General features: G+C 40.8%; 1 protein-coding gene across 1 annotated transcript in view; it reads right to left on the minus strand.

Annotated features, from left to right (window-relative positions):
* Positions 1 to 71,078: 71,078 nt before the first annotated feature.
* DYNLT4 (dynein light chain Tctex-type 4) overlaps positions 71,079 to 72,089 on the minus strand; it is a 160,900-nt gene continuing 159,889 nt past the window's right edge. Inside the window, exon 2 of the mRNA XM_044085759.1 lies at positions 71,079 to 72,078. Coding sequence (XP_043941694.1) covers positions 71,358 to 72,065 — 708 coding nt within the window. The 5' untranslated portion in view covers positions 72,066 to 72,078 and the 3' untranslated portion in view covers positions 71,079 to 71,357. The remainder of the gene's footprint in view (positions 72,079 to 72,089) is intronic.

Raw genomic sequence — 72,089 nt, forward strand, 5'->3', positions numbered from 1 at the left:
AAATTTAAAATGATACGCATCCTCAGTATAATTTTTTTCTAAAAACTAACTAACATGTTAATAATTAAAATAAAATAAATTTGAACCCATTAGTTCAATACCATAATTATAGAATCATTTTTAAGAAATGTGGTAAAACTGTTACACACTTTCAGATTTTTTGTGTAGTACCGATCTTACACTAATGCAGTCATTAAGACCTGGTAGAGAGTTGGATTTCAATCTAAGCTGCCACAACAGTTCCCTATATAATCGAGCATTTTTTCTATCCCCCCCTCCCCTCAAAAAATGTTTTTTAACTAAATCAATTATACCAAATTTAAATCCTACAAATGAGGAACATAGTAAACTGTGCTTTACAGAGCATTAGTTGCCTTGTGGGTCCTAATGTCATATAAATGTTCATAAATGTGATCGTTAAATGTCCTTTCAGTTTTTAAGGTTCAAAAGGTGGAGAGGTAAGTTTTGAAAGAACAAAATTTAGATCCCAGGGAGATGCAGGTTTTTGGAAAGGAGGTCTTAGCAAGGTAGTGCCTTTTAAAAATGATTTACACCATCTGTGAGCCATAAGATTAGGTTCATGTTGTCCGAAATGAAAATTGGTAATAGCTGCTAATTGAACTTTGATTGTAGCAGCAGGTGATCCCTGATGAAAAAGTTCGGTTAGAAATTCTAACACTAAGGGAATGGAGGCTGTGTATGGATTTATGTTTTTAGCTCGTGCCCAGAGAGAAAATCTTTTCCATTTGCTACCGTATAATTTTCTCATAGACAGTTTGTGAGAAGACATCAGGATATGTGTAACTGCAAGGAAGAAACCATGAAGCCTGACTAGGGATGGAAGTGGAGCAGCCACGCTGTCAAGTTTTGGGTGTGGAGACAGGGATGGAACGTGGCTGACATATGTGTCAGAAGGTCTGGTACTGGGTCCAGAGTCCATGGATCATCCAGAAGGTGAGGCCCAAGAAAGGGGAACCAAATCTGATGAGGCCAATAAGGAGTGATAAGAATCATTCTGCATCCCAAGGTCTTTGCTTTCTGGATCACTTTCGATATTAGCGGAAAGGGAGGGAATGCATAAAGAAGTCCAGAGGGCAAAATGTGGACAAGTGCATCTCCCGGTGTCTCCCCCGGGGGGGGGTAAGGGAGAAGTATCTGCTGCATTTGGTGTTCATTGGGCTGGCAAACAGATTGCAGCAAGGCTGTCCCCATTTGCGGAAAATCTGTTCCATGACTTTCTGATTCAGAGACCACTCATGAGGCATCAAGATTGGCCTGCTGAGCTTGTCGGCTATCACATTGGTTGTCCCCGGGATATGCTTTGCAACTAGAAAGCATTGGGAGGATATCACCCACTGCCAAACACGAAGAACCTCTCGACATAGGGGTTAGGATCTGGTTCCCCCTTGTTTGTTTATATACCATACCACTGACATATTGTCTGATTGGATTGCTGTTGTCCCTAGAGGAAGAAAGTCGTAAAGTGCTTGCAATGCTAGTAGCACTGCTCTCATCTCTAGGACATTGATATGCAAGTGTGCCTCATGTTCTTGTCATGTGCCTTGGACTGTCCTTCCTAGATAATGCCCCCCGCACCCTATCTGGGAGGCATCCGTGGTCACAGTAGCAACAGGGTGGTGAGGAATGAATGGTGTCCCTATCATTAGTTGATTGGACTGGATCCACCAACACAGGTCCTTTTTGCAAGATTATGTTATTAAAATGGGATGAGACAGAGGCAGTTGTTGAAGAGACCACTGGGAAAAGAGTAGCCATTGTAGAATTCTCATATGTAGTCTGGCTAGTGGAACTAGAGTTATAGTAGAGGCCATGGTTCCTAGAAGTTTAAGCACTGTCTTCTCTTTGCCTTTGTGTTGGGGAAGCAGGCTGTATATTTTTTGTATTAGATTTTGTATTCTGTCTTAATGAAGGCAAGCCATCATTGCGACTGTATCTATTTCTGTGCCTATAAAAGTCACATATTGAGAGGGCGACAAGGCAGACTTTTCCCAATTTATAGTAATCCCTATCTGAGTGCAGACTCAGATGGTTGATTCCCTGGCTTGTAGAAGTAAGTGCTTGGTGGTGGCAGTCAAGAGCCAGTCGTCCAGGTATGGAAACACTTGGAATCCAAGACATCTCAAGTGAGCCGTTACTACCACCATGCATTTGGAGAACACCCTGGGGGCTGTGGTGAGACCAAAGGGCAGAGCATGAAAATTGGTAATGACTATCTGTCAGCCAGAAGTGTAAATGACTCTGATGCTCTGCCCATTTTTATGTCGTAGTACGCATCTTGGATGTCTATGGAGCACATCCAATTGTCTTTCCCTAACAGAGGGAGTATAGAAAACAGTGTTACCATTCGGACCTTGGTCTTCTTCACTGATTCATTTTCCTTGCTGAGATCCAAAATGGGCCTCTAGTCCCCTGTTCATTTTGGCACTAAAATAATCTGGAGTAAGTTCTGAATCCTATATGGTCTGCGGGGACAGTTGGATGACTCTCTTTTGAAGCAACTTTTGGACTTCTATAGTTGCTTGATCCCTGTGATTGGGAGGAACATCTGAGATTTTCTTGGTGGGATGAGGTGGAGAAGAGAAGGGTATGGAGTATCCTCTGTAAATTATTCTTTGTACCCACTTGTCTTGTGTGATGTCATGCCAGGCTTCTGGATACAAAGATAAGCGACCCCCCCCAGACTGGCTCCAGAGAAGCACAGTCGGGCCCCATTTCAGGAGCACTGATAGGGACATCCACGAAAGGAATCACGGCCACCCTGGTTTTGCAGACCCCCCCTGCCTCTAATGTGATGTTTACCATTACTTCCTCCTCCTCTGCATCTGGAGAAGGAATCACCTTGTGTGCCTGGGAAAAATCTCTGAGATTTCTTGAACCACATTGTCCCGCCTCTCTGACCCTTAGGATATGGTCTAGAAGGGACGGAAAAACATACTCCGATGGCGGAGAGAGGTTTCCCTTCGTGCTCGCATCTCGTGAGTGTGTCTTTTACCTTTGGTCCAAACAGAGATGAACCGTCAAAAGGGGTGTTGGTAAATGTAGATTTTAAGGGCTCTGCAAAATTACATAAGCACATCCAGGAGTGTCTCCTAACGGAAACCCCTGAACCCACTGCCCTGCTCGCTCCATCTGCTGCATAAGATATCAGCCTCATGGAGGAGTTAACAATGGAGTTCAAGTTAGACAACTGAGCAGTAACCTTCTCAGGGACTCCTTCAGTTAAAGTACCTTGGAGAGTATCTCCTAGCTCCTTTAGGAGATCTCTTTGAAGCCTAGTGAAATGAGTAAGGTAATTTAGTGATCTGAGTGTAAAAGCCACTGAAGTGAAGATACGCTTCCCATATCTGTCCATCATTCGAAACTCCTTGTTCAGTGGGTGGACAGATGAGGAAGTTTCCGCTAGTTCCTTATTTGTGGCTGCTGCCACCACCATGGCATCTACAGGCACACCTTTAGTCAAAAACCTTTCTTTTTGGGAGCTGAAAGAAATTTGTTGGGCCTTTTGGGGACTGGTTCCATGGCATCAGGAGTTTCCCACACCTTTCGACTGACAAAATCTAACAGCTCACCAAAAGGTGGAGACACTCAAGAGGCTGAAGGTTGAGACCTGAAAGCCTTCAGGTACACTGACCCCTCATCAGAAGGGGTGACAGTGGGCCAGCCACCTCTCTGTTTCAGGATCTCTAGGATATCTATGAAGGGGATATCATCAGAGGACAACTTAGGGGACCCTTCTGACTCCTCGAGGTCAGTGTCAGAGGTGATGGACTCATCAGTCTACATGCTTCCTCTTGAAAGTTCTCTTTTGAGGAGGCTCCTCAGAAGGATATTCTGGGCAGGTCTCAGAAGACTGGGGGGGCATCCAATGGGGGCTCCTGAGGCTGCGGGTCTCTGCTGTCGAGAGAGAAAGATTGTGCTGAGACAGCAGTCGGAGCTTGAGCGGGAAGAGCATTGGTACCCTTGTGTGGAGCTGAAGACCTAGACATCATGCTCCTAATTATCTCAAAGGCAGATCTCTCCAACTCCGAGGACACCCCCGGTTCTGAGGAAGTGGAAGTACCCTCGGCTCCAGAGCGATCGGCTCCGAGATAGCTGTAGGATCCAAGCTCAGCCATGCCGACACACCAAGAGGTAGGCTCGGAACCAAAGAAGTTCAGGTCCGAGCGTCCCCGTCAGGGATGGCTGGTGAGCTTCGGCTCCTAGACACCAAAGATGGCACCAAAGGTGTCGGAGCAGAACTCGGCTCAGAGACAGACAGTAGTGATGCTGGAACCAACGGTTCCACAACAAGCGGCCCCGATAGCTTTGGCTCTGAAAGACTGACATGGCTTGGAGGAGGAACAAAAGCAGGTAATATGGCCTTAGATGGCTCTGGGACAGATTGGGTCGGAGCCGGCAACAAATCTGCTAGCGCCGACGACTTCAAAAGTCTAAGCACTACTCTCCCTACATCTTCTTCAGAAAGACTCTTGGAGGATCTGGAAGACAAGGTAGGTGATCAAGATCTCTGTAAAATCGGAGATCTGAGTGTTGGGGACACTGGTAATAAATCTCTAGACTGGCTCCGAGGTAAGAGTTCAGTAGTCGGCTCTGAAAAACTTGTGGCCGAGACTGGAGTGTCAATGTTAATAACCTCGACTAGCACCGAAGGCAGAGGAGCCGAAGAGGTAGAAGGTTTGTCCAGTTTAGTAGTTTTTTTGTGGAGGTCCAGATAAAACAGACAGTGTGGGAGACTTTTTTGATCTTTTGACCGACTTGACTTTCTCTTTTTTAGAAGAGGGAGACCTGGAATGAGATGATGAAGAGCTGGCTAAATCCTCCTCAAAGGAAGATTTAAGGAGAACTTTCAAGATCAATTTGTTTTTCCTTTCCTGGAGAACCTGAGAACTAAAGGAGTGGCAAAAGGTACATATCTCCTAAAGATGTATGGCTCCCAGGCAATAAACACAAATACTATGTCCGTCAGTCAGGGACATTTTTTGAGAACATTTAAAACACTTTTTAAAAATCGGAAGTTTATGATCCTTAGATTCTTTAGACATATTGTCACAAATACAATCACAAAAAGAAGAGAGGACAAGGTCCTCTAACATAAACGGACCTAGCCCTTCTCAAGAAAAACACTGCACACAAGGAAAAACAACAGAAGACTAGGTCCTCTAACTTAAACGGGCCTAGCCCTGCTCAAGAAAAAACACTGCACACAAGGTAAAAACAACAGAGGACTAGGTCCTCTAACTTAAATGGGCCTAGCCCTGCTGAGGAAACAACACACAAGGAAAAGCAATAAACTTAAACGGGCCTAACCCTGACATGAAGGGAAGGTGAGATAGAGAATAAACAATCAAGCAACAGACAAAAGCTAGAATAGGTGCTAACTAAAGAACGGACCTATGCCTAAGAAAAAAATTTGTAATAACTAGCACACAGAAAGAAGGGATACCAGTAAGAAAAAAGACCTGCGGAAGCGACGACCAACAATTGCAACAACAATTTGCAATAAAAGTTAGAAAACACACTAACTACTACTACTAGGTAACAACTGTAAGATATTAATTATAAACTAACTATTTATAGTCAAAAAGAACCACAATAACAATCTGAATAAGCAAAATATCTAACTTAACCACAGCCAAGAAAGAGAGCACTTCTGAACTTGTAGACACAGCAAACAAGATCTGGGGATTCTTACTAGTGCACTATGGGATACCTACCTTGCCATGAGCCAATGGAGAGACTTCAAGCTTTGTAATCGGCTGAGTCAGAGCCAAGGATCAGCTCCGAACCCATATGTAAGAATGAAGGCGACATCTTTTGTTTCTCCTTTGCATTTTTTCTTTTCTTTCCATATTTCTTATTTAAAAAAAAAATCTTTATTAGAGAAACAGGGAACAACAGCATACAACATATGTGCAATATACTGTAGACCTGTCATACAACAACCTTTAATCATACATATGTTACATTTTACAAAGCAGTGCCTAACTGATTAAACATACTACAAACCAGTAAACATGGCAGTACAACTTTCACATCATAAATATGTGAAATAAAGGAACTAATGCGGAGGCCATTTTTGTTTCTACAGGCTGTAACGAGGAGAGCCATTTACTCAACTTTTGCTTGTCTTCTCGTGGTGTACATAAATTCTATATTAGGTAATTCCCACAGTAACTCAATTACGTCATCTACCTTGGGCTTATTGACTTTAACCTGCTAGTAATAACCTTTTTTTGGAAGTAACGGTATTGCCTTCAATAAAGTCCATACATGCTTTGCCCAGACCCCTGCTTCAAAGGCTCACAATAATTAATTAAATAATTAAGAAGTCAGCATGAATTTATCTGGTCATAGGTCTGACAACAAAATATACAACTGAGTTTTATAAAACTAATTTTAATAAACCTGAAAACACATGCAGCTGTGTACTCCCAGTACCTTCCTCACATCTCCACCACATGACTGAGGAATCTGGGCACATGCATTATAGTCTACTTGGTGTAGAGAGGTGTAATAGGTAGCATATTCACCTTTAATGTAGAAAGCTGTGAGTTCCATTCCCACACCAGGCAGATCAATTGCAGACACGCAGTGTAGCTTAAGGGGGTGCTGTGCTCCTGAGTATGCAGTCCTCTGGATGAGATGTTAAACCGAAGACACATCTGCTTGAGTTTTTGGTAACTCAGGTGGATGTAAAAGATCTCAAAGCACCTATCGAAGACAGTAGGAGAAATTCCCCAATGCCCTGTGCACATTTCCCCTGCTAGTATAAATACCTCCTTGGGTCTCCCCTGAAAAGAGGTTACTAGGCTAGTGGAACCAACCTGCTTGACAAAAAATTAATACAGGTGTGCAACACTTAACGTCCTTCCACACAACATCTGACTGCATTTACATCCATATTGTACTAAGAAGACATAAATGTGATCGGCTGTTATGCAGATGAACATTAAGCAAAGCACAATGCAAAGTATAAGATTTTCACTTAACATCCATGCCGCTTAACATTCTATGAGATAAAACCTATCCCGGACATTAAGCAACACATACTTGTAAATGAAAATAAACACTTCCAGCCAAAAATGTAAACTTACTGGATCTGATTGCATAGCTTGAAGCTAAATGTATCTTTTTCCACAAACAAGGCCTTATTCTCTTATTCACCAAATTCTCCCAATCTGCCTCAGATTGTGACTTAATCCTTTTCTTATCCACAGTTAATTGCTTATAAAGTCTGCTTACCAAAACCCTTATCCTAAAATTATCCTGCCTCTACTCCTTAACAAATTCCCACTATGAAGGCATTTTTGATATCTCCTACAATTTTTAATCATACCTTCATAAATTTCTCTCAAACTTCTATAGACTAAATACTAAACCCCTCTTGTATAAAACTATTGTTGCAAATGGTTCTAAGACATTAATGCAGTGGCCTCTTGTAGTTAGTCTCAATAATTAATTTGTGTTTGCTTGTTCATCTCACTCGCACTTAAGAAATGTTGTTCAGTTATTGCAGTTTATAACTTACAGTGGTCAACCGTTGTCCCCAGGACTCTACATTTAGTGTCACCATAGTCCAATTCTGTATATCTGTTATGGCAATGTACAGTCCTGAGAGGTCAGTAATTTCTTTTCCTCAGAAGGTGCAATTAGGATTTTCACCAAAAGAATCTTGCAAAGCCCACCTCAGTCTTTTCTATCTAGAGTTGAGATTTACATCATGCCAGATACAAAACTCTTCAGCTGCGCTACACACCAGTATAAATATAAGTTAGGTGTTCCCATACTCCAGCATTAGTCCTAGGAAGTGTTAAGTTCATCCTGTGACATCTTAGGTTTGCTCTTGTTAACATATGGCATCATAAATCTTTATATTACCATAGCTATTTGATCTAGATCTAATGGCTGCATCTTCCACCTACCTAGCAATTTATTATTTTTGCCTTCAATTCTGCACATAAAATCTTAACTGTATGTGAAAGAGAAGGAGCTATAGATACCCACAGATACTTAATGAACTCTATATCCCACAAATATTGAAATCCTTTCTTCAGGCTTTCTGGTAGGCAAAAGTAAGTGTAATTACTTGAGTTTTAGTTGTACTGCTCGTATTCCCAGTCACAGCCTTGGATATATAGTTCAAAAAGCTCCACAAAGTGTTGCTCCGTGCCCCCTAAATATGCAAGTTGATCACTCATGGATAGAACAAGTTTTACCTCTTCTGCTGCCCATCTAAATTCTCTACTAAGGTAATGATACCTCATAGGTTCATAGGTTAGTACTAGGCTAACTGCCCTTGCAAGCCTAGCCAATTATCCCTTGTGAGACTCAAACCCTGCACCTTGGGTTTGTAAGTGAAACACCTTAACCATTAAGCCACCCTCCTAAACCAATAGAAATGAACATGTAGGTAAGTACTAGGCTAGCTGCTTTTTTGAGCCATTTTAAGCCTAGCCAATTTCCCTTAGTGAGAATCAAACCCTGTACCTCTTGCCTGAGAAGCAAGCACTTTAACCATTATGCCAACCCCAACCCATAACAGAGATCTGTATGTGATTCCCTCTACAAGCTGGACCAGGATGACTATTTACATAGCCATGTTGATATTTCATTGATTGCTTGCAAGAAACAAACTGCTTATTGTGTGGTGTGACTGTAGGGAACCCCCAGAATCCCCAACATCAAACAAACATGAGACTGGTTGGTCTCTGGCCAAGTTAGAACACCAAATTCAATGAACGTTCAGATATGTGTGAAGCACTAGTAACTACCTGAGTGAAGTCTACCCTCTCTAAAAGATTATGAAATTCCATACCCATTTCATAGGTCTCATAATGTGCCTGGATATTAAAAATCATACCAGATTAAGCACCCATATGACTGGCAAACTAGGTTTAGGAGAAAATTTTAAAACTTTTGTGGAAATGTTCCCAGATATCCAGGACGATGGTAATTAAATTGTAAATTTATGCTTTAAATGTAGATTTTTGATTACTGCAATATTTATATTTATATTTTTTTTCATGTAAAATAGCTCTCATGGCTCATGTTACAGAAAGTCTAACAATATGTGACACATGCATATAAATAGTGTATGTCATTAGATCTGTATTACCTCTGCTCTGCATGAACTAAACATTTGACATATGTGTTATTCAGATTTTTTGTTTCAATCTGTTTTATTTTTTATGTAATACAATTTGCACTGCCAATATTTAAAGCTGAGAATCTGAAGATGAATCATCATAGCAAACACTTTTTATTTTATTTTATTTTATACATTTGTTAAACTTGGTAAGCAGGAACGATACCTGGTTAAATGACTTGCTCAAAGTCACACAGTAGGTAAATGGAGGTGACATTAATCAAATCCTTTGACTGCAAAGCCGCAGCTTCCTGCATTCATCTGTACATGGAACCGGGAAAGATCAATTTAGAATTCTCTCCTGTTATGCAAATATTTGCTCCTGCACGAGCAGATACAGTTGATCTACAGTACCACTATTTCTTTAAACAGTTTAAGGTGATTGAGGTACATGGACTGGAGATAATGTTAGTGGTAGAAGGGGTTTGGGAACTGAGGCAAACCATCCTACAGATAATGTTTATGGTTCTCTGCCTTGTTAATGCAGAAAAACATCATAACCATCTTTAAAGACCATTTTGTAAGCAAGAGTACTTGTAGTTCCAGGAACAGAAGAAACATGTTATATTAACAATGACAAAGTACATTTCAAATAGTTTTAACATGTTACGTAAGAGTAAATAAACAGAAATTGCCCCTTTAAAAACTCTGATAGTACCTGTAGTACAGGTCAATGCAGCAGTTAGCCATTGCATTTACAGTGAATTGGTTATGTTAATTTTGATAGGTCTTGTGTTTAAGATTCTGAGCACTACAGTGAAGTGAACAGAAATCTGTATCACAATTTTCTGCTTTAAATGTGTCTCTTATTGCATTATTTTGTTCTAGTACATTTTGTAGTTAATTACAGAGCAGTGTGATTGTTTTTTTTCCCATTTCTCACTGAATGTGATCTCAGCATGGCTGCCTGCAGCTGTTTGTCCGAACTTCTGTCGGTTCTCTGGTGTGCTTTGACATTTTAACTCCTGATTTGCTGTCTGTTGTTTTCAGGTGGATTTTAAGATAGATTACAACATGGCTGGTCTTGGATGTGTAGCTTGTATGAGGATTGTATTTGTTTCCCCACTTTCATAATGACTAACTATTTTATACTGCGGTGGTGGTGCTACGGGAGCGTTGTCGCCTCACAGTAAGACGTTGCCTGTTCGATTCTCAGCTAGAGCGTCTTCTGTGTGGAGACATGTGTGAATGGGCGTACCTTCGTTGAAGGCTGTGCATCAGGGCCGGCAACTCAGCACATAAAAATCTACTGCCAGTCATTAGCAGACCGGAGTTCTGCTGTGGCGACCCCTAACCGGGAAGAGCCAAAAGACAACAACTGTTGCTGTAATTTATCTTCAGTAACATGCCCTGTCAGACACTTGTTCAGATTGTTTTCATTTGTTTTCATTTATGAAATATAGATAGCTGAATTTATATGGTTGTTAAGGGCAATACTGAACATTTTATCCAAGTAAATCAATTTCATTGTTAATTTTCTAGTTGATGTACAATAATATGTATTTATTATTCATCTATTTATGTAAGTAGATAGTCTGGACTATAAAGGTCCATTTTGAGTAATGACATTTTGTAAAAAAAAAATGAGTAGGAACACCATTACAATGATTCAAACAAAACAGTTATACAAACTGTTAATATAAACCCTTCTTAAGTACAACATAGTTATTTATTGAAATTTATCAGAAATTAAAATGTGTTCACTCTTTCATTTGTATTTTCAAGTCCTACTTGTCTTCCTGTACAATTTGTCAATCAGCTACAGAGGAGGGTATCTTTCACTTCAAAAATCCAAGTAAACTTACTTCTGTAACACCAAGGTTGATTTAACAAAAGAAATGATGACACTTTTACATTTGTTCAACTATTAGGAGCAATATGACATTTCAACATTCCCATTTAAATTTTAGAACATACATGCAAAAATCAGCACTTGTTTTTCATGGTTACAGTGAAAGCTATAGGCAGTCATTTTGCAGAATGACTTCTACTTAAAAGAACACAGCCAAAAACAAAACATCAAACAAAAATAAATATTTGGGTTTCAGCCCTTTCCTTCTTTTATTGCTGGGAATTTCCTATTTCTCCTTTTTTAATAAATAACTGCAGGTCAGCAGTTGACATTAATAACAAAAGTTCCCATTTTCTCGGTATTTTGACTTTAGGTCAGTTTCATTTGAGGGAAACTCACTGTTAATCTGTGATTTGTAGAAGATATTACTAGGTGTAAGACCCAGAATATATGACAACAGCTGTGAAACAAAATAAATTAGGCATGCATTTAAATATCCCACTACAGCTTACTTCTTTCTTTAGTAACATGAACCACATGGGGGATCATCCACAGTGGTGTCAGTAAGGTCTTCAGCCTGCTAGACCACATACTTGTGTATGTTACTATTGCTTTCCTGAACATTGACTTATGCAGCATTAATGCATTTTTAGACAATGTGGCTGGCCAGGTGGAAGCAGTTATGTTGAGGTATTAACATTTCCTTCCTAGGAAAATATAATAGAGGTGTCCAGAATCAATCTTTGCCACATCATATTTCTTTTGAGAGTGTTGTCAAAGTGCTACTGTGATTCTGTAGACTAATGGTGCTGTTATTTACTGCTCTTTTTCTCAATTTATTTTCCTTAACCTCCTGTTGTTGAATGACTTTCAAGCAGCTGACAACCTCATGGTCTCATGGTTTACTTCTTGAAACTTCTTTGCGGCCTTTTCTGTTGGTCTTCTTTAACCCCCTTTCTAATGATGCGCAAGTTAAACACTTTTTGAAATGGGTATTATATACTTGCCACCTAGAAAATGGATGGCTCCTTTTTGGGATCACAATTTTGTGCCCGAGGAACACGGTGGTGCAGGGTATAGCATTGTCACCTCACAGCAAGAGATTCCCTGATTTGATTCTCGGCTTGGGTGCCTTCTATGTGGAGTCTGTATGTCCACCCTCTGTTCATGCTAGTTTTCTCCATGTGCTCCAGTTTCCTCCCAAATTTCAAAGACATGCAGTAGGTGGATTGGACACTATAAACAGGCCATATGTGAGTATGCATGCAGGTGTGTGGTATGGCTGAACTATCGTGGCAGGGCTAGCCACCCAGTGGTGTAAACCTTGGTTCTAGATGACTGTCACTGTTGAAGTGATACGCCCCGACTCCATGTGCAAAATGGGAAAAAAAGGTTGCAGATGTGGATAGATGGATGGACTTCTCTGAGGAAAGAAAAAAAAATTGTTTCTGTACAAAGAAACTCTTAGGCATCAAAGTCATTGATGAGGTCAGAACATTCAGTTGTGTAGTTTATCCTGGATGCTTAATGCAATCTAAGGACTTACATTGTCTCTGTGGTAAATGATACGACATACAGGTTGGATGTACTCTGTCATCTTAACCCATTTCTACGTCTACCATTGTGCACTCAGTTAGTGGTTGCACCCGACCTCCAATAGCCTTTTGCCAGTCTTTTTGTTCCACTACATGGAAGCCTTGTACTGGAAGACTGCATGAGTTAGAGCCTGCACTTGAGACAGGTAGTATTCCTACACAGCTCTAGGCAGACTGACCTAGCTCTCGTAGAAGAACAGATTACAATAGTCACCATGTGCCGTTTACAAGCCATCTCTTCTTTCTGTTTTCCTCCTCAAAGTCATGTAAGTGCCACTAGTCTCAGGGCCTAAGGTTCAGTAGATCTTCATAGTCTCTATCATGTCAACTCTTCATTTTTTCCGTCTTAATTATCTTTCTGTCCTTTCACTCCATGCAGTGGAAATCCCGCAGTTGTTTGTTTTTAATTGTAATTCAGTCTATTTCTCTTTTCCCAGTTCAGAACTGGTATTAAGGCTTCAGCTTTCTTACTTGTTATCTGAAACTCTGCTTTCCCCAAACACAGACACATACACACACTCCTTGCTCATTTAATGTTGGTCTTTGAGATATATCACTTCAGTTATGTTCTGAATTCTATAGGTTATCATTAGAACGTCACTTTAAATATTCTTTTCTTTTTGCCTGTATCGTACCTGTGCAGCTCATTTTCTGCTACTTTCCCAGGGTGGCCTCACAAAATATGGCATTGTATCTTTGTGGATCTTTGCTGACTATCAAAAATTAACAAAAAACACGAAGACACACTTATACTGACATATATAGGAATCAGTCCACAGTCCTATAAAATATAAAAACACCTGATCTTGTTCAATACCTTGTTAATGAGCACTGCAAGGAAACAGGTTAAGTGTAAATTCTTGTAACTGTTCCATATTGACCACCTTGCCAAGCACATGCAGCAGTTAGAGAGACCAGAAAAATCAAGGGTCTCAAACACCTATCCTATACAGATAGGCTAAAAGTCTCATACAGACTGCTCAGAGGTGACCTGTCTCTGGCGTACAAGGCCATTTCAGACCCAGCCTTGATGGAGTTGTCGCATATCCGTAAGACAAACTCCACTCATGCAACCCAAAAGGAAGGCCTTAACCTGGTCTGTGACATTAATAGAACTTGTTGGCGGGATAGATTTGTGTCCCAAAGACTCCGCCACCTGTGGAATAGATTTCCTTTCCATGTTAAGCAGAGGAACCTGGGCGACTGGATGGGAAATAGAAAATATACCCCTGGGATCCCACCTATGTCCCTGCTGGACATGGAAACAGGTGCTGACTTTGAGGGAAGATGGGTGAAATTCTTGGCTAGGCTTATAAGGGCCTCTGGGCCAATAGCCTAGTACCATCCTATGAACCTATGACCCTATTCATGTGATTCATAACATACAGCTCTTAGCACCATAGTGAAAAGTAAACAAGATGTAAATCTTAGTTGGAAAAAAAATAATTATATCTTACCTGAGAATGTCAAGCTCCAGTTATCCACTGGACATTACTGACCTTTCTAGACACTGGTTAGGGCAGACATTCTCTATTACACTTTCCACTCATACATAAAGAAATGTTATATTTGTGTATAAAACCCGTAGATTGTGTCTAAATCTTAGCTATAAACAGTTCTTCAAGGAGCCGGTCTTTAACCTTGATGAGAACTCTCTGCAAATGTAGTTCAACATTCCCATGGCTATGATTATTATTTTAAACTGATTTTTCCAGTTATCTTCACTGAACTCTACAAATATTCCTTCAGTTAGCTCTGACAGTTTCTTTTTTAGGAGTTCAGTTATACCTGCTTTCCTGTTGTGAATGTTGTTCATTAATAAATTTGCAGCAAGATATTTCTAAAACATCCAAAAGCACTCCAAACACTGGAAACCAAAAAATACGAAATAAAACACCAGAGAAATAAACCAAAATGGAGAACTATTTAATGACAAGAAATACACATCAAACAGTAAGCGCTTTTGTCTGCACTGGACTACTTCAGACTGAATAATGTGACTAAAATGTTTCAATACTTATAAAAAACATCAATTAAGATACAAAAACACATGACCTTATAATTAATGATGCAACCTCTTCCTTTTTAGGAAAGCTATAACATATTCCCTATCATTTAACCCAGCTGGACGGCAGGCATTCTATTTGACCTGCCATTCATATTCCTTCCATCCAAGTTCTTCCTCAGCATTAAATTTAGTATCAGAATTCAGAACTTCATCTAAGACACAAAACTTAAAATCAATATTGCATTAATTTTCTTCGTAATGTTTTCTAAGAGCATTTTTCTCATCTTTGGTGCTCACAGCATAGTTGTGCCCATATATGCTTCTGTTTAACTCTCTTGTAGTGCATCCAGCAGAAAACGACTCACATGACATGCATAAAACTAAATACAATATAAACTTTGATTTGCCCATTTATCTGCTTTTAAACTGTCCTCTGGATTCTCAAAAGCTTGCACGGAGTGCAAGATTGCTGCAGGAGCTCAAGCAGGTAATACGTCTGCCATTCGATCCAGGAACAGCCTGCAGGGGCACGCACGAGAGCTCCTGCACTAATCCTGCATGGACGAAACCCTTGTATGCAAATCACCCCATTTGCAGGAGAAATCCATGCAAATGAGGTGATTTTGCAATCCAGGAAGCTTGCGACCATCCATGCAGGACTAGTGCAATCAGCAGAAATGTACTCGGTTAGTAACCGAGTACATTTCTGCAAAATCCAAAACGGAGCTATGACAGCTTCAAATAAAGGCTGTATATCATGTAGTAAGCATACCAATGGCCAAGTATAAGGTCATAGGCATTGCAAACAATACAAAAATCTAAAAAAAAAATAAACTTTTATTTTTCTTTAGCCGATCTCGGCTGTTTAAGTGTAGGGATCGGGGGGAAAATAACAAAATGAACCTAAGTTAAGCATTCTAACTAAAATAAGTATTCTGCCATGCAAGTCAATGTCAGGCAGAAAACAAACTGGCCAGTGAGTACTGGTTGCTAAGGGGGAGGCTCAGTGTGAGACATGTAAATATGCATTAGCAGGCCATCCTATGTAAATGAGGGGAAGGATAGTGAAGCCCAGTTTTCTCCCGGATGTGAGTCATGTCCCAACAGTGTAAGACTAGGAATAGCTTGGTGCAAGTCTATGAGGTAGGTGACATCATGGGGGTGTGTGTCAGGTATGCTGTAAGCAGATTGGAGCCTGGTGGCTTGGGGTTGCTCCTAGCTTAGCACAGCTAAGCTGGGGGGGTCTAAACCTGCCTAGCAGTCTTTACAAAGTCTAAGCAGTTGTGCGCCCCTTGCACTGGGTTGTACAGGAAGAAAAAAGAGGTTAAACCAGGAAATAGCAGCAGTGTGCACAACCGAGCACTCTGTTTGTGCGGTGTGCCCCTGGGCTGAAACAGGAAAGCAATGGGAAGGGAAAACAGCAGTAGGAAGGTAATCAAGGAGTACTAGCTTAGCTGACAGATGAAATGTATCAGATCCAGCCAATTACACAGGCAGCAGACCAGCCCAGCCCAGAACACTACTATAAACTATGCAAACACCTACCCCTCTGTTTTTTCCCACACTCTACACCACCGGTGTAAACAAGCAGGGAACTTTTAACACTCACAACAGTAAAATGTTAGGGGCTGCAATAGCTATCATACAACAACTTATGGAAGAGGCTGGGGATGGTGAGGATGTGAATGCTGCCAAGCAACCCACAGTGAGGAGATGGAGAAGAGTGTACAGACCCAGGGTAACCTACCAAGGGCTACATGAGCTGGAGATAGTGGAGTGCTATAGGGTGGACAGGGACCTCCTACAGCAAATTGTTGAGCTGTGCCGGCCACGCCTCACACACAGAACTAACAGAGGAGAACCCATCCCAGTGGATACCAAGGTATGTGTAGGCCTAAGAATACTAGCTACAGGTACCTTCCAAAGGCCAACTGGGGATATGATAGGGATTTCACAGGCATCAGCATCCAGGGTACTCCACCAGTTCCTGGATGCCATGTCAGCACGTCGATGAGCATGTATATTTCCCCAACAGCCGTGAGACGTTGGCGAGCAATATTTCACCAAATAGCAGAATACTCTGAGGTAGTGGGTGCTATAGACTGCATGCACATACACATCAAAGCACCACCCGGTGAGCAGGGTAGGGTCTACATCAACCGCAAGAGCTTCCCTTCCATCAGCTGCCAGGTTGCGTGTGATGCCCAGGGCATAATAATGAACATGTGTGCTGGCTACCCTGGAAGCTATCACGATTCCCACATCTGGCATCTGATGGAGCTGTACCAGAGATTTGCCAATGGAGACATCCCACACAGTCACCTAGTGGGGGATGCTGGATATGCACTGGAGTTGTGGCTGATGACACCCATCAGAAATGCACACACACCTGAACAAGAACTCCATAATGAGGCACATGCACAAACAAGAATCATAATAGGGTGTGTGTTTGTGATGCTCAAGTCATGGTTCCGGTGCCTGGACACATCCGGTGGAGCCTTGCAGTACTCACCAGCTACATGTACCCAAATTGTCCTTGTATGTGCCATGCTACACAATATGATCTTGTGGAAACAGCTGCAACAGAACAGCATGGGGCAGGGCCACACAGCCCCTCACCATTGCCAAGGCCTGCATAGGCACAGAGTGACTCAGAGGAGGAACAGCCTGAGTCTGCCCCAGTAGGCAGAAGGAGGCATGCCCAGTATGCCCTGACCTTGGCAAAGAGGCAACGCATAGCACATACACTGACATGGGAGGGACCCAGGGAATAACACCTCTCTCTGACTCTCACATTCAGTAAAAGGGATGCCAAACATTACACTACCTATGCTAACCATGTGTAGGGAGTGTACTATGTGCATCTGACATAGGCAGCCCTGCAGCACCACCCTCAATAATGGGACACCCACAAGGTAAATGACTCACACAAGCCAGTCAGGGAGGTTCACATACACAACAACAATCACAGCCAGCAGGACAGGTGTAGACAAACACAAACAAATGCTGTGCTATGGCCTTTGAATGAGGCCTATGGGTAACCCCCCCCCCCAGGCCTACACAGACAGACTACAGCAGGCCAGGCAGGGGGAAGTCAGTTGTGAAGGCTAGGAATTCAGACACTAATATGTAGGTAATTAAAAGCTAAGATCTGTAGTATACTGGTATGCCTCTAGCCAGCATGATAGGTAAGACTACAGACTGAAATGGAGTACCCGACATACCAGTACAGTCCTAACAAATGTGTACAAGTGTCAGGTGTGCCACCCCCATCCTACATAGACATATAGTAACAGTGAGGTGTGCCCCCCCATCCTGTATAGAAATGTAGAAATAGTCAAGTGAGCCCTCCTCCCATCCTACATAGAAATATAGTAACAGTCAGGTGTGCCCCCCAATCCTGTGAAGAAATGTAGAAACAGTCAGGTGTGCCCCCCCCAGCTATGCAGAAATGTAGTAACAGTCAGTGCCAAATGATCAATGGATACCCTACAGAGACAGCATGCTACTTGTCAGTGTACAAGACAAAGGTCAGCACTGCAGTACAAACTATCTGGACTTGACCCACACATGCAATACAGATGGCCATACTGGGCATGCTCATACACTTAGAGAAATGAAGGCAATGTAAGGCAGCAACATACTGAAAGGTCATACTGTGCATGCTCACACATGAAGGCCATGTCTGCAAACACCATTGGACCAGACATATCTGGCAGTCGCAGTTGTTAGTGCAGACACTAGTTAGTATGCACCACTCATGTCTTGCACACACAGTGGATAGGAATACAGACATATATGTAAGGACAAGACACTATAATAAGCCAAAGGTAGATGGACATAGATGTGTGGAAGAGGGTGACTGTGACAAGGAGCCATCCAGGCCTGTCCCACCCAGCACACAGCCAAAGGGCCCTAAACACAAGGTGCAAATGTCACTCACTGCAGATACTAGCCACGAGTATCTGTCAGCATTACAGACTATGTGGTGCATGTGCCAGCTGTGCAACATGACTGTACAAGGAAGTAGTCATCCAGCAACTGTATACACGTATCTGTGAAATATGACCCTGTGTTGCCTGCATGTGGAGTGTCAACCCCTAGATGAATGGGTAAAGGCCCATGCACACACACTGCCCTCCCCATAGCCCTACGATGCCAAGCCTGCTGAGGTCATCCAATGTGAAATACACCTTTGGGAGAGTTGTGGCCTAGTAATCTCCGTGGTGTGTCCCATAACTGTGTAGTGCTGTAGTGTGATAAGTTAGTTAGGTATGAGTTTGAATCCCAGACTTTGCAACTGTATCTGTGAATGCTTGTCTGTCTGACTGTGTAGAGAGCAATGCTTTTTAGGGTAGTCACACTCCCAACAATTTAAATGCTCAGCCTTGGCAAGACTGCTGATGCCATCCACCTAGAAATACACCTCTGGGCTGATTGTAGCCCAGTAATCACTATAGCATGTCCTGTAACTGCATACTGTTGTTGTGTGATAAAGTAGTTAGGTAGGTGCTCTAATCCCAGACATGGCAAGTGTGTGTATGTGTTTGTCTGTCTGACTCTGTCTGTTTTGTGAGCAATGCTTTTTAGGGTACTCACGCTCCCTACAATTCAAATACTGAACCTTTGCAAGGCTGCTGATGTCATCCACCTAGTAATACACCTCTGGGAAGCTGTAGCCCAGTAATCTCCGTAGTGCATCCTGTAACTGCGTACTGCTGTAGTGTGATAAACTAGATAGGTAGGAGTACTATTCCCAAACATGACAACTGTGTGTGTGTGTTTGTGTGTGTATCTATCTGTCTGTGTAGAGAGCAATGCTTTTTAGGCTAGTCACACTTCCTACAATACAAATGCTCAGCATTTGCAAGGCTGCTGATGTCATCTACCTACTAATACACCTCTGGGAAGCTGTAGCTCAGTAATTTCCGTAGCGTGTCCTTTAACTGCATGCTGCTGTAGCGTGATAAACTAGTTAGATAGGGGTTCCATTCACAGACATGGTAAGTGTGGATGTATGTGTGTGTGTTCTTTTGTCAGGGTAGAGAGCAATGCTTTTGAGTCATCTCACAGACACTACAGCCTCCAGTGGTCCACTTTGACAAGTGTGCCGATGTCATCAACTGTGAAATACATCTTTGGGGAAGGGTTAGGCTAGTAATCTCCATGGTGTGTGCCGTAACTGTGTACTGCTGTAGTGTGATAAACTAGTTAAGTAGAAGTTCTATTCCCAGACATGGCATGTGTGTGTATATTCCTTTGTCGGTGTAGGGAGCAATGATTTTGAGTTCATTCACAAATACTACAACCTCCAAGGGTCCACTTTGACAAGTGTGCCAATGTCATCAACTGTGAAATACACATTTGGGGAAGGGATAGGCCAGTAATCTCCTTGGTGCATGCTGTAACTGTGCACTGCTGTAGTGTGATAAACTAGTTAAGTAGGAGTTCTAACCCTAGCCTTGGTAACTGTGTGTGTGTCTGTCTGTGTAGAAGGCAATGGTTTTTAGGGTAGGAACACCCCCTACAATTTAAATACTCTACCTTGGTAAAGCTGTTGATGTCATCCACCCCAAAATACACCTCTGGGAAGGTTGTAGCCCAGTAATCTCCATAACGCGTGCCATAACTGCTGTAGTGTGATTCAGACTTCTGCTAGGGTTCTATACCCACCCATGGCAGTTCTGGATGTTTTGTGTGTGTTTCAATGTCTGTGTAGGGAGCTATGCATTAGTCACACTCAGTACATGTCAAATGCCATACCTTGGCAACCCGCTGATGTCAGCCAATGTGTTATACATCTTTGGGGAAGGAGTCCTCCAGTAATCCTCGTGGTGTGTCCTATAACAGCTCCATGCTGTAGGGTGGTAAAGATGTCTGTTAGGGGTTTTATACTCACACATGTCGGTTGTGGATGTTTTGTGTGTGTTCCACTGTCTGTGTTGGGAGCAATGCATTTTAGGCTAGTCACACTCAGTACATGTCAAATGCCCTACTTTGGCAATCCTGCTGATGTCAGCCAATGTGACATACACCTTTGGGGAAGGAGTACTGCAGTAATCACTGTGGTGCGTACTATAACTGTGTAGTGTAATAAACTAGTTAGGTAGTGGTTCTACTGCAGGACATGAGGTGTGTGTGTGTGTGTGTGTGTGTGTGTGTGTGTGTGTGTGTGTGTGTGTGTGTGTGTGTGTGTGTGTGTGTGTGTTTGTACCTCATATCCTGTGTGGAGGTGGGTGTGCGTGTGTGACACCTGGGCCCAATGTGTAGTGGGTTTTGCAATTTTCTTATATGGTTGTCCTAGTACATATCACAATGTCCACCATGCAGGGATAACAGCTGTGAAATAGCCGAGAGGCTGGGGTGCATATCCATACCTGTACATGTGACATCAAGGCCAGGCAATCACAGTTAGCAACCCCAGTACAACCCAGAGCACACTCTCAACCTACGTCTCATACACACACACATGCCAAGGCAACAGCCAATATGTATGTAGTACACTGCATATTGGCGACTGATAGTAACTATGGTGTGAATGCAGTGGCCTACAGAGGTCATGGCACCCTGTCCATCAGTACGATAGGCACATAATTGCAGACAATGCACCTTCAGTATGTTTCCACATGATGCCTGCAACAACTGTGGTTCCATCAAATGTGATCCACAAAGGACATACCATGCCTTACACACATGCCTTGTATGGACAGATGTCACTGACACCAAGGAATACCTGTAGTATGCTATTAATGTAGGTGCAGGGTTAACCTACTGTCCATTACCTGGCCCTGCCACATGAGAGCGGGACTGTCATATCTGATGATAACATTCTGTGTACACAACATGGGCCAGACAAACCAGGTACACTTCCACATGCCACTGTACATGAATGTAGGATAAGTGCACATCCCAAACACCATCCATGTCATGGCATATAGAACACATACATGGCAAGCATTGCACAGCACTGGCCATGCACAATAGTAACCCAGGTGACTGGATGGTGAATACTCTACCCTCCTGTGTGGGTAATTCCAGACACTACACCCCTTAGCCATAATGCAGACCATTCTCATGTGGCCTGATGCTAAGGTATACCCCTCACCTAGCCTTGTACAGCCATCTAGCACCATCCCCACTACACATCCGTGAAGCAATGCACACATGCATACCGGTACTAGCACCCTGTGTCTGTGTGTGTGGTGTATGATGCTTCCGACCACATTCACACCCGGTACCACCCCCATTGGCATACTGAAGCATGCTCTCTAATGTCAGACACCATCACATACCCTTTGACCATAGAACCCCAGTTTACCCCTGTGGGCCAATTGATACATATGCATTACTGTATTATGGCAAAGTAACTAGTTAGGAAGTGTAATCGTTACCCTGCCAAGTGTGGCAATGTGTATGAGTCCCTTAGAGAGTGTGGCTGTGTTGAACTCCTGTTCATGTGGACAGGCTCGTGTGCTACAACTACTGTATATTAACAGTGTTGCAGATGTCACTCACCAGCACATATATGTCCGGACAGCTCACCAACATGTAAGCTATGTGGTGCATGCAATAACTGCATACACATGTGATAGCTATGCATAGTCAGTCAGGTGTTTGAAACCCTGTACTGGTAGGTGTGTAAGACAAACATGCTTAGGTTTTACTCACCCACACCTTCCCTGACATACTTTGTCTCTGTCTGTCCCTCTCACACCCTATCTGGTGGATGTGGGATGTACACATGCTTTGCTAGGCAGCAGCTTGTGTTTTGTAAGTGATGGTCATGACCAGCTGATGGCCTCTGCACCAATTGCAGTCCTCCTCTAGCTGAGTGCACATGGAACAGCTGTCGTATCATTCCCAAAGCCAATTGCATGGAAACAAACTCCAATATCTTGGAACATCATGTTGGTGTTGGCTCTTTACATCAACTGTGGGCAGGAACTAGATCAGTTGTTTGGCAAACAGCATCTCAGATGGATTGTGGATTTACCTCTAACAACATACACTGTGGAATCAGGGCAACAGACAGGAGGGGGATGTGCCTGACATGACTACAGACTGTAAGTGCTGCTATACTGCATGTGGAGTAATGTTGGTTTAACAGTGTGTGTGTGGATATGGCTGTCCTACATGTTGTAATACCTGCCATGTCAGTTCTATGTTTATGAGGAATCTGCATCTGCAGGGTTGTCTGCAGACTGGGCAGTGTGTTGTGCCCTTGGTGTCATGTGTTACCCACAGGGCACATATCTGTGAACTGCAGAAGGTAGTGTGAGGATTGCAGTCTGTAGATGGTCAAAGTCGTGACAGTTACTGACTTCGTATCCCTCAAAGGACACATGTTGCAACAAACCCTGTTACGACAGTACATGTATGAGGTTATCACAGCAACATGTCAATATTGGCACTGTGTATGTGCTTCCAGCCACAACTCTGTCAACCTCTGTACATATGTCATGCATTAAGAGGAGCATATGTTCTGTACACCATCATTAGTGTCATAATATCTGATAGCAAGCCAGTGAGATATCAGACTGCTACACATGTTATGTACAGTACGGGTAATATTTGACAACATTACCAGGACATTCCATGGTCATTTGTACAGTACTGAGGTCTGTGTAACTATGGTGAATGTCGACAGTGTGTGTATTGTTAACATGTTCTTTAGCCTGTGTACAGACTGTGGTAGATGTCATTGTTATAGGTCCTGTCCTATCTGATGTTACATGCAGCTCCACTGTATGTTACCATATTGGTTTACATGTTTGTAGAGCCATACACACACATGTCCCATACCACAGACAGACAGCAGACCACACCATGTAGCAGCCCAGTTTATGTAGGGTTAGTCTGTGAGTGGCACATATGAGGATGGTGTTGAACAGATAGTCCATATATTGTACTTTTATGCTAGCTTACCATATGTGGATGTGGCTGTGTTCACATTGGATGTGGTTATGCACCTTCACACAGGTGTATTTTACCCTGTGCTGTGAAATGCCTGCAGAGCCTGCTATATATGCAGGTACATGTGCATTCCCCCATAGGAGATGTTGGCCAGTTTTGAGCCAGTCTGCCTGTAGCCTACACAGTGCATTGTTACATGTCTAGCACCTTAGTGTACTTATCCAGTGAGGTGTCATGTGGAGATACTTGCTGTATGTACTGCTGCCAGGTCTCCCTTAATAGTCATTTATGTCAGACAGAGCAGTGGGATGCTGTACAGATGTATGTCAATATCTAGTGGGTAGTATGTGGCCATGACCCCCCTGTACCAGCGGTTATTATGTGTCAGGCCAGACAGGGGTGTGTGAATGCATAACCTATGGTGGCATATGTATACCAGTCGTTATGTGTAACACCCATCTAAATGGTTGTTAACATCCATATTGTCATGCATGGTACACATGTTTAGGACTAAGGGGTTCTGTGTATACTCTGTACATATAATCGTCTGTATATGTATATATATATATATATATATATATATATATATATATATATATATGATTACACATATACATATCGACATATATAGATGAGTATGTATATGTACATAGATATACATATACACACCCAGATATATACATATACAGAGCAATATATGTCTACATATATACAGATAGTGATACATATGCACATAAACGTATGGATCTCTACAGATATATCGACAGTAGTAGGTATATCAGTATAGATATGTATGCACATATAGTCAAATATATCTGTCATATATATATATATATATATATATATATATATATATACCAACATAACTAGGCATATCTGTACACATAGGATATGCATACATATATAGCTATATACACATATCTATATGTACATATAAGTATACCTATATATACACATATGTATAGATACATATATTTATAGATGTGTACACATATGCACATACGAAGAGGTGTACACATGGCCATATATATGTAGCACTATACAGATGTGTATACAGACATATGTATGTGTATATCTGTGCATGTACATGTAGACATCTATACACCTATATGTATACAACCATATACCTGTCATGAGTAAATGACATGGTTGCATATACCCTCCCACATGTATCCCACCATATGTATCTGCTATGTGCACATTATGATAAAACAACATATGTGATGCAACAGTCATATTAATGACAAGGACTACACAATCTAGGACGTAAAGGCAAGTGTTCAATACCACTCAATTTGGGTAATGACAACTATATTGGTAACACAACAGCTGTCCCCACAGTGGTCATGGCTTAGTGGCCATGTGTTGTGGCTTCAGTGTAAAGAGCTCTGAGGTCATGACCTGCAAGGGCTGCTCATTTTGTTGCTTTGCAGAACAAGGTCTGTTGGATACAGAGTGGTTAAGGCAGTATTTGTGCAATGTAGGCCACATACGTCAGTATCACGACATTGCTAGCTAGGGATCTAGTCCCAATGTTGGCAAGTAACAGTGTGCATGTATGTGTATGGGTCTACATCAGGTTGCAGGTTATACATGCCTAAGCGGGCCACCTGTCCATGTGGCACAGGCAATACCCAGTATAGTAACTTGTGAAATGTGTTCAACTGTACCCCAGAATTGTCACTGCCATGGTGTCAGCACAGTGACATACCCTGTTGTGCAATACAAATGCAGACCATCCTCGTGTTGATACATGTACACCTACAGAACAATTGCATATTAGTTTAGAGACCACAACCAAGCAGTGTTACTAACAGCTAGAAGCCATCATTGCTGGATGGCTACACTACCTGCAAATTATGCCTCACACTCTACACCCTACAACATGTTACACTGCAGGACGGTGGTACACTGGTGTACAGTCACCATGTGCATCAGAACCATATCAGTCTGTCCCTGCATCGATGGTATGGATGACAGGGATGGGGCACAGGTATCATCATATGCACAGGGCATCCTCGTGCAGACACATGTACACCTACAACACAACTGCATATCAATTTAGAGACCACAACCAAGCAGTGTTACTAATAGCTAGAAGGTATCATTGCTGGATGGCTACACTACCTGCCAAATATGCCTCACACTCTACACCCTACAACATATTACACTGCTGGACTGTGGTACACTGGTGTACAGTCACTGTGTGCATCAGAACCATATCAGCCTGCCCCTGCATCGATGGTATGGATGAAAGGGATGGGGCACACATATCATCATATGCACAGGGTGTGGTATTGGTCTGCCAGAGGCCGAGGGTGGGCCATACATTTGACACCATGTGTGTGGATGAGGGGTGCACTCTGGGGAGCTGGCTGAGGTGATGTGGTGTGTGTAGGTATGAGGTTGCCCTAGGTGTGTTTGCATAGTGTGTGGGTATACATGCACACAGATGTTCATCGTGCATACAGCTGCAGTAATCACAGATGGGTTCTCTGCCATCAGGCGGGTCCTCAGTCGGCCGAATTCCAAAGTCTAGGTCCAGCGTCGGTTGTTGTCGCTTTCTCTCCTGACGTCAGTGAGGCAGGGGTATATAAGACACAGCCGACGCCATTTTCTCCAGTCTTTTTTGCTACGCGGTGCCCGAAGCAGAAGCAGTTCGCAAGTGCCGGTTGGCCAGCTCCTGAATTTACGAAAAATTGGAAACCGAAGTCTTCATTAAAGCTAAGTACCCCGTTGGGGAAACTTTTCTTGCCTCAGACCGATGTCAGTAAAAGTTAACAATTGTATTTCTTGTGGGAAGCAAATACCGCATAAGGATTTCCATTCCCTCTGCATACCTTGTTTAGCCCAGACCACGGCGTCTCGGCTGTCGCTGGCGCTACTTTCAATAAACGACTATTAAGCGTCGGGCGTGGTTCGCCCAACACTTTTTGGTAAAGCCTTTGATTATAAAATGTCGTGGAGACTCCGACTACCGCTTTGTCCAAAAACGTAAGGACAAGGACAGACACGCGAGGTCCGCGGTCCCCACCGACACCACGCCAAAACCGCTACGTGGTCCGGTTCTCAGCGAGACGCCTATGCAGTCCCTGACTACTGACGACACTTCTTTGGCGGTGTCTTCTGTAACGAGACCGCAGGTACCTCGCCCAGACCCAGACTACAACCACCCGAAGCCACTGTGAGCGTTGAGCCTCCTAATGTGGACAGGTCCACTTCCACCCATGGTGTCTTTAGACCCTCTTCTTCCTTTTCCATTAAGGCCTTTACCAAGTCCAAATCAGCCAGGCATCCCAAGAGGCCTGTTGCACAGGGCCCATCTCCAGGCCCCATGCCTAAAAGCAGATGCTTAAAATGGCTGAGGATTTAATTACTCTTATCAGGGGTTCCCAACCGCCTCCAGACAAGGGCCCCAGAGTGGGGAAGATTCTCCTCTTCTGATCAGGGCTCCATTTTTCAGAACATTCTGATGTAGAGGAACACTCTTACTCCCCTTTGAAGATTCTGATGCAGAGCAGTCCATTCCTTCTGTATCTCCTCCTGAGGATTTTTCTTTGGGGAAACCTTGCACACCTTGAGGAACACTTCCATTGGGAAGGCCAAGACTTTTCTGATTCCAAGAAAAGACTTAGGGAATTTCTTTTGTTACCTCAACACAGACCTCTGGCGATACCTCCTGTTTTGGACATACTTGATGATGTTTATTCGGAGGCTTGCCTTAATCCGGATTCCCTGCCTCCTGCCCCAGTCAAGCCTGATAGGTACTACAGAGTTCCTAACTCTCACCAATTTCTTTACAAAAGCCATAATGCTGACCCTGAAACCATTTCTCAAGGCCCCAATGGAATGAAGGCCTCTACTGCTAAGAATCCACTACCTTCTGAAAGAGAGTCAAGATCCTTAGAAAGGTGGGGAAAAAAGGTATATACCTCGGCCACCCTAGCCATGAGGGCCTTAAATTGTCAGTTTCCTATGCTTAAATATCAGCAGTTTCTGTTATCACAGTTAAGAAATAAAATGTCTCAACCTGAACAACCAGACTTGAAGGAGTTGCAGGATATGATGCATAGTGCAGAACAAGTGGGTAAACACATCTTACAATGTGGCTATGATGCCCTAGAGGCCTCAAGTAGAGCTGCTGTTACAGGATCAGTCATTCGTAGACATGCCTGGCTTAGGGAACAAATTTTGCCTGATCATGTGAAAGCTAAACTATTAGATGCTCCTTTACAAAAGGATGTGTTATTTGGTACTAATGCTGAGGAGATACTACGGAAAATGGAAGAAAAAGCCAAATCTATGCAAACTGTCAAAGCTTTTCTACAGGTTCAACCACCACGTTTTAGCAGAAATTGGCCTTCTAAAAACTGGTCCTTTCCAGCCACTGACAAGCCCCAAAGAGGTAGATACAGATGCACAAGGGGCAGAGGACAATCACAAGGATCATATAGAGGCAGACAATGGCAAACTCCAGCACCAAGAGGTGGCGAAGACAGTGCACAACAATACAGGAAACAAACCCAATGACTCCCTCCTTTCCATGCCAAGCAAGTCTCAGCTGGTAGCACCCTTGGGAGGAAAACTGGCATTATTTACAAGAAATTGGCATATTGTCACAACAGACAAATGGATCCTGGACGTTATAAACAGAGGCTACAGATTTCATTTTCACACTCTCCCAAAAATGAGAGGCATGCCAAACCTGCCACACAATCAAAGGGCAGAGGCACAACTACAAATTTCAAAGCTCATAGACATGAAAGCTATTCAAGAGGTACCTATTCACGAGCAAGGTCAAGGTTTTTACTTCAGGCTATTTCTGGTACCAAGGAAAGGATCCGACTGGAGACCCATTTTGGACTTATCCATCCTAACCACATTCTTACTGCACTAAAATTCAAGATGCTCACATTACAGCAGCTTCTTCCCATGCTGGGCAAGGAGTTTTGGCTGGTAACATTGGACCTCAAGGAGGCATACCTGCATGTCCCAATCAGACAAAGCTGCAGAAGATACCTCAGATTTCTTGCAGGTTCAATACACTATCAATTCTCTGCATTGCCCTTTGGCTTATCTACTGCGCCCAGAGTATTCACGAAATACCTGGCATCAGTAATTGCCTACTGCAGACTTCAAGGGATACAAATTTACCCTTATTTGGACGACTGCCTGATCCAAGCGGACAGCAAGCACATACTTCTGGAACATCTGGCTTATGTAACACGGTTACTGCAGTCTCTGGGATACACAATCAACAAAGAGAAATCCAGGCTAACACCATCTCAGAAAATAACTTTCCTGGGTGCCAACTTGGACACAAACACCCAGATGGCCTATCTTACGCCAGAAAACAGGGGCAACTAACTCAATACTTCAAAATACTAGCAAATTGTACCAGGCTTACTGCAAGGAAAATCCTGCAGGCTCTGGGATTCATGGCATCTTGCATTCTTTTAATCCCATGTGCAAAGTTGCATATGAGGAAACTTCAATGGGACTTAAAAAACCTTTGGTCTCAGCACAGCCACAGTTTGGAAACAATAATACCAATAATTCCATGTTTGCAAAAGGAATTTCTATGGTGGGCCCAAGCATGTCAAACAAACACAGGTCTCCCATTCTGCAAGCCTCAAGCAAATCAAGTCATCACAACAGACACTCAGATTACGCCTGGGGCGACATGACAGACAGGTGCATTCAGGGCAAATGGTCCCAAAAGGAAAAGCACCTTCACATCAATCAAAAGAAATGCTAGCAGTGATAAATGCAATTACAGCTTTCAAGGACTTCCTGCATCCAGGACAATTACTGATAAGAACAGACAACACCACAGTAATGTGGTACATAAACAAACAAGGAGGAACACATTCATACCCCTGTGCAGACTAGCCATGACACTTTGGAACTTGGCTCTGGAATGCAAATCGAACTTCAAGCACAGTACTTGCCAGGTTTGGAAAACACGCTGGCAGACAATCTAAGCAGAAATATGACAGATCCACACAAATGGAAGTTGCATCCTCAAGTGTTTACAAAGATAATCCAAGCGTGGGGGAGGCCAGACATAGATCTCTTCACCTCCCACAGGAATCATCAGTTGGAAAAGTTTTGTTCAAGGGCCTTTCATCCAAAGGCCTGGAGAGTGGACGCCCTTTCATTCAGTTGGACAGCATGGACAGTGTACGCTTTCCAACCTCTGCCTCTTCTGCCCAAGGTGCTCTTGAAAGCAAGAGCAGACAGACCGAAGATGATACTGAATGCTCCAGACTGGCCAAGACAACACTGGTACCCACTCCTGAGGAGCCTAACACATACTCCTCCCTGGTCCCTACCTCTAATGCCTCTTCTGCTGACTCAGCACAGCTACAAAACTCTTCACAGTCAGCTGAAAACACTCAATCTCGCTGCATGGAAAATTCCTTAACACAACAACAGACTCTACTCCCCAAAGAGGTGCAGGATGTCATTTTAGAGGCCAGAAGGCCATCTACTAGAAAGGCTTACTCCGCAAAATGGAAACGGTTTTGCTCTTGGAATGAGAAAAAAGGCCAGGACCCTAGAAAACTGAATTTGCCTCAGGTATTACAGTATCTAGCTGAGCTGCTGAACAGTGGACTTTCATTTTCCTCCATAAAAATCCATGCCTCAGCCATTTCTGCAGAATTCAACACAGATCCACCCTTATTTTCTCACCCACTCTTAAGACAGTTCCTCAGAGGGCTAAGAATATAAGACCACCAAGGAAACAACCAATTCCAGCCTGGGATCTTAATTACATTCTAGAAAAATTAACATTGCCTCCCTTTGAACCAGCTGCCTCAACAGATTTGCAATATTTGTCCTGGAAAACAGCTTTCCTTCTGGCCATTACCTCAGCTCGTAGGGTTTGAACTACAAGCCCTCATGGCTGTGCAGCCCTTTCTCATCGTCCATCAGGACAGGGTTTCCTTGAACCAATCCGTCATTTATGCCTAAAGTGGTATCCAGGGTAGCTTTAAATCAAGCCATACACTTACCTACCTTTTACCCCAATCCTCAAAACAAAGGGGAAAGGCTGCTACACTCCTTAGACATCCATAGACAGCTATGTTATTATTTGGACAGAACAAAGCCTTTCAGGAAATCAGAACAACTTTTTGTGTCCTATGCTGTAGGAGCTCAAGGGAAGCCAGTTACCAAACAAACAATTTCAAAATGGATAGGCCACTGCATACGGTTTTGTTACTCCTATCATGGAAAATCTGTCCCTACAGGCATCAGATCCCACTCCACCAGGGCCACAGCTACCTCTACAGCCTTCCTCAGAGGAGTTCCTACCAAAGATATTTTGGAGGCAGCCATTTGGAGTTCTGTGCATACCTTCACAAAACACTACCACCTGCCTTTATATTCCAAAACTAGAGCAGGCTTTGCCACTGCTGTGTTGCAGGGCATTCTGGCTCATCCCAGTTCCACCTAGTGCCTACCACCCTGTGTAGCTTTGGGATTCCACCCATCTGTGATTACTGCAGCTGTATGCACGATGAACATAGTACAGTTTTGTACCTACCATAAATGTAGATGTTCGAGTGCTAATACAGCTGGTACAGTTCCTTTCCCCTCCTTCCCCTCTTGGTAAAGGCCTAGGGCCTAACCCCTCTTCATACAACCTGATTGGGTTATCCTTCTATGGTATATTTGCTTGCAACTTCTGATTTTTGGTTATATTGCATTTCATGTATATAATTATAATTTATGTATTGTCTTCCTTCTGGGGGCACCTGACATCTGGGGCAAGAAAGACTGAAGAAAATGGCGTCGGCTGTGTCTTACATACCCCTGCCTCACTGACATCAGGAGAGAAAGTGACAACAACCGACGCCGGACCTAGACTTTGGAATTCAGCCGACCGAGGACCCGCCTGACGGCAGAGAACCCATCTGTGATTACTGCAGCTGTATTAGCACGCAAACATCTACATTTATGGTAGGTACAAAACTGTACTTTCTACCTTGTGGCTGCCCTACACAGGTGGTTATGGACAGCTGCAGACCATACCTGGCAGGGTGTGCAGTTCACTGCCTTCAGCCACTGACACATGGACTGTGCCTGCCAGGGGTTCCGTGGGCACGTGCAGGTACAGGGGTTGAAGTGCCACTCTCACCTGCTGATATTTGTCCACTGGTACCACATCCCTCCTGGGGTTGGCCAGGACCACATGCACGTGACCTGCTGTGGTGTGGTGTGGACAGTACACCCCTGCACTGCCGGGGCTGCTACTGCCACTACGGGAGGCCCTTGGTGTCCTAGCACTCCCACATTGAGTGCCAGCTGTTGGTGTTGCTGGCCCACGTCCACGTGGGCATCGCTGCATCCACACCAAATGTTGAAGCACGGACACACCATGGCTGATGAGGGCCATGTCACCATACCATCTATCCACCTGCTCATTAGAAGCACATATGGCAGCCTCCACTTCACGGAAGTTGTCACCTACAGATGCGAGTGCAGCCCTCTGCAGCCTAAGGCCCTGTCTGGTGTAACGCTCAATATGTGCCTGCACCACCTTTACAGCCAGGGGCATGATGTCCAGCTGCCCTACCTGGAGCACCATGGGACATCCGCCTATGTGGCAGCCTGACGAACATCTGGCTATGCCTGCTGTGACTGGACACAGTAGGCATGGTTACCACACTTTCCCGTGCACTGCTACTGATCGCCAGCTGTCCCTCTGCTATGGCCACTGGTGCTGGGGTGTGTATAAGCACTGTAACTGTGTGCAGGGGTGGGGTGGCTAAAAGGGGGATGTCAAATGTTGGCGCAGTGTCGGCCCCTGACAACCCCATCTGTGCCTCACCATTATCATCATCATCATCATTGGTGTCTGTATGGACACCTACATCAGATTGGGTGCAGGAGAGACCCTGACCCACCTTGTCTCCTTTGGGGGAAAACAATAACCACACTTTAAAACCTGTACAGCATTGCTTAACAGTATACACACACACACACACACACACACACACACACACACACACACACACACACACACACACACACACACACACACACACATCTCTATACTACCTACCTGTCTATGGCTTTACAGACAGCCCCACATATATGTCCATGTGTTACCCCATCCTGCATCAAACTTGTTAACATACACACATTGCTACCACTCATTGACATCACAGTCCTCTAAATGCCCACACAAGTGGGCACAACACAAGGACTGTTGCTACATTACCTGCCTGACCTGTGTGTAGTAGAGTAACATGGCCTCAATGCTGTCATTCGGTATGCACACTCTGTATGGCCAAAATGATGTGCATGGCCCCTATATGTGTGGGCTACTATGTTGTAGCCATAATAGCACCCACTGGTGTGTCATGTATGTAATACTCAGTACATGCCGGATATGCTGCTCCATCGGCCCGACATGTGTCAGCTGTAATATGGGGATGCACTCCCTGGTGTTGACTATTACTTCCCCAATGCATCTGTAGAGCTGCATACGTGGGCTGTAGGTGACCTCTCCGCTGACAGCAATATTAAGTGTGTACCTTAGATCTACCTTCCCTCTGAATGCGTGATCCAAGCTACAGGCCATATTATACTATTTGCTGTCCTGTGAGTACATGACAGGTATTCCTGGTGTGCAATGTGGCACTCCATGTCCATGTACTGCATGGTCCCAAAGGGGGGTACAGCCATATGAACACACCACAATCACACATGTGCATACATGGCCACACACACAAACACACACATTCACACACACATCATACATGCATCTACCTCCCACCACTTCGCCAGAGTGACCCTGCAGGCAAACTAATTAACCACTATGCTGCACACACACACACACACACACACACACACACACACACACACACACACACACACACACACACACACACACACACACATGTGAGGTTTTACAATGATCGTACACACAGTCCTCCAATTACCCATCTGCCAACATGCAGAGCATATGGTACAGAACAGCATGCAGTTTAGCTATACTCACACGATGCTAGCAGCAGTATACATGCATATGATGTATGTGCTGTGACTAGGTGATGCCCCTTCCCCTGGATACCTCTGCACCTATGTACACATCATTGATGTGCACCTGTTCTGCATCCTGCCATGTAGTGTGCACCACAACTCACAGGTGTCCAACCCATTGCAGAATGTGTAGTACCATGTCAGTTATGCCAGCTGTGTACCTCTCACAGCCCCTATGTGTTTCAGCAACACATACTTGAGATGATATGTGGACTGTTGTCATTGGTGAATGCCTGATGCCTGATTTACAGCTGTCAGCATCAACAGACCATGTATGGCCACTGCAGAAATGCTTACACTGACTACCATCAGAGCATACCATAGCTATGGGGGGTGTACACACCTTTATTGCTTTTACACACACATCCGTGATCTGCCATGGGACCACAGCACTGCAGATCCTAGCTGTACACATGCCTGGTATGTAACATATGCCCTGTACATTCACATGCAGTGTTTACAGATTGTGTTAGGTGTGCGGCTGCTGACAGCAATGCATACACACCATGTGGGGATATGTGTGCACACCCTTATCATGACGGTTTATTACACTTCTTGTTGTGTGTACTACAGCAGTTACTGCTCATTGCAGGGGGATACCAGCATGGACCTTCTGCAATTGCCAGTGTACGTTCAGCCTACCCTACACATGTCCCCCTATTCTGCATGACTGCAAGGTCTACTCATGTGCGCATCCCATGGTGTTCACACAATGCTGTCACTATTGCAGTGTGGGTAGGGTTATGACTTCCACAGGTCCTGGACCTGACTATATGCAGATAGAGCTATTTCAACCATCCTTAGGATCCCTGCTGCAGTGCACTGGTGTTTCATGCTGAGACCCCCCCCCAACATTTATGCAGATGCATGACAGGTAAGCCCTACACATATGTGTCAGCTTGCAGTGTCCCATACACTGTACACCACATGTTGCTGCTTAAACCCAGCTGATAATGTGGACTACTGTAATGTCATATGCCATAGTGTATCTCAGTAGTTGACATTGCCCTACATGCATGTACACTGGTGCTGCACTGTATATGAGTGTTGTCCAGAACATGTCACTACTGTAGGGCATGTCTACCAACAGTATGTTACCCCCTGTGGATACATTCCGCAATGACAGGATGTTAGTTATCATGCGGGTGTGCGACATAACCTTTCAATACCCCATTATGTTCGCCCCTGTGAGACCATGCATTTCATAGCAACAATACATGCACATGTACAGCATGCATTCAGGGTAGGTGTCTTAGATGTGTGCATGGAATATAACATCACCATTGCATGTCCGGTGTGTTGGCATGCATATACATAAGACATACTCACCAGCTTCAGGCTGCTGCCTTGCTGTTACCCTGGAATGACCTACATAAGTGGGTGAGAGATGCAATGTCAGTGGCCACACATATGGCACTGCTACAGGCTGGGTGCAGTACTGCCATACATCAACCATAAATTCACACAATACTACCACATCTGGACATCTGTTTATCACTACAATGCAGCAACACAATATTTGTATGACATATCAGATATGCATGATCTACCTGTACCACTGTAGATATTTACACAGTGGTCTACTGATATGCACTGTGTCCTTACCTGCATGCTCCTCGGCTGGTGTGTATTTGTGACACCCACCTCCACAAAGGGTTCCAGTAGTTTATGGTGTTCCGGATGGGCAGGTGCCATCAGGCTGGCCAGGAGCTCCTCCACACATGCTGGGGGGGTGGATAGCATGCCCCCCTGTGGCAAGATGATTCCCTTGGACTGTGGAAGCATGCTGATAGGCATAGCAAAGCAAGTCACTGCAATGATGCCAGACCTGCTCATAATTGTGGTTATGCAGGCCAACATCATTGACCCTGTGGACGAGATTGTTCCACAGGGAGGTTTGCTCCTGCTGGTCTTGCGTTGTCCTGCCAAACAGGACCTGGTAGTGCTGAACCATGTGGTTTATGATGACTTCATTCTCCTCCACAGAATACACTGGCAGCCTGATGTGTGCCATCTTGCCTGAAAAACATGAAGATGGGAACAGGCCTGAGCAACTCATATGGCAAGGTTATCACAGTTCATAATACACATCTCTGTCACCCCCCCACCATATCAGCTTCAACAGACTATATACACAACTCATTAGGTATGGCTACAGCTTAACTACTGTTTGAACAGATTGTGTAGTGTACCACACCTTCTGCTATGTGATTCTAGCCATGCCCCCTGTGTGGACACTAACATTGCTGGCCTGTTACAGACTATTCACTTACATGCCATTGTTGGGGCCATTATGGTTACATATATGCCAGTGGTATGGCTACTCTGAGATTGCTGCACATCTGACAGTCTAGACTATTACTACCAACATATGTACTATGACAGTGACACAATAAAATGTATATGTTCCAATGGCCAGCTGATCCACCTCTCCACACCCATCTGACCAGGATACCTGGCGACATCATATGTGTGTGCCAACCTGGGGCCTCCTCGTGTACTGTTACAGCAATACCATCTGGTGGAACCACCTAGGGGGTGTTGGCCCACCTCCCTCAGGGCACACACCAACATGTTCCTGTCCCCTGAGCTTGGTCTAGGGTCTGTTCCATACCAGGCTCTACAGACACATGAGGGATGTGCTACATCAGTCTGAGGCACCCAGTACACATTCACATGGCCAACATGCTCCTCCTGCTCAGCCACCAGACCTGGCACCTTCAGAACATGGACTGCTGTTGTGAGTGTCAGTTGGTGGGAGCCTTGTTCCCATTATGCCCATATTGTGGGACCATGGGGCATCCACATCATGACCACATACACCATCTACGGTGTTTACCACGTCACATACCACCCCTGTAGACTGTCCTCTATATCTACCAATCCTGACTACCTCCACAACTGTATCTGCCATACTTCCCCATATTCCCATTGCATACTTTACAGGCAGGGGCATTGTGGTACTAGGACGGGACTAACATTTGACATACCCGTCCATGGTGCACACACTGCCAGCTGTAGATATCTGTGTGTATTGCTATGTGTGCTGCTGCTTCACACATAGCACACATCACTGTGGTAGTGATATAGGGGACATGTCTTTCCATACATATATGTCTGTGTGTGTGTTTGTAAAGATGTAGACATTTGCATATCGGTATTTATCTATATGTGTGTAGATATATGTGACTTCATATATATGTGCACATATATATGTCTACACATGGGTATATGTATATTTCTGGACATACATGCTGATATACATTTATCCTTAGATATTATATCGGTGACATATGCACACGTATGAATACATATATGTGGGGTACATTCAGACATCAGCTCCACAATCTCACGACACCTCCCTGCACAGCTGCACTGTTCTGCCTTGCTACAACACGGACACGTGCCACATATGGACACGGCCTGACATTGGTGGGGTATATGTGGGACCTGTTTGCAGGTAACTCTATTACACACCTATGGTATCCCGCCATGCTGCATTACAGATTCACCTGGGTATCCTGTCATTGGTGGTCCATGGCTCCCACTTGCCCATCATACTGGTATTACTTCCACCACCAGCTATTGGCCACATCATATTCATAATTCCCATTACACAACACACACTATGATGGCTTACATCCTGTCTGTCAGTGCCGACCTGCACAGTTAACAGCTATGGCCCTCTACTCACAGGGACAAACACTATTGTCCATAGCAGTTGTTCAGTTGACCATCATCAAAACAACACCTGCTGGCACATATAACGCATTCCACATCATCTATCACAGTACTATGGACTAGGTACTACATTCTAATACATGTACATATACTTCACATACCTGTTGTGGGAAGTATGTATTAGTGACTGGCATCTGCGTAGATGGCTGCGCTTTCAGCTGTAAATGGTGTATGCGTTTTTTTTTTTTTTTTCTTGCTTGTTTTCTCTCTCCTGTGAATGGATTGAGCTGTTTGGGGTAGATGGAAGCCTGGCTTTAGCAGGTGATGCACTTGATCAGGTGATGGCCACTGCACCAATCAGTGTCCTACACTTGCTAACTGCATGCAGCTTGCTGTGTAGTACTTCCAATTACCACTGTCATGGCAACCAGCTACTATAAATCACTACATCATGTGAGCGTGGTCTCTTTACCTTTCCTGTGTGATGGACATACTTCCTGTGTGTGGGCATCAGTGTTACAGACAGCAGGTAGCAGTACCTCTTCCTGGGGAACTGGCACACTTAGGCCAGCTACATATTTGTAGGAGGTTCCAGAACTACAGACAGAGTGTGAGTAGAGTTGTGTTATGCTTTGTATAGTACTGGTGTTACAGGGTGTGTGTGTGTGCATACTAGTTGACCTTAGAATGCAGTCTGTCTGTATAGCTCTCAACTGTGGGCCTATCCTGATGGTGGCCAGAGGTGTGCCCATCATGTTTTGTTTGTCCACCACACAGGTCCTGTGTCAGATATGTCAATGATAGTGCGTGTGTTGAGTGCTATCAGTACATGGCTACATCCATTTATGTTTCTAACCTCAATTCCCTGGCTAAGGGTAGGTTGCAGACTATCCTGTAACACCAGCAACTTGCTTAGTGTATGTTAACAGTTTCCCATATATGGGCCTGTGTTTCAGCCTCTGTCCTCCACCTACATACCAAGCTTTGCACATATGACATGCTGTCAGGGGTTGCTCTGTAGTGGCCTGTGTGTATATCACACTGCCATTGCTGCCATCAGTCCACTGATGTATCACCCACACATACAGTGGTGCTGGGGGCATATATATGTGGGCTACACCAGAATAATACATGTGCGCCCTTATGCACTCCAGAGGCCAGTGTATGTATCACTGGTATATGGGCCTGTAGAAATGAGTCTAGGGGGGATGCACCATAACTGACCTTGGCAGTTACAAAATTTCGGGGTATCAGGGGTGAGCTGCCTTAAGGTATTTCCATGTGCAGAACTTATACTTCACCTATATTTACATTACACACATATATTGGGTTAATGCAGGCCTACTGCCTCCTGCCATACAAGACTGTTCTGTTTGTCAGTGTGCTTGTGATGGTGTCAGTTATGCCTTATTATGTAACAGTTACATCCCATTTGGCCAACTGAAGTCTTCATCACCTAGTGAATTTGTACAGAGTGTAGATGGAGGCTGCTGAACTATACAACTGTATTACATACTGTTGATTGTTTGGTATCCTGTGGTCCTGTCTGTCTTTCCTATTGTACAATATGAAGGCATTGGCCTGGACAGCGTCAGTTGTGAACCTTTCCAGACTACTGTATTAGAATTACTGTTTCACAGTTGCATTACTCTGTTTATATGGATGTCAGTGACTGCATAGCTATATGACATGGTATATAGAACTGTAATATTACACAAAAGTTTTCCATTTCTACAAACCTATGTGTGGTGTTTTTCCTAAGACCACTCTGTGGGTATATGTTGCAGGCGACGATTGTAATTGTATGGGTGGTCCACAGAGTGTCCAGTTGTTCAGGTGTGAACCGTGGGCATAGCGGCTGTTCCATATTGTGTGCACCTTCTACATATGTATCTTACTGTACATATCTCTGTGTGTGTCTGTGTAGTCACACATATATATATATATATATATATATATATATATATATCTGTGTGTGTGTGTGTGTGTGTGTGTGTGTGTCTGTGTGTGTGTGTATATATATATATATATATATATATATATATATATATATATATATATATATTATATATATAAATATATATATATATATATATATATATATATATATATATCTGTATCTGCATATATGTGTCTGTGTATATGTATCCTGGGGATGTTGATAGCTTCCATATTTTACATTTCCTATGGTAGCCACACTGTACTGCATGATATGTTACCAATACCAGCCTGACATCATACAGGTGGGATGTAGTACTGTTTACATGTTGTGCACATGTCATGTCAGGTCCTTCTTATGGGATTTGTAACACTTTAGTGTATTGCAGGGTGGACGTGTTTGGCTGTCGTGGGGGGGTATGCCTATTCGTACATGGCGTATACTGTTTGTGGTGTCTCAACGCAATTAACGGTGCATGTAGACATATTTGTATTTGTCAATCTACCATTGCTATCTACAGATGTGTGGCTATATATATAGATATAGATATCTACATCTATTGATATGTTGTATCTGTTTAGATATTAATATATTTACTCACACACATACATTTACATGTTGGAACACATTCTCTCTACTGTTGAATGACTGGGCTGGTTGATATGTTTTGAATACATCAGGTTTATGTATATCTGACATGGCTTATGTTGTGTGGGGTTCTGTGTTTGAGACTAGCAGAGGCTGTTTATTTTGTTGCTGGACAGAACAAGGGCTGTTGGATACAGAGTGGTTAAGGCACTTTTAAGTAGTTGTTAGCGGGTTTGCACGAAGGTAAGCACTGCTAACCTGCCGATACATCTGCTTGCAGGGTGTTAGCTTCAGATTTGCTTAACCAGTGTAGGCATTGCTTGCCGCCTTGCAAACGGGCTTAAGCCCGCTTATGAGTGCTTACATATGCTTACTATTGCTTATTTGTGCTTAAACCTGCTTACTAGTGCCTTATTCATTCTGACACTGATACTTCACATGTGCATTTCTTGAAGTACTCCAGTTCATAAATATATGTTATTTAGTGGGTTTTGCAACAAAACTATTTGTTATAACATGCTTTGCCATGTAAAATAGACTGTGCTACAGTGGGACTCGAACCAGGAATGCCTGCTCATTAGGCGGATGCTCTGCCCACTAAACTATTACTGTGCTGCTGTATTTGCATATATCTTCCATAATTTCATGCCCATGGTTCCTTCCCCCACCTCCCAAACTGCACGTACACAGCAACCATTCATTCTCCAGTTGCTAGCCCAGCCATACCACATCTCCACATATTGCTCTCTTTCCACATCTTGGCACTCATCCAGTATACTGTCTCGACCCAAGCTTCTTCAGGCTCTTCATCAGTTTAGTCCACGTGTGTACGAGCCTTGCCTTGTTCATCTTTCGAGACACATGTAAACATTGGATTGACTCACAATTTTTGGTTCGTCCCGCCAGGGATGGACCTGTTTTTGTGTCAAGATTAGACTTAGCTGGTCTACACTGTTTCTCCCACTGGTAGCATCCTGCCAGGAGTTTGAGAAGCAGCGGTTTGCTCACACACCTGCCCAGCCTCATCTCCTGGTTCCGTGGAACCAACATCCCAGGTTTGACATTCTGCTGTATGTGTATCTGCCATGGCTTAGTGGTAACTCACTTTGAGTATAGTGTGCAGGGTCCAAGGTTTGCAACTTGGGAGTGCAGATTATTTTGTTGCTGGGCAGGATGAGAGCTGTTGGATACAGAGTGACTAAGGCACTTTTACGCAATTGTAAGCGGGTTTGCGCTGGTTTGTGCGAGGGTAAGCAATGGTAACCTCCGGTTACAGCTTCTTACACTCAGCTTATACATTGTATAACCAGTGTAGGCATTGCTTACCACCTCGCAAACAGGCTTAAACCCACTTACTGCTGTTTAAAAGTGCTTATTCCTGCTTACCCCTGTGCTAATTTCTTTAAAAGAAAAGAAAAAGGGGTTGATATGTAAGTGGTAAAAAAAGGGGCACAAAGAGCTAAAGACAGTAGGGTAAATAGCCAGGGATGTGCAGGAAGGCTGAAGGGAAGGTCCATAGCTGGCCATTTCTTCTACACAACAGCTGTGCATATACACTGAATTTGGAGGTAGATTTGGACACTCAAACCCCTGGGTGGGGGTGATGACAACAATAATAAGTTGTGATGCCAATTAGACCGGATTGCATGCCTACAGTAGGGAGCTACAATCATATGTTATTTTGTGTTATTTAGTGGGTTTTGCAACAACAGAAGTGGTTATAACGTGCTTTGCCATGTAAAATATACTGTGCTGCAGTGGGACTCAGACCGGGAATGCCTGCTCATTAGGCGAATGCTCTGCCCAGTTCACACTATTGTTTACATCCATGAGTTGGTCCAATTAGAACCGCTCCATCCAACAGCTGCACGGCTCGACCCATAATTTCATACCCATCATCCCCCCCTGCTCCTCCTCCACAGCAATCATCCTTTCTCTGGGTGCAGGTCGGATCTAAACACACCACTACACACTGCCCACTCTCCACTTCTCGGGACCCATCACGTACGTTGTCTCGACGCATGGATCATCAGGCTTTCCCAACCTTGTAGTCCGAGAACATACGTGCTCTGCCTTGACGAATCTGTGTAATGATGGGAATCCAAAAATGCTATAATTTTTGGGTTGTCCCACATGGGACCTTCTTGTCTTTATTTCTAGATTAGATTTAGTGGGTCTACAATGTTTCTCCCACTGGTAGTATCCTGCCTGTGGTTTGGGAAGCAGTGGTTTATTTACTTTTTTTGTGTGTTTCTTTGTATGTTTCACCTGTTTGGCTGTGGGGGGGATATTGGTATGTGTAACATGTGATTGAGACCACTCACCCCCATTGGTGGTGCCTGAGGTCATATATGTCATTCTTATGTGCTGTATCATATCATAGATATATATCTGTGTATATATATACACACACACACACACACACACATATATATATATATATATATATATATATTGCTGTATATATATCTAACAACATATAGATGTATGGATGTCTGCATATGTATATATTTCTATGTGGATATTTATATATATGTGTATATATATATATATATATATATATATATATATATATATATATATATATATATATATATATATATATATATATACACATATGTAATACAGAGAGTTAGAGGTATATATTTAGTTATAGGTATATATATATATATATATATATATATATATATATATATATATATATATATATACATACACACACACACACACATACATCTATACATCTACATATTTAGCTACATGTCCTGTAATGTTGAATGGTATTGCTGGATGCTATGTTTGTGGAAACATCAGGGTTATGTATCTCTGCTGTGGCTTAGTGGTAAAACACATTTGCTATGGTGTGCAGGCTCCTGGGCTCGAGCCTTGCAGGGACTGTTTAATTTGTTGCTGGCCAGAACAAGGCCCATTGTATACAGTGGTTGAAGCACTTTTACGCAGTTGTCAGCGGGTTTGCGTGATGGTAAGCACTGCTAACTTCCGGTGACATCCACTTAGTTAGCCTCACTATTGCTTACTCTGTGTAAGCACTGCTTACCATCGTGTAAACAGACTTGCACCTGCTTACTAGTGCTTATTTATCCTTACTACTGCTATATTTTAGACAGTAAGAGTCTACTGGTTCTTGGCGAGGTGGTGAATTTGGCAAGTGTATGGTGTCATCATTCATTTCAGAGCTTACTACTTTATTTATTGGGTTATACAACTAAATATATGACATGTGATTTGACATGGAAATAGAATGTACTGCAGTGGGACTCAAACCGGGATTGACTGCTCGTGAGGCGAATGCTCTGCCCACTACAATATTGCTGTACTACTTCATTTGCACATATCCTGCTTTTTATTCTCCTTTTTCTATTTCAGCTACATTAACCGTAGCTAAGTGATGGGTACACCTGCACACCTACGGTTAGCTTTAATCAGATTTTTAAAAGAAATAGAAGTGTTTCTTCTTTTAATTTATATGTCCTGTTGCTGTTGTACACATGGGGGTCTGTTGGTGGGGATATGAGGACACCTATGAGTGATCTCACTCATTTCTTAACAGCTTCTGCTGTTCTACATTGCAGGGGCGTGTTTATTCTGAGAGCTCTGCTCTCAGACATGCTCCTTGCACTCGTACACGCCCTGTGTAAGCCTAGGAGCTCAGCCAGCGCCTTCATTATTATGCATGGCGCGCTGCCGTCCTGCTCCTAAACAGGCACTTCCGTGCAGGACTATGCTAGTCCTGAATGGGAGGTTAGTGAAACCGGGGGTGTATATTGTAACCACCAATATTAATTTAATTCACATCAGTCAATAAAAAATTACATAAGTTACAATTAAAACACTTGTGCATTCCAGGATTTGCACACTTTTTTGAGGAGGATTCAATCTACTTTGAAACAAATTTTTAAATCTCATACCCTTCTTTTGCACAAAAATGGGTGCATCTCCCACTACTTTAAAAACATCAGAATTACATTTAAAAAGTTTCCAATTGTTAGAGACAATATTGCGGTGGTGCAGTGGTAACGTTGTTGCCTCACAGCAAGAGGTTCTCCCGTTCGATTCTCGGCTGGAGCACCTTCTGTGTGGAGTCTGCATGTTCTCCCCATGGTCGAGTGGCATTCAAAAGATATGTGTGAATGGACGTGCCTTTGTTGAAGGTTGGGTGTTGAGCTGGCACCTTGGCACTGTAAAAATCTACTGCCAATCATTAGCAGACCGGGGTTCCGTTGTGGCAACCCCTAACCGGGAAAAGACGATAGAAGAAGAGACAATATTTTTAATAGCCTTTGTATCTAAACTATTTGCTACTTGCAAAGATGCTCTAAAATCCACTCTCCTTGTGTCCTGTCTTTTTTCCTTTGCTATCCTTCTTTATCGCAATCCATAACTATTTTCATGCACCTGAAAAAGCAGATGTGAAAGCGCTTGTGTCTGATTAAAGCTTTATAACCAGGAGCCTATCTTGTGTCCTCCTGTTGTTTTTGGATACTTTGCTGTAGTTTTGTTGTGGACACAAGGACCTGCAAATGACTGTTTTTTATTGTTCTTGCTGATTATTTAGTACTTGTGTTTTGTAAATAGCAGTCATTAGTCTGTCACCCTCTTTGTAAACATTGAGATCCAAAAAGCTCACAACACTACAGTCATAAACAAAAATAAATTTAAAAAAGCATACATTGTTTAAATATTTCACACACATGCACACACGCACACATACACACAAACACACACACACAAAGATACAGAAATGTCTTTGCTATACTTAGCTTTCACAGGGGGAGCACAACCACTGAGACATTCACTCACTCACACACACACACACACACACACACACACACACACACACACACACACACACACACAGGGATGGCTTTGTGATACCTACTAAAGTCACAGTACCAGCCACCACCATTCCGTAGGAATGAAAAGGTGAACATCGATAGTGTTCACTTGTTCCTCTTGATAAAGGAATTAACATGGTAGAGCAATTCTCTGAATCACTCTGCTGTGTTATTCCTGTGCTAGTGCCATTTCCACAGGAGAAAACTGCAAACACTGACTGCCCCATTTGCATGCGGCTTTGCCATTGAGACTACTCTATACACTATGGTCACTGATAGTGTAAATCCATAGTGGCAAAGTGGTCTCTAAATCATCAGGCTTACCATAAAGTGCAAATCTTCAGTTCAAAGGCTTCTGCATTGCACTAAGCCTTTCTGAATCCCATTGCCAGCACTCTTCTCACTAGAGTCAAGCAAAGTGGGGCAACAGGAGCAATATTCCTAGATTTCTCAAAAATGTTTTATACTTTTAAGCAGGTTATGTTTATGAATGAACTGAGCATGCTAGAAGTTGCTGACCAAACCATCTCTTATGTTAGTTGTTGCTATAATGGAAGAATTCATCAAGTAAAGAGAAGGACAAGGGATGTGTTCAGGTTATTTTGTTACCCTCCTAGACACCCTTTTATTTTATGTCTGTCTCAATGGATACCCCACAACACTGTAGCAAATGCTTGACAGGTCAGTATGTGTATGATTCAGCTCTGGTCATCTGTTCATTTTCTGTACCCAAAATTAACTTCTTTTGAATCTTGGCTTGCTGAGAGCAAAATTATTCTGAATAAGCACTAAGGCAGTATGGGTATTGTTGGTAATACAAAACTACAAACAGAGCAATAACCGATCATTAACACTGCCATTTCCTAAACTGCTTCAGTGAAGTAATTGAGATATCTCCTCTGCAAGGCAGGGTCCACCTCTCAACTGTCCCTGATTTTGACTCAAATTTTAGCTCTGTCCCTCTTAATCCCTCCTAAAACTAGTGACTTTTGGAGGAAAGGTGGTGAATTACACTTAATGAATAATGACAATAATTAAGAGTTATAGACTTCTTTTACTTCAGAAAATGTGTATTAATTCATATGCTCTGATTCTGTCAGTGTTTCAAGTTAATAGCACTAATATTTTAAAAGTGTCCCTGATTGTCCTTGATTTTTTCTTGACTTGTCCCTGATTCTGTTGAAATTTGTCCCTGATTGGTTGAGAGGTCGCAGGGACTTAGGTTTAATTGCTGGTCTAGTGGTTGATTACCATTGGGGGGGGGGGGCTTGATAGCTGGAGGTATTCATTTCTTTCCTTCTTTCTTAGAGATAGGTTATTTTCCCCTTGCAAGCCTTTGACCATCAAGTGTCTACTTGCATCTTTTTCATCCCTATCTTGCATGGCATTCCTACCTCATATCATTTCATTGGTGGAGTCTGAAATTAACAGAGTAGAATACCTTTCTGTAACTTCCTGTTATGTCCAGCATTCTCAAGCACTCTTTCCCATTCCTCTGTATAAGTATTCCATAAATGTTGAACTGCATAGCACTTTCAAAACATATGCAAATTTCCTGACCTCCTTCTCTCCACATCACTGACATTTCCCGTTCCACCTTCCAGTATCTGTCTAACGATGCAAGATTCTGAACCAACTACACAATAATCTCATGTACTGATCCTATCTAATAAGTACAGTTAATTTATTGTACCTTCTTGACACCTGACTCGATTCTTCTTCAGATATAATTAATTATACCTTCCACTGTTTTCATCTCCTTCTTCTTAGTTTCTGCACCCCATGGCCATATTTTCTATCTACCATCCCTGTATATGTCTTTCCACATGTACGTTCTAGTTGGAAAAACACTTTCTTGAGTACTGATATCTATCACTCCCTCCTGAATGGATCACATTATACCAGCCCTTACTTACCAAGCTTCAGCTGCCAGTTTCCGTTGCATAAATTGTAACCATTCCTCTGCCTTCAGGGCCAATCTTTCTATCACTTTTTCCCATCTTATAAATCTCCACCTATAGTCATTTTCTTTTGCTTCTCCACTCTTAGTTTGAAGGAGTTTGAAAAATCAACTGAGTCTCTAGTGTTTTGTCCATCAACTTCACTTAGTCAAACACAAGCTGACAGTAATTTCCAGGCTGTGTCTTGACCCTTCATGTGGTCAGTCCTTGTTCTTAGCACCCACCTGTCCTTTACAGTTCACTGTGTCGCTGCACTAGTTCAAAGTTTTGGTGCTTCCCTTAGTAGGACCCTGAAGGCTAATCTTTTCTGAAAGATTTATGGCATTAAACGACTATCTAATCATCTAATGATAGTTCATTTTTGTCATTTATCTTGGAACTATTTTACATTTTGTTACTTTATATTGGCCAGTGTTTAGTTTTAAATACTTCAGTTTATTAAGTTTAAACTGGAAAAGGTAGCCAAGTGTGACAAAAAGAGTGGAAGATGAAGAATGGAAGGTGATAACTGTAGAACTTGGGAATCACAAAATAATTAGTAAGGACAAGAGCAGGGTTGGTTAGATTAAGAGGTAGAAAGTAAGTGAATATAAGGGAAGATAAATACAGGATAATAAATTAGTAGGTTACATGGGAAAAGAAAGAAAATAGTGGGAAATGTTGACAGAAAACAGGATGAAAGTTCAAATACAATGGAAATATACTGACTGTCAAAGTAGAGGGAAGCTGTGACTATTTATCTAGGTCTACTAAACATAAAGCAACTGCACCAGCAACTGGCATGGTGTGACAGGATGGTTAGGCTGAAATCTAGTTTGCAGACATGTTCCCATGCATTACTGAGTTTATTCCATTATTGGATTATATCGACACCATAGGTTGAATCTTCTTGTCTAATGGTAGATGGGTTGACTTATAATAACAAGGCACCTGTGGAGATAATTGGTCTTGAGAGATAACCAAATTTGTATCATAGATAATGCTGAAGGGGCAGATATTGGCATTTAATAATCTGCTACTTGGGCAAGCTTCAAATAATTTTATAATTACAGTTAGGTAAATTTACTTAAGGCTTCATAGTGATGACTAGAATCTGATAGCTGTATACTGCACATAGTTGTGAATGTACTCTGTATGTTTGTAAATAGCACTAGAGTGTTTATTCTCCAGTCATCTGGGATATGCCTTTGTCTCCATACTGCTAAGAGTACCTTCAGAAGTCTTTTCATCCCTAACTTACGCAACATCTTGATCATATCTGCTGTGACCTCAACTGAGCCTACTTCTTTCCCTGACTTCATTGTCCTTAGTGCTGTTCATTCTTTTTTAGGATGAGCTCTTCTTCCTCTTTGATCACAGGCTATATAGGGAGTACTACAGCTTCTGCGGGGTTTCCTTTATGAAGAAACTGCTGGAAGTACTCCTTCCATCTGCTTCTGATGTCCCATGTACTGGTGAGCAGGTTGTTGCTGGCATCCCTTATGAATGGTGTCTGATGACTATCATTATCATTTTGTCTTTAACTTGCAACCTGATATAATTTCTTTGTGCCATCTGCTGAACCACTTTTTGGGACCCCGGTACAGTGCCTTTGATGTCTTGTTTTTTGCTATTACAACTGCACTCTTAACCTCTTTGTTAGCAATCCAGTATTTCTCTTTAGCCTCACCCACCTTTCTGGTTTATTGTTTCTATCCCCCACTTTTTTCTGCATTCCTTTCTTTTGATAACATACCACCTGCTTTTCTTATGTACCTTATTTCCATACCTGGCTCAGTCGCATATTTGTTATAAAAGTCCTCACTTGTTTGTAATCTTGTGACTGTTTCTCTGTCTCCTGCTGAAGCATCTGTTGGCCACCCTCAAAGCCTGTCCCAGTAGAGGAGGATTCAGTTCCAACATTATCAACACCAACTCATCTGCTATCTAGTAGGCCCTGCAAATTCTGCCTTAATGCACTTTTTTCCTCACCACCACAACCATGCTGTGGGGCATAGGCTGAGATTATGAATACTGGTCTGTTTTGTATCCTGGAGTTTGATTGTCATGAGTTTATCACTAATTCTGATATCATCCTTCACTGTCTTTAAAAGACTCTTTCACAACACAGTTCTCACACCGTTTCTAGTTTGTTTTCACCCCTGAGTAGCAGACCCAATCCCAAACCAAATTTTGGCAGGTTACTTGGTTTTACATTCAGCTTTCACTCAACACAGCTATACTGGGTAAACACAGCCTGACAACTGAACACCAGACAGCCAGTATCTTATTGACTCAGAGCTGCTGGGCTTTATTTCACTCACTGGCCAATGACCATCCATTAGTATGGATCCCTAGTACAGGTTGGAGAAGACCAGGTCCTGAACCCACTTATCAATGGCAAATACTCATGCCCATATTTTGCAACTTGATTAAATCCTAGAGAGTCAAGTTTTAAACCACTGACTGGCTAGTCCTGACATGTCACACAGTCTGTAATCCATGTTCTCATACTGTGCATCACAGCTGATGACTAAAGCAATTAGTCTACACAACTCTTTCCCTAATATGGTCTGTTTAGAGCCTGTGCTTTTCTGTAAGCACTCCATTCAGTTTGGGTGAGTCTGAGATAGAAACACCCAATGTGGTTTTGGAAGGTGAGAGGAACCCCACAGAGACATGGGAAAAACATGCACATTTCACACAGGCATTGACCAGAGGTCAAGCTAAATCCCTGTACCTTGTGCTTTGAAGGCACGTACTTTAACTATTATGCCTGCTGTGTCACATGCTTTTCAAGTATACAAAGATTTATCAGGACAAAGATAGAGAAGAATATGGATCAAGCAGTCATCTTTAAAAAAATGGGGATGTTTGCTAAGTCTAACCTAGACAGTTTAAAAAGTGCGAAGGTGGTTGAAGTTGCGGTACACAAATAAATTGCACTCTTAGGTACACTATTGTCAAAGTGGGCACTAAACTTGTCCAGCTGTTTCTACAGAACTCAGGACAGGAAAATGAATGGGTTGTTTTGTTCTGCAAAGGTATAATAGGCACTGTATCCCCCCAACCAGAATTGTTTTTGATTACTTATTGCATTGGTGAACAATAAAGTATTGTCTCTTACAGTTTAGTATCATGGTCGCCATACATTTCTGGAGAAGGGTCTTTAAGAAATTAAAAAAATGTAGTGGTTCCGCTTTTGTGGTACTCATGCCTCAATTTGCTGAAAGTTTTCTCGAAAGTGTACATACAACCAATATACCTAGGAAGAAGAAAATGTCAGAGTTCAACATATGAATAAAGGAATGCCTGAGAGATTGGTAGGAAACCAATGGAAAGGCAGGTATGGAGAAGAGCTGTATGTCATGTTCAGGCTTCACCTAGCACTAGGTACAGGCCAGTCTGCAAATGAATAGCAGAAGTGCTGCACTGAGAATACGCAGAAATAGTGATGATGTGGAAACCACAAGAAGAGACATCAGGTAAAGCAGACAGAAAAGTCTGGAAGGCAATATTCTGCAGTCCCAAAGGCAGAGAAAAAAAAATGGGTGAACTGCAGAAATCTTTGTACCTGATGGTGAATTAGACAGGTCAGGAATAACTGGGACTTGAGCAAGCTTATAATGGAACAGAATTACCTGCACAAGAATGACAAAATAGTAAAACTGATGGAAGAGTAGCAGAGTCTGTGTCAATGAAGAGGATATGACACAGACTCTAGATGGTGTTGACCAGGTAATGCAGCAGAAGTTAGGTACAATGACCAACACATTAGAAGGGATGAAAGTGGAATAATGCTAGTAGTTAGATCCAGTTTATCAGCCACCAGAATCAGGGCAGGTGTAAGATGACAAAACAGATGAAGGATGCGATCCCCTTAGGCATGTACTTCAGCATGCACCTAAACCAACTCAAGAGACATCAATATTTCCCCACCAAAAATATCTCAGTTCCCAACACACTTGTGTACTCAAAAGTCCTGCCCTCAAATAAGTGCCATGAAGATTCCTGAAGGGTGATGTCTGCTTAGCCTTCTGTGCTATGAATGACCCAGCATTCCTTGAACTCTGTCACCTAAACAGAATCATCAGCAAAGCAAACACCTGTTTTAAAGATCTAAACTTATACTACCACATCAACAGTACTGGAGGATGTCACAAGTATCTTGCCCAAAGTACATCAACAGTACTGGAGGGTGTAACAAGTATCTTACCCAAAGTACATCAGCAGTACTGGATGGTGTGTCAAATATCTTACCCAAAGTACATCAACAGTACTGGATGGTGTGACAAGTATATTACCGAATGTACATCAACAGTACTGGATGGTGTGACAAGTATCTTACCCAAAATACATCAGCAGTACTGGATGGTGTGTCAAGTATCTTACCCAAAGTACATCAACAGTACTGGATGGTGTATCAAGTATCTTACCCAAAGTACATCAACAGTACTGGATAGTGTGTCAAGTATCTTACCCAAAGTACAACAAAAGTACTGGATGATGTGTCAAGTATCTTACCCAAAGTACATCAGCAGTACTGGATGGTGCGACAAGTATCTTACCCAAAGTACATCAGCAGTACTGGATGGTGTGTCAAATATCTTACCCAAAGTACATCAACAGTACTGGATGGTATGACAAGTATATTACCCAATGTACATCAACAGTACTGGATGGTGTGACAAGTATCTTACCCAAAATACATCAGCAGTACTGGATGGTGTGTCAAGTATCTTACCCAAAGTACATCAACAGTACTGGATGGTGTGTCAAGTATCTTACCCAAAGTACATCAACAGTACTGGATAGTGTGTCAAGTATCTTACCCAAAGTACAACAAAAGTACTGGATGGTGTGTCAAGTATCTTACCCAAAGTACATCAGCAGTACTGGATGGTGCGACAAGTATCTTACCCAAAATACATCAACAGTACTGGATGGTGTGAGAAGTATCTTAGCCAAAGTACATCAACAGTACTGAATGGTGGGACAAGTATCTTACTCAAAGTATATTAACAGTACTGGATGGTGTGACAAATATCTTAGCCAAAATACATTAACAGTACTGGATGGATGACAAGTATCTTACCCAAAGTACATCAACAGTACTGGATGGTGGGACATCTCCTTTAAAGGAGATAATAGGCAACTGGAAGCTCAAAGATTATGCCAACCCACTGCTGGTTAAGTTTAAGTGAATATTTTCCCAACAAAAGAAATTAATTTATATACAGTATGAAGAGCAGTCCAAAAAAATCAAATCAACTCACGACAGATATAAGCAAAGCAGTGAGAAAAAATTCAGTAGAGTAGCAGGGAAACCGATAGGAAGGAGAATAAAAGAAAAAAAGGAGCATGGAAATACTTGAAAAGTGCATACCAAAATGTTTAAAAGTAAAATCAAAATCTGAGAAAGGACTTGTCCTAGGAATAGAAAAGGAACAAAAGCTTAGCCACGAAAGGAAAGAAAAAAGCTAAAACTCCACAGACTTATCAAGGATGAAAAGGAAATACAATCAAGAAACTGAAAAGCAGCAATTGTAATTAAATTATTTGCGTCGATATTAACAAAATAAACATAGGGTTAGGAACTATAGTGGGAGGGTAGAAGGAGAGTAGGTGTTGAAATACTGACAGTAGAACAGAGAGGAAGACCACATGTAATCTGATGGTGATGGTAACAGAGGAAAACAAGACTAAATATTTGGACAGCATACAACAAACAGATCCATGTCCCTACAGAACAGTTATTGTTGCTTCAGTAGTAAGTAAAACACAAGAGAAGAAAGTGGTAGAATCCTTGTAGGCAAACATCTATCATAATGAAAGCCATTATAGGTACATACCCAAAAGATCCTACATCCAACTTATCTATTTGTCTGGTTGAGTGACACTGGAAAAGGATGGAGAAGCACAAAGAATGTGGTACAAATTCCTTCAGGAAAAGTTAGATAAGTTGTTAGCCTGGAATATTGGTGAGAACTGGGATCACTGCAAACTAATGCACTTTGAATGTAAACATTGCAATAGGGGACTCAAGCTCAGTGGAGCAGTGCTGTACAAAATTTTAGAAAGAAGCAGGAATTCATGTTTGTCACCACTCTTATCACAATCTGTTTAATGAATGAATCTTGTTCTTCATGCCATGCAAGATTTCGAAATGAAAATAGACAGCATTGAACAGGCCCTTTTGTAGCGTATGCACCTAATCACTTCTTCTATGAGAAAACCAACACTCACAACACCTTTTCACTCCTGTTACTTAGCCATTCATTTTTCCATTTCTTCCTTCCTTCAGTTTCACAGTAACTTCTCATACATAGTGTGTGATCAGTGGCCTTACAGATGTCCACACAAACAAAATCCACCAGTTTGCATCATCTGTATTTAATGTGAGTCAAATTAATTCAGGATCTGGCTGGTCTGGCAAGTGCTTCCCTCTGTGAAGGCATGTTTCTGCTGGTTACCCAGGCATTTGTTATTAATGAACAAGATTTTCTCCACTTAAAATGTTTGTGCATCTCATTTCACTGTGCTGGATGACTTTCCACTTATATGCAGTTAACTGACTTTTTCTTGGACTCTCCCATTTGCTGTTCTACATTTCATTAGAATTACAGTAGCCTTCACTGGCAGGCTATTACTATGTTTACTACCACAGTGACTTTCTACACTCAGGAGGAGTGTCGGAGGTGTGGATATTCACACTGTGTCTTATCTGTTGTTCCACTGCTTGAAGCCTTCTGAACTCATTACCTACTTCATGCTTAAACATCTCATCTGCTCTCTTCCTCCCCACTCACATGCCACCCTTCTATCCCAGCTTGGTACTCCACATCTTTTTTATAGTGTGAATATTGGATTATTAGGTTAGTGACTTACAAAGGCAGTAATGAAGGCTATGTTCAGTGCTTGGATACAAAGAAAAAGTCATCACTGGGAGTTTCTGACTGAATAAACTGTTTGTAAGATCCACTTAAAGTTGTGCATGCAGTTCTTCCTTCCCCATCTTCATAAGTGTGTGTGTGTGTGTGTGTGTGTGTGTGTGTGTGTGTGTGTGTGTGTGTGTGTGTGTGTGTGTGTGTGTGTGTGTGTGTGTGACAGACTGTTACCCAATCCAGAATGGATTTCAATGCCTTGCACCCATTCCATTGGCTGAAGGGATAGGGTATGGCATTTCTGTGACCCCATAAAGGATAAAGTGGATGAACATATTCTAATGAAACTGCATTCTTATCTACTCACAAGTGCTTATTAATTTTCCATCCAAGTAATAATGTTACACATTCAGCAGTGTTTTTATTCTTCTACCAGCGTCACCAATACCCCTCCTCATAAGTTATAGCAAGCAAAATTCTGCATGGAGGCAGTCAAGCATAATACAGGAACAGTGCTGCAAAAATACTGCAAGAAATGTAGCTTGCTGCTCCACAGCAAGTTAATATATTTAAATAGATTTTTTTTCACATAGCCTTGCTCCATTCAGTATGGCTAAATGTTTAATATTATGTAGTCAGAATATAGCTGCTTTATTTACTGTATTTACATTAACTGCAGCACTATGCTTACACTGCAATTAAGGTTGAACAAATCTGCTAAGTTCACCATGTAGAACAATAATATGTTTAGAATCCAGACATGAATGCCATTTTGTATCAAAAATACTACCAATAAATCAAATATCTGAAAATGAAGTAAACACATTTAGTGGCATTTCCCGTAGAGCTGTACTGGCAGTATAAAATAACACTGTGTGGGTCTAAATATTTGAAAACATTAGTGATAGTAAGTGATAGTAATCTGTACATTAAGAAAACTCTGATTATGTACGTGCATGATTTTGTTTAGCCCACTTTACCTTCTACAAACCTTGACTTTTATAGCACAAGCTATGATGTAAGGAGCAGCTCTACAAAAAAGTCAAGATTTGCTCAACAAAAGGTTCCATTCTTTTTGTATAATTCAACTCCAAATTCAAACATACAAAGAAAACATTATTTAAGCACTTATTTCACTGTTAGCTGCTTATATCTAATTTTTAATGTCTCTATACACAATTAAGCTTGCTATGTAATCTCATGTTACTTCATTTTGCCATTTAGCATAGCATTTGGTCATATCGCATATGCACTCTTTAGTTGAGGAAGTCCTTGGGTAATAAATAGATAACTTCATCTAATACATTGTCTAATGAGTAGATAACTTCATCTAGTACACTGGGTAATGAATAGATAATGTCATCTAAAACATGGGATAATGAATAGATAACTTCATCTAATATACTGGGTAATGAATATATAATTTCATCTAAAACACTGGGTAATGAATAGATAACTTCATCTAATACATTGGGTAATGAATGATATAACTGTATCTAAAACACTGGGTAATGAATAGATAACATCATCTAAAACATCAGGTAATGAATAGATAAATTCATCTAAGACAATGGGTAATGAATAATATAACTTCATCTAATACACTGGATAATGAATAGATAACTTCATCTAATACACTGGGTAATGAATATATAATTTCATCTAAAACATCGAGTAATGAATAGATATCTTCATCTAATATACGGGGTAATGAATAGATAACTTCATCTAATACACTGGGTAATGAATATATGATTTCATCTAAAACATTGAGTAATGAATAGATATCTTCATCTAATATATGGGGTAATGAATAGATAACTTCATCTAATACAGTGGGTAATGAATAATATAACTTTATCTAAAACACTGAGAAATGAATAGATAATGTCAGCTAAAACATCAGGTAATGAATAGATAAATTCATCTAAGACATTGGGTAATGAATAATATAACTTCATCTAATACACTGGATAATGAACAGATAACTTCATCTAATACACTGGGTAATGAATATATAATTTCATCTAAAACACCGGGTAATGAATAGATAACTTCATCTAATACCTTGAGTAATGAATGATATAACTGTATCTAAAACACTGGGTAATGAATAGATAACGTCATCTAAAACATCAGGTAATGAATAGATAAATTCATCTAAGACAATGGGTAATGAATAATATAACTTCATCTAATACACTGGATAATGAATATATAACTTCATCTAATACACTGGGTAATGAATATATAATTGCATCTAAAACATCGAGTAATGAATAGATATCTTTATCTAATATATGGGGTAATGAATAGATAACTTCATCTAATACAGTGGGTAATGAATAATATAACTTTATCTAAAACACTGAGAAATGAATAGATAATGTCAGCTAAAACATCAGGTAATGAATAGATAAATTCATCTAAGACATTGGGTAATGAATAATATAACTTCATCTAATACACTGGATAATGAACAGATAACTTCATCTAATACACTGGGTAATGAATATATGATTTCATCTAAAACATCGGGTAATGAATAGATATCTTCATCTAATATACTGGGTAATGAATAGATAACTTCATCTAAAATATCAGATAATAACTAGATAACTTCGTCTAATACATTTGGTACTGAATATATAACTTCCTCTTAAACATGGGATAATGAATAGGTAACATCATCTAAAACATCAGGTAATGAATAGATAAATTCATCTAAGACATTGGGTAATAAATAATATAACTTCATCTAAAACATTGGGTAATGAATAGATAACTTCATCTATTACTTTGGGTAATGAATAGATAACTTCATCTATTAATTTTGGGTAATGAAAGTTCATCTAAAACATTAGGTAATGAATAGATATCTTCATCTAATACACTGGGCAATGAATATATAACTTCATTTAAAACACCGGGTAATGAATATATATCTTCAAATAAAACACTGGGTAATGAATATATAACTTCATCTAAAACATTGGGTAATGAATAATATAACTTCATCTAATACACTGGATAATGAATAGATAACTTCATCTAATACACTGGGTAATGAATATATAATTTCATCTAAAACACCGGGTAATGAATAGATAACTTCATCTAATACATTGGGTACTAAATATATAACTTCCTCTTAAACATGGGATAATGAGTAGGTAACGTCATCTAAAACATCAGGTAATGAATAGATAAATTCATCTAAGACATTGGGTAATGAATAATATAACTTCATCTAAAACATTGGGTAATGAATAGATAACTTCATCTAATACACTGGGTAATGAATATATAATTTCATCTAAAACACCGGGTAATGAATAGATAACTTCATCTAATACATTGGGTACTGAATATATAACTTCCTCTTAAACATGGGATAATGAATAGGTAACGTCATCTAAAACATCAGGTAATGAATAGATAAATTCATCTAAGACATTGGGTAATAAATAATATAACTTCATCTAAAACATTGGGTAATGAATAGATAACTTCATCTATTACTTTGGGTATGAATAGATAACTTCATCTAAAACATTGCGTAATGAATAGATAACTTCATCTATTACTTTGGGTAATGAATAGATATCTTCATCTAATACACTGGGCAATGAATATATAACTTCATTTAAAACACCGGGTAATGAATATATATCTTCATATAAAGCACTGGGTAATGAATATATAACTTCATCTAAAACATTGGGTAATGAATAGATAACTTCATCTAATACACTGGATAATGAATAGATAACTTCATTTAATACACTGGGTAATGAATATATAATTTCATCTAAAACATCGGGTAATGAATAGATATTGTCATCTAATATACTGGGTAATGAATAGATAACTTCATCTAAAACATTAGGTAATGACTAGATAACTTCATCTAATACATTGGGTAATGAATATAAAACTTCATCTAAAACATCAGATAATGAATAGATAATTTCATCTAATATATCGGTTAGTGAATAGATAACGTCATCTAATACTCTTTACAGTTTCAGTAAACTACACTAATTAGGCCGCTGCTTCTCAATTAAACAAAAGTTCAGTAATGCCTGCCTGATGCACTTGAAGCTAGATGGGCATCCCGGGAAGACTGACAGGTCAGTATGATTGTAAATCACCTTACACCTCAGCCAGAGACAGTAGAGAAGCAACAAATGGAACTACATGCTGAAAAAAAAACACTATTATTTCAAGGTTAGCATTTAAATATGCTTGGAAAGGCTGGTTGGCATATCTTACAAGACTCAAAGTGAGTCATTGAAAGAATTAAACTGACATTCTTGTCAGAGACTGTCAAAAACTGCAAAATCATAGTACTATGCCTTTGTAAGGGAATAAAAAAGAAAAAAGTAAATCAAATGCAGTGCCTCTTCTGTTGTAATTGTAGGGCTATACATAGTGCTTTTTGAGAATGGCAAGCAATGAGTATAAAACAGAATCACAAAATCATGACAACATGATGGTCATAGCAAAATTAGAAAATAATTGCAAAGCAGAAACAATATACAGGTATAAAAAAATCACCAAATATAACCCCTAGCAGCTGAAATAACCTTCAAATTTTACTAAAAAAAAAAAAGACTGACAAAAAGAAACTGTTATTCAAAGGATATCCAGAAAATCCACACTAATATAATGTGATGTTAAAATACTATAATCACACAATGTATATATATAATAAGAGTGTACCTTCAACATTACTGACAGTACTTATAAAACAGAATCACAAAATCATGACAACATGATGGTCATAGCAAAATTAGAAAATAATTGCAAAGCAGAAACAATATACAGGTATAAAAAAATCACCAAATATAACCCCTAGCAGCTGAAATAACCTTCAAATTTTACTAAAAAAAAAAAGACTGACAAAAAGATGAACACTGTTATTCAATTCATATATGAACTTTATTAATTTATACTGTGCTGACAAGGTTAGTCCCAGAAGGCCAATACCCTCTTTCCAAGGGAGACCCCTTGACATAAGCACATCCTATTAAAGCTGGTATGTGGAAATTCATTTTAGCAATGAATTAAAGTGTTAACCTTATTCAGTCACATATTTCTTCATCTCCTGAATATATTTGATTATATACATATATTTTTCTTTTTGATCATGATTTTTTTTTGTTTTTCATTTTTTGGCTGTGGATATCCATTAAAAAGAGTGTATCATTGCAAATATGGTCTATGTTAATTAATTCTTCATTCTCCTTTATACCTCTCTCTTTCTTGTGTTTTGTTTTATCCTCTTTTTCCTTTTCAGCATGACTAAGTGTAGCCTGTCATATACTCATGCCAAATGTTCTCACTAGCAGGAGGGTCCCTTGCAGTCAAATCTGACTTCTTGGTGTTGTTCTTATAGTTTGTTTCAGTTTTTACTGCAAACAGTACAGACACTGAAGAGTTATCATCAGTGCCACCAATGCTACTGTGAGCAGATATATGGCAATTTCAGTTGTTGTCCTTAGTCAGAGTATTTAGTAAGTCAGCACATTAGAAAAAGTTAATAATTAAAGAAAAATCACACTCTAAACTCTGCTATAGCCCATCTATTCATACTTCTCCACATACTACAAATTTTCTTCTACCATTTTTTGTAATGAAAACACACATGTTATTATATGCTCGGGGCATGGATACCAAGGTGGAGCTCAAGGGGAATCTTGGCTAACATATTGTGAACACATAATAATTGGTCATGATCAGTGAGACCTGATCATAACTCTTTGTAGCGCATGGAGTTTTATCTGCTTCATGTACTACCAGTTACAACAACAATAACAAAAACAAAAAAAGATGAATTGTTCTATCTTCTTTGAAAAGCATTAAAACATTTAACGAGTGCTGTCACATACGCAACAGGTATATATAATTGAAGTGAAAAGTCAGGGACAGTTTTTAAATACTGCTCTAATTTAAACAAGTTACTTACAGTCTGACATCTGTAAACATCTGTGGATAAATGAGGCATGATATTCAGGGGCATTTCAGAGGGGATATCTCTTTTGTGAGACCCATCTGTAACAGCACTTACGGGGTGTGTAACAATAGTTACACACCACTAAAAGTGCTGTTATGGGCGAGTCTCGCACAAAGGATATCCCTTCACTCTAAACTGTCCCTGAAGTGCTTTACATGTTTGTTTTTTTCCTCCAATTTTGGAATATAATCACAACACTCCATGCACTGCAAAATATGTATTAGTCTACAAACCAGCAATAATCACACAACCACTCATGATGAAGAAAAGCTCACAGAATACACTATGTACATTAACTGAAATGTGACTTACTATTGCAAAATGTTCTTTAAAATTTAATGAGCTTTCAAGTACAACAGCTTATTCAGTTTAAACAGAATTTATGGAATGAAAGAGTCATGTTTTACTTTATTAAAAATTAATTAACTACTTAACCCTATGGGGCACAGAACAGAAGAATATTGTAGGAAGGCATTAAAGTGCAAAATGTGTTAATATAAAATGATAATGATAGAAAACTTCTTTTTAAAGGAATTAATTACAATATATTACTTGGGCACAACACTACTCACGAGGTGGACATCATAGGATACTATAATTTAAAAAAACTTCCACATAAAACAGAAATTAACCAGTATTGACTAGAGGGGGAGTGAACAATACCAGCTGTGAACAGTCGTTAATTTTGTGAAGAAATGGCTGATAAAATATTAAAAAGTACTGTAGTTCTGAGGCTGTGTTTAGTGAATTAAACATAGCATTATAGTTGCAGTACTCTCCAATAGGTTTACATCTAAACTTGAGGTATCTTATGATTTTACTTTAAGAGTGTAGGCATAAAAGTATATTTACAAAAACTTCCCATTAGGCCAAAAAGTTGATTTTTGTTGAAAAATAATGAAGTCACCCTTTGCAAGCATAAAGTGCATTTTCGCAGGTATATGAAAAATGACAGTTATCACAATCATGAAAGCTATAAAGCAATGACTACAGTGTGTATCTAGTTGAAAGCTCTGCAAATTGGTGATGTTTTGAGGCTGATTTCACCAAAGTAAATGCAAATACATAGCAGCCAGTTTAAAACAGGTTCATCCCAAAACATCAGCACTGCAGCATTATAATGCTAAATCATGAATACAGATGAGTTGTCGCCTCACAGTAAGATGTTGTCCTGTTCGATTCTCAGCTAGAGCGTCTTCTATGTGTAGACATGCATGAATGGGCGTATCTTCGTTGAAGGTTGTGCGTCAGGGCCAGCAACTCGGCACGTAAAAATCTACTGCCAATCAGTAGCGGACCGGAGTTCCGCTGTGGCGACCCCTAACTGGGAAAAGCCGAAAGACACAACAATATTCTTTTCTTCAAAGTTCATTCTGGCCGGATTCTGAGAAATTGCAGTTCTCATACTTTCAATATGGTAAGCAGATGTTAGAAGGCTGCATTTCCCTGTTGTAATGTGAACTCAGAACTTTGGTGGCTTGGGTTTTCACCATTGTTACTTCAGATTTTCAGTGGACCCATCTTATGACCCTGCTTCATGAACTTTGTAATAATGTAACAATCCTGCTGGCAAAGTCTCTTTTCAGAAAAGCTACAGAAATGTCTTTATGAGGCAGAAATGAGCAATGACAGTGGCATATTTCATAGCGCCTCACAAATAGAAAACTGAACATAATGACTGCAGAATATTGAATTTTGGCAAAGCTACGGACGAACATTCCATTGTGTAATTGCCGGGTAAGTTTTGCAGTTATCATCATTTCTGGTTCATAGGTTCAAAGTATACATCTTAGTATCCCTTCTCATGAACTTTGGTATTATTCCTGTCTAATTCCACCCTAAAAGGTGACTTGACATTCACTGTATGAAAACATCGTTCAAGGAAGAATTGCAAAATACCAGAATCATATTCATAAGGAAGAACACAATAGATGCTATGTAGAAAATCTGAGCAAAAATGTTAAGAAATGATCTAGTTATATTCATCTTTTGAAAGTCACATACAAAAATAAATGTGGTGCATGAACCTTTTGGGGTTCAAGTGAAAGAGACACCTGTTCCCCATTCCAAAATGTTCAGCCTTTTCACCCTCTGAGAACTAGGCTTACTCAGTGTGAATCTGGCTATTTCAAATACAGACAAAAAAAGAGCTGAAAAACTCATGCTTCTGTGAATATGTTTGTATACTCCCATTTGAAATGCTGTAAAGTTTTTGCTGCCTAAAATCCTTAGCTAACAAAAAGCAGTGTCAAAGCTACCAAGTATCCTAAAGTACTACACTAAACTGTTGCGTTTTCCATTCTTTTTATCAAATATAAACTAAATGACAAGTCCTAGAGACCCAACTTTCTCACACTTTTTACACTAAATATAAAATGAATGATACTGCCATACACAACCTTATATTTTTTCATCTGTTCCATTTTTCTTGTGGCATAGTGGCATCAGTGTTGTGGAAAAGTATCATGCTCCCAGCAACCCGTCCAGTGTAAAATAAATAAGTATTTACATTTCTATTATGGCTATGGCTTGATGACATAGCAGAACTCCTCCCTACTTTCCTTCACTGCTCCAACCCAACTTGGCGAGTTTTCTGAATCCAAATGATTATTTTGAACAAGTGAAAGTTGAGATAGCCAAAAAAACGATACCTCAAGCCAAGAAAAAACAGCTCCAAGTCGGTGATGAACCAGAACCAAACAAATTAGCTCTAAAACACAAGTTTAATCCAACGAGCAAAATCTTTCAAAAGTAAGCAGCGGCACTTTTGAAAGATTTTGCTCGTTGAAAGTTGAGATAGGCAAACATCTCCATTTCAGTTAAGACGTTTGGCCCTTTCAAAGTGGAAATGGATCACTAAGGTTGGACAATTTTAGAGGTCAAATGGTACACTGCAACCCTAAAATAATGCAAAAAAGGCCTTTAAGTCAATTTGTAGCTGAATCATGAGAAACAAAGATGCACTTCTGGTCTGAAAAGAAGAAAGAGATGGAGAGGTGAGAGGAGAGGGAGAGAGAGAGAGACAGAGACAGAGAGAAGACAATGAAGAAGAAGTAGAAGAAAGCATGTAATTAAGCTGTTTAATAAAGGTGAGAGGGAAGAGTTACATGTAGTTATAGCTGTTTAATAAAGGTGAGAGGGAAGTGTTACATGTAGTTACATCTGTTTAATAAAGGTGAGGGGGGAGTGCTACATGTAGTTACAGCTGTTTAATAAAGGTGAGAGGGAAGTGTTACATGTAGTTACAGCTGTTTAATAAAGGTGAGGGGGGAGTGCTACATGTAGTTACAGCTGTTTAATAAAGGTGAGGGGGGAGTGTTACATGTAGTTACATCTGTTTAATAAAGGTGAGAGGGAAGTGTTACATGTAGTTACAGCTGTTTAATAAAGGTGAGAGGGAAGTGTTACATGTAGTTACAGCTGTTTAATAAAGGTGAGAGGGAAGTGTTACATGTAGTTACAGCTGTTTAATAAAGGTGAGAGAAGTGTTACATGTAGTTACAGCTGTTTAATAAAGGTGAGAGGGAAGTGTTACATGTAGTTACAGCTGTTTAATAAAGGTGAGGGGGAAGTGTTACATGTAGTTACAGCTGTTTACTAAAGGTGAGAGAGAAGTGTTACATGGAGTTACAGCTGTTTAATAAAGGTGAGAGGGAAGTGTTACATGTAGTCACAGCTGTTTAATAAAGGTGAGAGGGAAGTGTTACATGTAGTTACAGCTGTTTAATAAAGGTGAGAGGGAAGTGTTACATGTAGTTACAGCTGTTTAATAAAGGTGAGGGGAAGTGTTACATGTAGTTACAGCTGTTTAATAAAGGTGAGAGGGAAGTGTTACATGTAGTTACAGCTGTTTAATAAAGGTGAGAGGGAAGTGTTACATGTAGTTACAGCTGTTTAATAAAGGTGAGGGGGGGAGTGTTACATGTAGTTACATCTGTTTAATAAAGGTGAGAGGGAAGTGTTACATGTAGTTACAGCTGTTTAATAAAGGTGAGAGGGAAGTGTTACATGTAGTTACAGCTGTTTAATAAAGGTGAGGGGGAGTGCTACATGTAGTTACAGCTGTTTAATAAAGGTGAGAGGGAAGTGTTACATGTAGTTACAGCTGTTTAATAAAGGTGAGAGGGAAGTGTTACATGTAGTTACAGCTGTTTAATAAAGGTGAGAGGGAAGTGTTACATGTAGTTACAGCTGTTTAATAAAGGTGAGAGGGAAGTGTTACATGTAGTTACAGCTGTTTAATAAAGGTGAGAGGGAAGTGTTACATGTAGTTACAGCTGTTTAATAAAGGTGAAGGGTTACATGTAGTTACAGCTGTTTAATAAAGGTGAGAGGGAAGTGTTACATGTAGTTACAGCTGTTTAATAAAGGTGAGAGGGAAGTGTTACATGTAGTTACAGCTGTTTAATAAAGGTGAGAGGGAAGTGTTACATGTAGTTACAGCTGTTTAACAAAGGTGAGAGGGAAGTGTTACATGTAGTTACAGCTGTTTAATAAAGGTGAGAGGAAGTGTTACATGTAGTTACAGCTGTTTAATAAAGGTGAGAGGGAAGTGTTACATGTAGTTACAGCTGTTTAATAAAGGTGAGAGGGAAGTGTTACATGTAGTTACAGCTGTTTAATAAAGGTGAGAGGGAAGTGTTACATGTAGTTACAGCTGTTTAATAAAGGTGAGAGGGAAGTGTTACATGTAGTTACAGCTGTTTAATAAAGGTGAGAAGGAAGTGTTACATGTAGTTACAGCTGTTTAATAAAGGTGAGGGGGGAGTGCTACATGTAGTTACAGCTGTTTAATAAAGGTGAGAGGGAAGTGTTACATGTAGTTACAGCTGTTTAATAAAGGTGAGAGGGAAGTGTTACATGTAGTTACAGCTGTTTAATAAAGGTGAGAAGGAAGTATTACATGTAGTTACATCTGTTTAATAAAGGTGAGAGGGAAGTGTTACATGTAGTTACAGCTGTTTAATAAAGGTGAGAGGGAAGTGTTACATGTAGTTACAGCTGTTTAATAAAGGTGAGAGGGAAGTGTTACATGTAGTTACAGCTGTTTAATAAAGGTGAGAAGGAAGTGTTACATGTAGTTACAGCTGTTTAATAAAGGTGAGAAGGAAGTGTTACATGTAGTTACAGCTGTTTAATAAAGGTGAGAGGGAAGTGTTACATGTAGTTACAGCTGTTTAATAAAGGTGAGAAGGAAGTGTTACATGTAGTTACAGCTGTTTAATAAAGGTGAGGGGGAAGTGTTACATGTAGTTACAGCTGTTTAATAAAGGTGAGAGGGAAGTGTTACATGTAGTTACAGCTGTTTAATAAAGGTGAGAGGGAAGTGTTACATGTAGTTACAGCTGTTTAATAAAGGTGAGGGGGGAGTGTTACATGTAGTTACAGCTGTTTAATAAAGGTGAGAGGGAAGTGTTACATGTAGTTACAGCTGTTTAATAAAGGTGAGAAGGAAGTGTTACATGTAGTTACAGCTGTTTAATAAAGGCAAGAAGGAAGTGTTACATGTAGTTACAGCTGTTTAATAAAGGTGAGAGGGAAGTGTTACATGTAGTTACAGCTGTTTAATAAAGGTGAGAAGGAAGTGTTACATGTAGTTACAGCTGTTTAATAAAGATGACAGGGGAGTGTTACATGTAGATACAGCTGTTTATAAAGGTGAGAGGGAAGTGTTACATGTACTTACAGCTGTTTAATAAAGGTGAGAGGGAAGTGTTACATGTAGTTACAGCTATTTAATAAAGGTGGGAGGAAAGTGTCACATGTAGATACAGCTGTTTAATAAAGATGAGAGGAAAGTGTTACATGTAGTTACAGCTGTTTAAAAAAGGTGAGAGGGAAGTGTTACATGTAGATACAGCTGTTTAATAAAGGTGAGAGGGAAGTGTTACATGTAGCTGCAGCTGTTTAATAAAGGTGAGGCAAAAGTGTTACATGTAGTTACAGCTGTTTAATAAAGGTGAGAGGGAAGTGTTACATGTAGTTACAGCTGTTTAATAAAGGTGAGAAGGAAGTGTTACATGTAGTTACATCTGTTTAATAAAGATGAGAGAAAAGTGTTACATGTAGTTACAGCTGTTTAATAAAGGTGAGAGGGAAGTGTTACATGTAGTTACAGCTGTTTAATAAAGGTGAGAAGGAAGTGTTACATGTAGTTACAGCTGTTTAATAAAGATGAGAGGGAAGTGTTACATGTAGTTACAGCTGTTTAATAAAGGTGAGAAGGAAGTATTACATGTAGTTACATCTGTTTAATAAAGGTGAGAGTGAAGTGTTACATGTAGTTACAGCTCTTTAATAAAGGTGAGAGGGAAGTGTTACATGTAGTTACAGCTGTTTAATAAAGGTGAGAAGGAAGTGTTACATGTAGTTACAGCTGTTTAATAAAGGCGACAGGGAAGTGTTACATGTAGATACAGCTGTTTAATAAAGGTGAGAGAGAAGTGTTACATGTAGTTACAGCTGTATAATAAAGGTGAGAGAGAAGTGTTACATGTAGTTACAGCTGTTTAATAAAGGTGAGAAGGAAGTGTTACATGTAGTTACAGCTGTTTAATAAAGGTGAGGGGTGAATGCTACATGTAGTTACAGCTGTTTAATAAAGGTGAGAGGGAAGTGTTACATGTAGTTACAGCTGTTTAATAAAGGTGAGAGGGAAGTGTTACATGTAGTTACAGCTGTTTAATAAAGGTGAGAAGGAAGTGTTACATGTAGTTACAGCTGTTTAATAAAGGTGAGAGGGAAGTGTTACATGTAGTTACAGCTGTTTAATAAAGGTGAGAGGGAAGTGTTACATGTAGTTACAGCTGTTTAATAAAGGTGAGGGGAAGTGTTACATGTAGTTACAGCTGTTTAATAAAGGTGAGAAGGAAGTGTTACATGTAGTTACAGCTGTTTAATAAAGGTGAGAAGGAAGTGTTACATGTAGTTACAGCTGTTTAATAAAGGTGAGAGGGAAGTGTTACATGTAGTTACAGCTGTTTAATAAAGGTGAGAGGGAAGTGTTACATGTAGTTACAGCTGTTTAATAAAGGTGAGAAGGAAGTGTTACATGTAGTTACAGCTGTTTAATAAAGGTGAGAGGGAAGTGTTACATGTAGTTACAGCTGTTTAATAAAGGTGAGGGGGGAGTGTTACATGTAGTTACAGCTGTTTAATAAAGGTGAGAGGGAAGTGTTACATGTAGTTACAGCTGTTTAATAAAGGTGAGGGGGGAGTGTTACATGTAGTTACATCTGTTTAATAAAGGTGAGAGGGAAGTGTTACATGTAGTTACAGCTGTTTAATAAAGGTGAGAGGGAAGTGTTACATGTAGTTACAGCTGTTTAATAAAGGTGAGAGGGAAGTGTTACATGTAGTTACAGCTGTTTAATAAAGGTGAGGGGGGAGTGTTACATGTAGTTACAGCTGTTTAATAAAGGTGAGAGGGAAGTGTTACATGTAGTTACAGCTGTTTAATAAAGGTGAGAAGGAAGTGTTACATGTAGTTACAGCTGTTTAATAAAGGCGAGAAGGAAGTGTTACATGTAGTTACAGCTGTTTAATAAAGGTGAGAGGGAAGTGTTACATGTAGTTACAGCTGTTTAATAAAGGTGAGAAGGAAGTGTTACATGTAGTTACAGCTGTTTAATAAAGATGACAGGGAAGTGTTACATGTAGATACAGTTGTTTATAAAGGTGAGAGGGAAGTGTTACATGTACTTACAGCTGTTTAATAAAGATGAGAGGGAAGTGTTACATGTAGTTACAGCTATTTAATAAAGGTGGGAGGAAAGTGTCACATGTAGATACAGCTGTTTAATAAAGATGAGAGGAAAGTGTTACATGTAGTTACAGCTGTTTAAAAAAGGTGAGAGGGAAGTGTTACATGTAGATACAGCTGTTTAATAAAGGTGAGAGGGAAGTGTTACATGTAGCTGCAGCTGTTTAATAAAGGTGAGGCAAAAGTGTTACATGTAGTTACAGCTGTTTAATAAAGGTGAGAGGGAAGTGTTACATGTAGTTACAGCTGTTTAATAAAGGTGAGGGGGAAGTGTTACATGTAGTTACAGCTGTTTAATAAAGGTGAGAAGGAAGTGTTACATGTAGTTACATCTGTAGATACAGCTGTTTAATAAAGCTGAGAGGGAAGTGTTACATGTAGTTACAGCTGTTTAATAAAGGTGAGAAGGAAGTGTTACATGTAGTTACAGCTGTTTAATAAAGATGAGAGGGATGTGTTACATGTAGATACAGCTGTTTAATAAAGATGAGAGGAAGTGTTACATGTAGTTACAGCTGTCTAATAAAGGTGAGAGGGAAGTGTTACATATAGTTACAGCTGTTTAATAAAGGTGAGAGGGAAGTGCTACATGTAGTTACAGCTATTTAATAAAGGTGAGAGGGAAGTGTTACATGTATTTACAGATATTTAATAAAGGTGACGTAGTTACAGCTATTTAATAAAGGTGGGAGGGAAGTGTTACATGTAGTTACAGCTTTTTAATAAAGGTGAAAGAGAAGTGTTACATGTAGTTACCGCTGTTTAATAAAGGTGAGAGGGAAGTGTTACATGTAGTTACAGCTGTTTAACAAAGGTGAGAGGGAAGTGTTACATGTAGTTACAGCTGTTTAATAAAGGTGAGAGGGAAGTGTTACATGTAGTTACAGCTATTTAATAAAGGTGAGGGGGAAGTGTTACATGTAGTTACAGCTGTTTAATAAAGGTGAGAGGGAAGTGTTACATGTAGTTACAGCTATTTAATAAAGGTGAGGGGGAAGTGTTACATGTAGTTACAGCTGTTTAACAAAGGTGAGAAGGAAGTGTTACATGTAGTTACAGCTGTTTAATAAAGGTGAGAGGGAAGTGTTACATGTAGTTACAGCTGTTTAACAAAGGTGAGAGGGAAGTGTTACATGTAGTTACATCTGTAGATACAGCTGTTTAATAAAGGTGAGCGGGAAGTGTTACATGTAGTTACAGCTGTTTAATAAAGGTGAGAGGGAAGTGTTACATGTAGTTACAGCTGTTTAATAAAGGTGAGAAGGAAGTGTTACATGTAGTTACAGCTGTTTAATAAAGGTGACAGGGAAGTGTTACATGTAGTTACAGCTGTTTAATAAAGGTGAGAGGGAAGTGTTACATGGTAGGACTGCCATGGGAGGTTCACTAGGGGAGATGTTGAATGAACATTTCTTGAATGCAGGACAAAAGAAAACAAAGAGTATTTTGCTCATTTCAGGAACTTAACACTGAGAAAACCCTCATTTCCCAGTGTCATTAATATGATACTGATGATACAGGGCACTTCCCAGTGTCATTGTAAAGGAATGGGAAATGTGTGTGGTGGCGAGGAAATATTAAGTGGATGAATGGATGAAATGATGAAATGCTGGATGGAAAAGTTTTTCAGATTTCTAAGGCATATTTTTGGTTTGTAAAAAGCATTTTTTCTTTACTTCAAATTGACATTCAGGTACTGGACAGTTCCTAGACACATTGGTTAGATTACCAGCTCTCGAAGACTAGACAGTGCTGTTGCATGGCTGGTAAACTGCACTGGGTGGGTAGGAATTTTTAAAAAAGAATTGCAAAATCAGTTTGCGAGTGATTGTTTCCCTTATTAATGGGAATACTCAGTTGTTAGAGATTCTGATCAGAGTGCAAAATGCATTCTTTTTGAAGACATTTATACTCCCATGCCTGCTGACCATCAAGCATCCTTAGATCAGACACACACTGTCTGACAGGGGCTGTCATGTCATCCAGAAAGCCCTCACGAGCTTCATGGCAATGACAACTTTTTCTTCCCTTTCATTTTCTGTGGTCTAACCTGATCCCTGAAGGTGATGTGAGCACTTGCATTACTGAAGAGCTACATGTACCCCCAGTCCACACATGCATGTTGTCCCACATGTGCCAACCGGGGCTACCATCATTGGCTTGGCGGGAGGGTACTTCGATGTTTTCCCAGTATGATGGGTAACTGCTCTTCAGCTGATACCATGTCATCAGAGCACCACCATCCATCTCTCCTAAGCTGACCATAGCCAACCTCCTTGCCTGTGACACAAAGCTCTCAAGCTCCTAGTCAAACTTGGGCCACTTGTGCTGTAGTCTGGGCTTTATCCCTGTATGCCACTGGCTCAGGCTTTCAGAAAGTATCCCTAATAAAAATGACATCAAAGTAATCTATCACGTCATAGCAGAGGTGGCATCACTTTTCAGCTTCCCCTAAATACTGATCATTGATACAGATGAATTACGCAAGAATGGTGACTGCATATTCTGCAAATCAGGCAACACAACTAAGCTGTGACTGGAGCATGCTGCTGAAGGCATGCATGTTTAATGCACAGCTTGAACTATCAATGACACAGAGCACCAGGAAAAGCCAGTCTCTTGACTATGCCTAAGTGCAGGTTAGCAAAACTTGTCCTACAAGGAACTATAAAATATGGTTATAAAATGTGGAAAGTGCAAACTGTATTTAAAGGAGGCTTCAACTGCTGTATATCCTTTATCTTAACTTAGTAGCTGTTAAGACAAATGAATGCCTGTTTACAAGTCAGGTCCTGCTTATTTGGAGAGCAATGTCCATCTTAGATGTGGTACATCTTTCATAACTGTACTCTGTATTTTTGAATTTCTTATTGCATTTTGAACATATATATGGAGAGCGAGAGAGAGAAAGAAAGATTGATATAGATATGTGTGTGTGTGTGTGTGTGTGTGTGTGTGTGTGTGTGTGTGTGTGTGTGTGTGTGTGTGTATATATATATATATATATATATATATATACATACATATATATATATATATATATATATATATATATATATATATATATATATTTTAGATTTTATACTGACTTTTCTAATATACCTGGATTTACTATGTATTCTGAATTATTTTAGTTCTATGTAGCTGAAGATTTTCTGTCTGGAACTTCCCTGACAATAGGTAGTCTAGGCCCAGTTGGATATAAAATAAATAAATACTATAAAATGACAATGATTATTTTAACAGCAGCTGACCATTCCTAATGATGCAGGAGCCAGTGTGTGGGAATTACATTAACAATAAAGAAATGGCTTGAGTACTGTGAAAAATAATAAAAAAAAAATTATCTATGACTCAAAAGTCATCTATCTGTCTTCCTTTAATTCTCTTAATTGTGTAGATGAAGGATATGGTGAGATTGATGACAAGGACATTATAAAGATCAGAAAAATTAAATAAATTATTGAACCACCAAAAACGAATATTTTCAAAATCATATCTATCTGCAGAATGGATTCCAGTTGGGTCTTGCCAAGATGACTTCCAACTTAATTTCATATTAAAGGGAAAACCTGCCCATTGGATATTCTTTGCAAAGGCCAGCAATAATGAGTCTACATTCAGGCTTTAAGTTGCAACCCTGCATTGGCAATAACTGTCCCTCAGGGATAGGGGCAATATGTAAATGTTCTACCTTTCTCTGGATTATTCATATTTAAAAATATAAGGGCTAAAGACCTCATGGGAATGTATGGCTAGGATTCTGAAGATCCTCACAGATCAATAGCCTAAGTAAGTACCACCGAATCTATGAACCTATGACATTTCTGTATAATGTAACACATAATGGTGGGTAGATATTATTTCTCAGATGACAAAGACATTTACTGTTGTTTATTTGTGCTGCCCAAATAAGTAAAATGAAAATCAATAACTAATGGAGACTAAACATAAACATAAAACTTCATCATAAAATTGTAAATGTGAATCACTATTTGGAAAACACAAGTACACTAAGTGTGGACTTAACTGTAGGCATTTTCTTACAGTACCAAACATGGTTGCAGATTATGAAAACAGTCTTCTGTTGCCTTACAATATCACAGATATTCTGGAAAAAAATTCTGCTGTGTTTGCTGTCCTGCATGTTGTGATGAGTCATTCACAGTACAAACCATGAACCGTGACCACAGCAAAAATTGATGTATTACTAAAAATAGCTGAAGCAAAACTGTCATTCTCAGGATCCCATAGGCAACGGCTGGCAATCCGCATTCCCTGGTTGTTTATCTGGCCAAGAATTACAGAACACACCAGTTTATAGCGAGGTGGGATTAGGTCCTTAACTTTTCTACGTAAAATGTCTGACAGACTCTGAGCCATTTGCCCAGTGGTTGCTGGATTGTACTTTGTGTCAGCCAGATGTACAGCAAGGGCAGCTTCCAGACTTTTCTGAACTTTGTCAGCATCAAATCTGCAACCCTTGTCTGGCTTCATTTTGTAAGTATTTTCAAACTGTGGTTCCTTAGCAGGCTGATAAAGAGGAAGACCTGTGAAGCTTACCCTCCCATAATTCATCCAGGGTCCAATGGAGAGACGTCGACCCATTCCAGCAGCAATTGAAGCTCTCCGTGTAAAAGAAACATTTGGATTATTTGTGATTGAGTTTTTTCTTGACAGTTCACTTGGTCGACTCTCTGTATTCTTCAGAGGCAATAAAGGTTTGAGAGATAGGTCTACCGACTGTGAGCTCCGTCGAGTTGATATAGACCCTGCCCTTGGACGTGGCACAGAACTTTCTTCAGCTTGATTCTGATTAAACTGGGCAAGAGTCTCTTGTGAAAGTGGAAGTGGTTTTGATGCCATGATGGACTGGTGTCTAAATAATAA

Source organism: Protopterus annectens, chromosome 10.part0 (genome assembly GCF_019279795.1).
Source record: "Protopterus annectens isolate FY-2018-M chromosome 10.part0, PAN1.0, whole genome shotgun sequence".
Classification (NCBI taxonomy): domain Eukaryota; kingdom Metazoa; phylum Chordata; order Ceratodontiformes; family Protopteridae; genus Protopterus; species Protopterus annectens.